General features: G+C 37.5%; 3 protein-coding genes, 1 long non-coding RNA gene and 1 pseudogene across 6 annotated transcripts; 3 read left to right on the top strand and 2 right to left on the bottom strand.

Moving 5' to 3' along the window:
- Window positions 1–8,498: 8,498 nt before the first annotated feature.
- LOC145776454 (U2 spliceosomal RNA) lies at window positions 8,499–8,709 on the bottom strand (annotated as a pseudogene).
- Window positions 8,710–17,210: 8,501 nt separating this feature from the next.
- LOC145775336 (uncharacterized) lies at window positions 17,211–34,106 on the top strand. Its single transcript, XM_082586613.1, has 20 exons — window positions 17,211–17,351; window positions 19,713–19,846; window positions 20,170–20,258; window positions 20,520–20,719; window positions 21,856–22,011; window positions 22,620–22,773; window positions 23,309–23,385; window positions 24,160–24,247; window positions 25,693–26,042; window positions 26,435–26,650; window positions 27,401–27,509; window positions 27,588–27,640; window positions 27,829–27,888; window positions 28,918–29,043; window positions 29,513–29,637; window positions 30,473–30,644; window positions 31,173–31,343; window positions 31,817–31,954; window positions 32,875–32,940; window positions 33,770–34,106. The coding sequence occupies exons 1-20, from the start codon at window positions 17,295–17,297 to the stop codon at window positions 33,851–33,853; spliced, it is 2,625 nt and encodes an 874-aa protein (XP_082442739.1). The 5' UTR covers window positions 17,211–17,294; the 3' UTR covers window positions 33,854–34,106.
- A 3,751-nt stretch (window positions 34,107–37,857) lies between these two features.
- LOC145775992 (uncharacterized) lies at window positions 37,858–39,431 on the top strand. Its single transcript, XR_014290192.1, has 3 exons — window positions 37,858–38,018; window positions 38,123–38,220; window positions 38,851–39,431. It is a non-coding gene; the product is annotated as an uncharacterized LOC145775992 (long non-coding RNA).
- Window positions 39,432–40,183: 752 nt separating this feature from the next.
- On the top strand, window positions 40,184–59,413 carry LOC145775540 (vitrin-like). Of its 3 annotated transcripts, none has more exons than XM_082586839.1 (7): window positions 40,184–40,264; window positions 46,155–46,324; window positions 47,001–47,139; window positions 48,199–48,426; window positions 50,999–51,082; window positions 53,781–53,874; window positions 54,014–57,110. In XM_082586839.1, exons 3-7 carry the CDS (start codon window positions 47,019–47,021, stop codon window positions 54,249–54,251), a joined length of 765 nt encoding a protein of 254 aa, XP_082442965.1. In that variant the 5' UTR covers window positions 40,184–40,264; window positions 46,155–46,324; window positions 47,001–47,018; the 3' UTR covers window positions 54,252–57,110. The 3 variants fall into 3 exon arrangements, with proteins under 3 accessions (XP_082442965.1, XP_082442964.1, XP_082442963.1); XM_082586838.1 differs by lacking the exons at window positions 40,184–40,264; window positions 54,014–57,110 and adding exons at window positions 45,559–45,663; window positions 59,028–59,413; XM_082586837.1 differs by lacking the exon at window positions 40,184–40,264 and adding an exon at window positions 45,559–45,663.
- Window positions 59,414–61,407: 1,994 nt separating this feature from the next.
- On the bottom strand, window positions 61,408–68,537 carry LOC145775224 (delta(3,5)-Delta(2,4)-dienoyl-CoA isomerase, mitochondrial-like). Its single transcript, XM_082586479.1, has 7 exons — window positions 68,423–68,537; window positions 67,499–67,626; window positions 66,387–66,511; window positions 65,813–65,926; window positions 65,436–65,578; window positions 64,352–64,502; window positions 61,408–63,958 (listed from the first exon to the last, which is right to left on the bottom strand). Exons 1-7 carry the CDS (start codon window positions 68,503–68,505, stop codon window positions 63,854–63,856), a joined length of 849 nt encoding a protein of 282 aa, XP_082442605.1. The 5' UTR covers window positions 68,506–68,537; the 3' UTR covers window positions 61,408–63,853.
- Between the last annotated feature and the right edge of the window lie 3,552 nt (window positions 68,538–72,089).

Genomic DNA, 72,089 nt, shown 5'->3' with positions numbered 1-72,089 from the left:
AGAGTTTCTTTTGAAAAATAACCGGATTTTCGGAGATCGAACACTTCACTTACATGCACATATATCGAACAAGTTCTGCAACCATTCTTGATTAACCTCATTAGAGTCATTACCTCTGCGTTTCATTTCTTTCTTTTTTGCTGTATTGTACTTCTCTATCACGTCTTTTAACTTGGCTTCAATTCTCTGTTTGCTAAGCACTGGAAGACCAGCTTTGTTTCATATGCCAACTACATCTTTCAGCAGTTCATCTCTCAAATCTTTGAAATGGGGTATTTACTTCAAAAACTTGGGATTAGTTTCGGCTACCATACTTTCTTCCTCAAGTAAAAATAGTGATGACTATATCTGAATTAAGGGGAAGCACATTTTTCTCTGATTCCTTGAAGTTTTGCATCGACTTACTAATACTTGACCTTAATGCCATAATGACACTTAATCAAAATCTAAAGCAGGTGAGCACTGAGCAGCATACCTCTTCCTCAACGGTCACATTATAATACTGTATCCTCGACGAGGGATAGCCATCATCATTATAATAGTAATACCTTCAATTATTACCATTTCGTCTCTTGCAAAACGAACAAGGACTATTATTACGCAATAACAGCTTCCAAGAGTGGAAAAATACAGAAAAACTTATTATCTTGATCACCTGATCTCTGTTCATCAGGTGAAAATAGACCGAAAATCAGATTTTTTGAAATAACTTTTTTTCTGAAGCATATAGACCTTAATATTCTCTACATCAGGTATAGGAAACCGACCCTTCTGCGCATTTTGATACTAATTTTGTCGATCTATGATGAGTGGTTCCGGAGATACGGCCAAATTTCGAGATTTTGAGGCCCAAAAATTTCAAACCTCGTGGACCACCTCAATATGACGTCATAATTGAAAAAAATTTGGGGTGTAAACTTTTTTCCCCAAATACCACCAGATGGGACCCCAGGCATTTTGAATTTCAAAAATGGTGAAAAAATGAAACACCCTAGTGTATAGCGTACAACATGAATGTCAACAAAACAAATCATGTGCCTGGTAACTCAATTTTGCTAGACCTTGCTGGCTGGAGCAATAGTCATCATTGCTATTTCAACAAGCGAAATCTGTTTTTTCTACTTTTAAACTCGTTGAATCAATGTAAAAAGGGCGAGTTTTTCTGATTACGTTGAGTTAACGAAGTTGTAGCTTTGTTCCCGTCTATTTATTGGTAAAATCCATGAGCTGATTATACTTCCTTAATCTAACGTTGATTTTGTGTTATTTTTAACGTTCTGTAGGCAAAGAATGTATTTGATAGTACAGTATTTACATCTGGTTTGTTAACATCGCTCTGTTCCCAAGCTAGACAATTGCCGTTTAATGTGATTCCAAGGATTAACAGCGGAAAACACAGACCAGTATGCAAAATTTAATCCAAGATTGCAGCAAGTGCCTGAAACATATTACTCATCGTAGAAATGCACTGGACAAACGTTCCAATGCTGATTATGTTGTTCCTCACAACGCTTTAAAGATAGAAAACCAGCCTGGAAGTGCTGGAACATTAATGATTACTTGCCATTTCTATGTTCTTATTCTACTGTATTGCAACCCCTGCCGTCAACATTGCAAGAATACAAAGCGCTATACAATATTTCGGGACGCCATTCAATTAAAAGGTGAAATTTGTCGGTGCAGAGATTTCCCAGAGAGCAAAATCCGATCGCTCGTCTGCAGACGTTCAGTCAATGTAAGAATGTCAGATTTTGTTGTCTGGTTTTTAACTTAGACAGTAAAATCTTTTTTTTTTACATATACCGTCTGCAAACGTTGAATCAATGTTGAAAGGGATTGATTTGCTGGCTGGGTAGTTTGAGAATCTACTCCCTCACTGCACTAAAACATGTAATTTCATCCCCGACTGGTTTTCTATCAAACAAGACTTGGTATGTTTTGAATGTTATTTTACATCGAACCGATATTATACGTTAATACAATGTTTTTCATTTCTTATTTTTATAAAAACTTTCGACAAGCATGTTTCAATGAAATACACCGTCCTGTAATTTATCTTGTTGTTATGTAATTTTGTGCCATAACTATCTGTGACATTGTATCATCGTCGCTATCCGACCCCGGACAGCAAAATCCGTCATTTTTACCTAATCAAGGTAAAAATGACGGATTTGCTGTCTGGCATATTACAAACCACCAATAGCTCACGTTCTGGAAACGTTAAATCAATGCAAAAGGAACGGGTTTTGCTGTCTGGAGTAACAGCAGATATGTACGGAATGTTTTTGGCCTCTCCAGCAAGCACCCATACAGTTGTTTTTTTACACTGATTCAACGTCTGTAAATGTTGAATCAATATAAAAAAAACTGCTAAATTTACTGTCTGGGCATAACATCTTGTGATTATGTTATTTGAATTAACTCAAGCACATATCTGTATTGAGTATAGTGTGTTATTTTTGGCTATCATCGTCATAATTATTAAATAACGTTGATACAACGTATGCATATTTTTCGATAATTTTTCAGACTATCAGTGGTTTAGGAAACTATCTTTGGCTCAAAATTGTGACTTTTTTTGAAGTCTTGGCGTATTGATTGTGTCCATCTTTATACCTGGACACCAAATCAGTCATTTTTACCTTTATTCAACCCCTGTAGACGTTGAATTAATGTAAAAACAACGGATTTTGTTGTCTGGGTAGTCGTTCCGCTTTCCTGTAGAATGTAGAGACCTTGTATCGCTAACACAGCCCCGAGATTGACGAGTTATTATCAATCGATTGTCCCGACCATTGTTCCAGCGCACACTTTGAGAGATGAACCGGCATTGCTCGATCTTGCCTTTTGCTTTAAAGAGCCTAGTGGTTTTACTGAATATTACCCAGGCCCACGTTATTAGACAGTTGTATAAATGCCAGGGCTGTGAAGTAGGGAAGATTTTTGGCGTGTTCAGCGTCGTTAAAAAAGAACAACCCCAGCTTGATACAAACCGATGAACGAAGTCACCGTTTCAATTTCAACGATGAACTTCATCGAATTCAACAAAGTCAACCGATGAACAAAGGCAGAATTTCACTATTTTGATCGAAATAGTGAAATTCAATTGTAAAAAAAATGAAAAAAGACAAAAATTGAAACAAATCTAACAGGTCTGGAAAATCTGGCAACACTGAAGTTGAAGTCCCATATTTTCGACTTCGAGAAGTCCGACTGCACAGCCCGGGTAAAAACAAAAACTCCCTCAATTATTTTTTGCATGTCATGTGTTACCATAAGATCTAAATTGTGTGTTTTAACCGATTTTCAAGCAAAAATATTGTAAAAATAGTTTCCCAGATTTAATATTTATTGCCAGCATTGTATTAAAATTTTTTTAATAAAACTAGACGTTTATTTCCGTATGAACTGCGTTAACTCGAACACCTTCCTGTAAGAAATATAATGGACTATGTACAGATAATTACTGGTTTAGCAAGCGATGCTCTTTCTATTATTTGCGCTCTTTTGTAAATGAGTCTGCTTTGTCCAATGAAATGATCTCCGCTAACTTTAATTCGTTTTTTGTCTGTTATACGATGCATAAAAATCTTTTATGTTGAACATTAGAAAATATCGTAAAATATTTCGATTGTTTTCATCGTTTTGGTTTTTGTTTGGTTTTAACGTGTTAAGATATTCAACTAACTTTTAAACAAAAATTTCAACTTTGTTTTCAGTTTAGTTGTTTTTATTTCTTACCACCACAGCAAATACAATACACGTCAACATAGCAAAAGTCGAGAAAAGGATAGAAGCGACAAAACGCGAACGTTAAAACGTGCTTATCACCGAAATAAGTTATAGGCTAAAGTTGAAAGAAATTTGGCAAGGTCGCAACACCTTCAGAAAAATTTAAGATCGAAAGGGAAATAAAAAAGAAGTTGCAAACAAAAGTATAAACAACAACGTATATTCAGGCAATAGCTTTATTAGCCCATATAGCTGATATTCGAGATTTGTATTAATAGACACTTGCTATGAAGATCGGCCATGGTGCGTTATCATGAGTGCTGATGGTCGTGAGAGAACGCATCTTGATGCGTTTAGCTCATAGCAAAAGGAAGCAAGGCAGGCCAAGAAATTTTCCACAGGCAAAGCCATTTCAAGCACAACGCACCAGGCCTTGGGCGACTCACGAAATAGTTATAACTTGATACGAAACAATGACAAAAACAACATCATCATGATCTTGCGGAAATTCAATTATAGCCACGGAAGTTATGTTTTGCAGATACCAAGAGTGCTTTGATTGAAGTTACGTTAATAGAGCGGCAATTTTAAGACCCCAGCCAGTGGCGGCTGGTGAGTTCTAGAAATGGGGGTGCTGAGTGTTCGCCGAATGCGAATTCAACAGAGGGGGGTCTGCGGGCTTCCCCCAAAAAAATTTGAAAAATGACATTTGATTAGGTACATTCTGAGCGTATTTTCAGCTCGAAATTGTGATAAAAGTTTAAAATAAAACTGGCTTATTTAAGAGTTTCGCAAATGTGTAGTATTTTGAAGGGGACGATCGACAAACAATTAAATGTGAATAACACGTTCAGCTATTGTGCTGTCACAGCATCTGAGCACGACAGGGCAAGATTCAACAAGATTTGCCAAAAACCTAGCTAAACTTATAAAAAAGAAATTTTCATGTGACATTCATCCCGTATATAAAACGTTTAAAGTGCACCAATATTTTCAACTGAAGTCGCCTACCCCCTTTGCTCTTTCTTCGAATGTTGTGTATAAATTTAGTTGTTTGCGTGACGCAAACCAGACATAGGCTGCATTGGTATGTCAACCAGACATTTGTCACAAGGGCCGGGGAGCACTTAAACCCAAACTTAACAACCAAAAGTGCAATTAAAGAGCACATCGCCTCTTGTGAAACGTGCACTGACAATGTCTCGATCGACCAATTTAAAATCATCTCTCGAGGCAGATCTGAATTTCAGACTAAGATCATGGAAGCCTTAAGAATCAAACGTAATAATCCGTCTCTCAACCGGCAGTTATTCTCCTGTGGCTAATCGTTCCTCTTGTGTGTGTTCTAATTGTTTGTCAAATGCCTGTAGTTTACACCTCATGTGATCTGTTTCCACCGTATAATTTACTTGTAATCATTCCTGTGTCACTCGTTCAGTTTGTGCTTTTCAGTCTGGAGTGTCGTTAGTATACAGTTACAGTTATGCTGCAAAGTCAAATTTACCTTACAATTTTCATCTTATTTATATTGCAGATATGTAATTCCTGATGAGGACACATGTAGGCTACGTGTCGAAAACGTTTGAGTTTATTTTAATTATGTTATATTTGTGTATGTAATACATCATGTTAAACCCGCTGAAGTTACTTTGTTTTATTTCTTTATTGTGATGTATCATACACATACCAAGAAAATGCTGTTTAAACTACCTTATCACCAGGTTGGGAGGCTATAGCAAGCAGTATAAACTTGTGAGCTCGATTTTTGTATAAAAAATTGTGATTTTTAAAATTTCTGGATTTTAGAATTTTTTACATGTCGTATGAGTTTTTTCTTACTATATAAGAAAGGTTATTATTTAGTGAGTGCAACGCTATGGTAGTTATTAAGGCTCACTTTGACGGTGAAGCCGTTGTTAGAAGCTCGATAATTTGACATAATTTGAGTTTTTACAGTATGGCTGCCATGCAGGGAAGTTGGCCCATTTCGTGGGTGGGTACGTTGGCCACCATGGCCAACTTGCCTTCATGAGGTATTATATAGAATGATAATGGGCTACCGTAATTAATACGATGGCGTATTTTTTCAAGATTGAAGCATCAAGTATCCAAAGTAAGTAAATCGCGGCTTTACATCAGCAATCAATAACAATAATTCACTTCCTAACATCGTTTTTATGCCACAGATTGCGACAACTTATTCCTAACCCATATTGTAATAATAGAATATTGGTAAGTAATTAGATCAAGAAAACCAATCGCGAAAATATGTCTCAGCAGGTGTATGAAGAGGGCTAAAGATGTTGAGGAATGGTGTGAGTCAAAGAAAAATATGCAACAACTTCTCAAGCGACGGTCTAAAACGTACCCCGCTTCGGAGATACATTAAAAAATGTTCCGATATTGGTACCCATGCGAAATGGGGTTTGTACTGCAAACAAGGTCCTACCTATCAGTATCGTTAGGAATATAAAGGCATGTCGTTTCAGCTACATGATATTTGATACTGCCTTCATTATTTTCGAAAGTTTATTTGGTGTAGGCCTACTCATGCATAAAACATTTACTGAGGTAAAATACTGCATTATAACAGTAGATTATAGGCTATTATAAACCATACCGGTACATGAATGCATACGATGTATGTATGCCTGTAGCCTGTATAAAACCAAGCAATAATTAGAAAGTAAAATTGAGGAGAAAGAGAGCTTTTTCACTGCTTATTATACCGAGAGATGGACACGTTGGCCAGGGGGCCAACTTACCTTCCATGGTGGGCCAAATTACCTGCACATGCGGGCAAGATGGTCCATTTTAATTTTTTCGAAAAACTTGAAAAATTGCATACCTAAGAATGCTTGTTTGATGCAAGAATATGTCCACTTCTAGAGTGATAAATTCTCTACTCTTCAATAGCTTTCGCTTTAACATATGTTTTGTTATTAGCTCACAAATTCAATTTTTCATTTTGCTGGGCCAACTTACCCGAGTCTCCTTTACTAGGCCACTCTTCTCCGATGGGGCGATCAAAACACACCAATTTGTTCAAAAAAAGCAGGCAAACGGTTGATCATTTAATTTTAGACTGCCCATGGAGTTTCTACGCGAGTTTTCTACATGGAGTTTCTAACACGAGTCTCCAGCAAGTGAGCAGTTGTAACCTGAGCAGGTGACATTTAAGCAATTGGCTTAAGTTGGTAAATGATGAAACTGAGCAAGCAGAAACTTGGAATGTCACAAGTCAGCAAAATGAGCTTGACAAGCGATGACCAAGCAAGTCCGATGTGAGCACGTAAATTTCGTTTGCTGACTTCGCAGTAGCTGAAGCTTTCAACACAGTTCACCAAATGAAGAAATACATTTAAAAACTGGCTTCAAGTGTGAGAGAGAGAAACCAGTAAAAGTCAGTTGAACTTGTTCTATGTAGGCTATTTCGAATGAGCTTCGTGACCTGCAGAAAAAAAATTGCACCCGTTGCTCAAAATTTTCAGTTAGCTTAACCTATTTAATATTCTCGGTGGGGATCTGCTGCGATTTCTGCCTTTACCAAACAATCAGGCTAGGGCTCCCCGAAACATGTAAGCTACCGTGGTGGGGTTCGGTGAGTTCAAAGGGTTTCGCGAAAGAAGATTGGTTTCGTGCTTTAGTATAGGCGCTATTCTGAATTTTTTAAGCACAACGTCACATTCACACTCCGTAAGCCAAAAGTTAGTGCAGTCAACAGCCGAAAAAAAAACATTGATTGTTGTTGTGTCGCTTGTTGATTATTATGCTATAAACGCGAATATTTTTTTTTCTTTTATCCCACCCGAAGGTGAGATGTGGGCCGATCCCAGAGGTGGGTGAGAGTGGGGCACAGTTGGACAAAAAATAGTAAAATAGAAATCCCGTCTTTATTAAAAGTCTAACAAAATTCAACTTTTGCACAATAACAAAGTAGGCTATCACACTGTTAACAAAATGAAACAGTGAAACAACACTTAGGCAATGCATATTAAATACTATATTCAATTGAAAAAAATATTGTTTGTGTCCAATTGTGCCCCGGTAATGGGGCACAGTTGGACATTTGCAAATTTTATCAATGGTTTAGAAACTACAGTTTAAACCAACACAAAAGTAATCAAGAAAATGACAAGGACTCTAATAAATAGATTTTCACTTGTTTATTGCAGTAAAATCAGGGACGTTACTACGGGGGAGGGGGGTCTTGGAAAAGCAATTTTACTCCCCCCTCCCCTTAAACTTTTATCTTGTCTCCCAAAACATAGATTTTTAATGTTATTACAACGTTTAAATGACATTGTATTACATGAGACCATACACTATTAAAAGAAATATTCTTACGGTATGATATATACCATGTGTGTTGCTGTCCAATTGTACCCCAAAATTTGTGTACAATTGTGCCCCACGCACCAACATCGATTTAAAGTTGGGCAGGGACAATTTGTTTTAAAAGCCAGGTCAAAGCAGAGGTAATGAAAAGATACTTTACTGTAGGCCATATAAGGCTTAAACAGAAAAAGAAACTAATTTTTTTTAGTTTACATAAAAAAAATTACGATTAAAACAAAATCCACAAAAAATACTATACAGTTGCTAAAAGACTTCCCACCGCCAAACTCAATACACGACCAACACAAACTCTTAGAATTTTCATAGTAGCCTACAACGATTGATGTGAAACCATTTTTTTGTCGAGGCATGGAGTTCCAGAGTTTCCAATTTTTTCTATAAAATACGATGTCGACTTGTACCCCATGTCCAATTGTACCCCACTCTCCCCTACTGCAATACGGGGAGAACCCGTGGGTGCGACAAAGCGAGCTTTGAATTGACACCCTGTCTTCAAACATACATTTAATACAAGAGCCCAGCGATGCTGGGCGTCCCAGGTATTAAACTGAGAAGAACAGATACGGTAGCCAACTCAATTTTTTTTAGTGGGAGTTCCATGACAAACGCGAAAGCAAGTCAGGGGTTCCGCCATGACAAAACGATTAAAGGGCGCTGTCTTACGTATATTCTGGGTAGAGGTGAGCGGCGTTAACTTTTTCGAGTAGGCCGTTGACTCAGGTTGACTCTTGATGCAATCAGCCAACTGAGTCGGTACAGGTAAAGACAATTCCTACAGGCTATGTTTGAAATAAATTTATTGAAGTTTCTTAAAACAACGTTAATCAAAGCGCAAAATGCGCATTTTATTACTCTTTTATTATTTTATTGCATTTTATTATTTTTCAATCTCTAGCCGCTTGACTCAAAGACCATTATGCTCACTTTGCAGCTTCTCGTTATTTACGTAAAAGATACAGTGTAGGCTACCTTTGTTTGATTATTATTTTTTTTTAAGTATGTGTTTTTTGTGCGTTGTATCATTTTCGTGTTGTTTTGAATTGCACCACAAAATACACCAATCAATTTTTACAAAAACAAATAAAAACAAACTGAACTGTACGGTACTCTCGATTTGGTGTATTTGCTTTACTTGGACATGGCAACTCTACTAGTTGGGAACAGCAACAGTCGGAATCACAGAAATAGAATAGATATAGAAGGCTCATTCCCATTCACGCTCCACACACCGCGATGGCACCACTCGAGTGCGCCCGCCGCCATCTTTGTTAGCACAACCAATCGTGAAAGCCTATTCAACCGGTACCTCTAAATACCCATTGTCAGGCATTGTAGGCATTGTCGGGCATTATCAGGTATTGTCAGCTTTTTGGGGGGTTGTGGAGCATTTTCAGGGGTTGTCAAGCATTTTCAGGGGTTGTCAGGTATTGTAGAGTAGTCTAACTACTTTCAGGAATTGTTGGGAATTTCCAGGCATTGTCGATCATTATCAGTGGTTGACAGGCTTGTGAGGCATTGTCGAACATTTTCAGGCATTATCAAACATATTCAGGGGTTGTCGAGCATTTTGAGGGGTTGTCAGGCATTGTAGAGTAGCTACTTTCAGGCATTGTCGATAATTTCCAGGCATTGTCTAGAATTTCCAGGCATTGTCGCTCAATATCAGTGGTTGGCAGGTTTGGTAATCATTATGAAACATTTTCAGGCATTGTCGAACATTTTCAGGGGTTGTGGAGCATTTTCAGGGGTTGTCAAGCATTGCAGAGGAGCTACTTTCAGGCATTGTCGATAATTTCCAGGCATTGTCAATCATTATCAGTGGTTGACGGGTTTGTTAGGCATTATGGAACATTATCAGGCATTGTCAAACATTTTCAGGGGTTGTCGAGCATTTTCAGGGGTTGTCAGGCATTGTAGAGTAGCCTAGCTACTTTCAGGCATTGTTGGGAATTTCCAGGCATTGTCGATCATTATCAGTGGTTGACAGATTTTTTAGTCATTATAGAACATTTTCAGGCATTGTCGAACATTTTCAGGGATGGTCGAACATTTTCAGGGGGGGGGGCGGACCGCCCCGGCGGCACGTCTGGGGGCGGCACTTTCAGACGACGATTTTTGATTTTGATTATAATCTGATAAAAAAACGCATTTCATTTTCACACAGGGCCGGATTTAGCTAATGGGGGGGCCCGGGGCACTTTTAGATCGGAGGGCCCCTGTTCAAAAAAATTTTTGTGCCTACGGCGCGAAACACCCCCTCGACGTCTACAGTAGCATTAATCCACCACTGCACAGCATTTTTCAGAAACTACAAATCTAAAAGAAAAAAAAAATAACACAAAATCACACTTTTTTCACATATGGGGGCCCTTTAAAATTCGGGGGGTCCAGGGTACCTGCACTCTCTGCCCCCTTAAATCCGGGCTGGTTTTGCATGCTTTTTCTTGAAGGGGCGGCAAAACCTGAATCCGCCCCAGGCGGCACATTCCCTAGCTACGCCAATGCCTGCCAGAAAGAATCTAAGGTACTTTACAATGTCTGAGAGCCCCTGACACCTGAAAATGTTCGACAATGCTTGAAAATTTCTGACAATGCCTAACAACAAGCCTGTCAACCATTCATAATGATTGATAATGCCTGGAAATTCCCAACAATGCCTGAAAGTAGCTACTCTACAATGCCTGACAACCCCTGAAAATGCTCGGCAACCCCTGAAAATGTTCGACAATGCCTGAAAATGTTCTATAATGCCTAACAAACCTGTCAACCACTGATAATGATCGACAATGCCTGGAAATCCTAGACAATGCCTGAAAGTAGCTACTCTACAATGCCTGACAACCCCTGAAAATGCTCGACATCCCCTGAAAATGTTCGACAATGCCTGAAAATGTTCCATAATGCCTGATAAGCCTGCCAACCACTGATAATGATCGACAATGCCTGGAAATCCTAGACAATGCCTGGAAATTATCGACAATGCCTGAAAGTAGCTATACTCTACAATGCCTGACAACCCCTGAAAATGCTCGACAATCCCTGAAAATGCTCGACAATGCCTGAAAATGTTCCATAATGACTACGGTACCAAACCTGTCAACCACTGTCCACTGATAATGATCGAAAATGCCTGGAAATCCTGGACAATGCCTGGAAATTCCCAACAATCCCTGAAAGTAGCTAGGCTACTCTACAATGCCTGACAACCCCTGAAAATGCTCGACAACCCCTGAAAATGTTCGACAATGCCTGAAAATGTTCTATAATGCCTAACAAACCTGTCAACCACTGATAATGATCGACAATGCCTGGAAATCCTAGACAATGCCTGAAAGTAGCTCCTCTGCAATGCTTGACAACCCCTGAAAATGCTCCACAACCCGTGAAAATGTTCGACAATGCCTGAAAATGTTCCATAATGACTACCAAACCTGCCAACCACTGATATTGAGCGACAATGGCTGGAAATCCTAGACAATGCCTGGAAATTATCGACAATGCCTGAAAGTAGCTATACTCTACAATGCCTGACAACCCCTGAAAATGTTCGACAACCCCTGAAAATGTTCGACCATCCCTGAAAAAGTTTTCCCTCAGCCCTTTTAGAGGCGATTTGTGCAGTTTATAGCTGCACAATAAGGCATTTTGTAAACAATTTGTAGCACGTATATCAACTTGAGAAAGCTCCAGCGGTGAATACCATGTGCTAACAAAGATGGCGGCTAGCAAGTTGCGACGGTGCCATATAAAGCGCTCTATGAGCCTTCTATATCTATTCTATTTCTGTGGTCGGAATGTCGGACTCAGGGTTACCAGATTGGCCTTTTTAAGGCAAAATTTCTCGAATTTGGCTTTTTTTAAAGCCGTTTGGCCTTAGAAATTATACGTTTGGCCTTTTTCTAGATTTGGCCTTTTTTAAATTTAATCTTCAAAATGCATAATAATCAATATTTCTCGTATATCGTAACTTTACCAGATGAAAACCGTATTCACCATTGTTCAATACATGTTCTATACTTGTTAAATACAAGTACTTGTAATGTGACGCCGAGTCAGACTGCGCTCCCCTCTAAGCCAGCCAGTGGTGCCAGATGTCACCACTGTAGCGGCTGAAAACTCATCTGCTACAGTCCTTTTATTATATATATATACTTGCTACTTTCAGAATTATTTTTGCTATAATTTATTAAAATCCGCTACAAGTCATAAGATATCGATAAATATGAATGCTATAGACATTATTTTGGAATTATAATGTTAACGCTCAAAAGTAGGTAGCCTACACAGAAATGTAACGACTAACGTGTTCACTTTTCACTTCAATTTATTTTTGTTTTGTTGGTGAAAAAGAAAGAAAAAAAACAAAAATATACAAAAACACAATAAACACAAATAATTCGCACAACAAGGATGGCAGCGAAAGACCAAAAGGTCACTAAAGTCAGCTGCATTTCGATCGATCGGTAGTCCAACACAACCGCTGGCTTGCCAGCAGAGCATGCTTTCAGAAATTCAGTTGTTGAGCAATACAAGTGATTCGTGGTTGTGCAATTGAGTGCGTTTCAAATTACCATTATTGTGATGCTTTGTGATGTTATAAATAAATTTGTGATGAGCAAATAAATTATTGATCATAGACTTGTTACAAAAGAATCTCTTTTTAATAATTGCTGTGTAATGTTCACTTAAATGATATACATAGGCTACATCATTCATTCATTTATTTTTAGTCATTAACGCGTCCGGGACGAAAAAGATACTAACTAAGTATTGTAGGCTAACTACAATAGTCGATATAGGCCTAGGCCTATACCAGGACGTTAATGAACGGGAAATGGTGGCAAAACCTTGAAAGGTTTAAAACGTGCCTGAATAGTAAATCATGTAGTAGCCTGTATGTCTGTAGTTAGCCAGTGGTGGGCACTAGTTACTTTCAAAGTAACTGAGTTACAGTTACAGTTACTTCGCTCAAAAAGTAACTAGTTTCAGTTACAGTTACCGTTTTTTAAAAAGTAACTAGTTACAGTTACAGTTACTAGTTACAGTTACTTTTCAAAGAAAATGGTTGCATATGAGTACTGATCTACAACTACTCTTCTTTGCATGAAGTATAATACAAGTTGAAAAATACATGATAAAGGGCAAAATGATACTTTGTTCGTAGCTGTTGCCTAACTACAAAACAGCGACCACTCTTCTAGCTGTCCACATAGGCTACTATACGGTAATGCTTCTAAGATTCCATAATCTAACTCCAAAACGCCGCCTACCAAATTTGAAACAATAAATAATTGAAAAAATAACATGCACAGGACCAGTGCCGGTCTTAGGGTATTTCGAGCCCTGTGCGGAATATGCTTTGCGGGCCCCAATGACACTTATCCAAATCATCCAATTCTGTAGCGTAGCTAGGTATTTTGAAAGGAGAGAGGGGGTTGACGGCCGGCGTGCGAAGGCTGACGGCGTGTTTGCCGAAGGTGACCCCCAGCGGCAGAGGGTCTGGGGGGCCTCCCGCAGAAAATTTTGAAAAATTACTTTGAATTTGGTGCAATTGGAGAGCATGTTCAACAAAAATTTGGGTATGAATATTACTGTAAAATGATGCTGTCCGGTGGCATAGCAAAAGGATAAGATCATGTTTTCTTTGGCATTTTTCGGAAATAAAGCTGAGTCTCTATGTTTTCTGCATTTTCTAAATTGCGGGCCACCTAATTTGCTGGCTATCCACCTAAATTGGGCCGGGCCACCTAAATTGCGGGCCACCCTGTGCTATCGCACAGTTTGCACACTCCAAAGACCGGCACTGCACTGGACATTCCGTGATAAGCAGTAGGGGGTGTCAATATTTTTATACGGGTACGTATAACGTATCTAAAATGAACGAAGAGGCACAACATCAATTTCTTTTTACAAACATCAGTATTTCAAAATGTTGATTGCTAAGTCCAGCTTGCTTTGGCTTTAAAATGTCCTTTCCAAGGGAGAGCAGTCTTTCAACAGCAGCACTGGAGGGGATAGGGGTATTGTATCGCAATAACAAACGCCTCATGGCGTCATTGGGAAATGCATCAGACGTAACCGCCTTTGTTGGGTTACGTTCGAGAAATTCATTTAAAATTTTTGCCGCACTCGCTTTCTTTTTTGTGTTTTCAAATAACGAAGCAAAAAAGTCATCTGCTTCATTCCTGTCAACATCAGTGTCACGGTTACTTGTTGCATCGTCGATGTTGAAATTGCTATGGTTCTGTAATAAGTTAACAATTTTGAGATGTAGAGCCGTCTTAATTTCTTCACCCTTGTAAAGCCAAGACAGTCGGAATTGTGGGTGAAACGCAGCAGCTAACTGGCAGTCGCTATCATCAAAGACATGGCCAAATCTGTTTTGCAAAGATTCCAACAATCGGGTAAGTAATGGCAGCCAAACAGCCACCTTGTTGCAGTTTCGAATTTCTTGTAGTCTTTTCCGCGTCATGCCCAAGGTTGGTAGCAGTATACCCATATATGCCTTCTCTTCTGATTGCAGAATATCCAGAGATTGGCATATTAGTCGCATAACCAGTGGGGTTTGTTTCAGTCTCGCATACTTTAGACAGAAACTTATCCATTTCGACTTTCGTCTACTGAGTACTGACTATTTCGTCTACCTGTGCTCAAAGCTATATAACCACAATCTACAAAAAAAGAATCGCTTTACAAAAAAGGAGAACCTGAAATTTCTAAAAACAGACAGCTTAGTGGGGGAACAAACAAAGGATTGTGGCGTCACAGACATCAATCCTTATAGAACACTGCGAAATCTTACCTCGCAGTTTACGCGACCTTCTTTTTGTCGATCGTACACCGCAAAATTCTATGTTGCAGTTTACACAGCTCCTTTCTGTACACAACCTCGCTGCTTGTCTCGAATGCCTATAATCTCTTCCAAACAAATAATTTGACCACTACAAAAAAACTGCCATAAACTGAAAAACAAACGACCAATTTTTGTTTGGGAAATCAAGTAACTGTAACTAGTAACTGTTGAAAAACGCTAAAATAGTAGCTAGTTACTGCTTATCGTTACTTTTTCAAAAAAGTAACGAATTTACAGTTACAGTTACTCAAAAAGTAACTAGTTATGTAACTAGTTACTTTTTTAACTAGTTACTGCCCACCTTTGTAGTTAGCACGGCCACAAAACCCAAAAAACAAACAGAAGCACACATGTAGCAATAAATGATAGCCTAATGAAAAGTGTTGTGGTTCGCATTTGCCAGTTCAAATATTGATGTGGATGAGCAGTCATCATAATAAAAATAAGATGGAGAAAGAAAACCGGACATAACCCATCCTTAGGCAAAAGCCCCTTTCGATGCGGCCCAGGAGAGCAAAGTGTTGAGCTCTTCCCATGGTCAGACTGCACATCACGCAGTAGCCTACGACGATTGAGGAATTTAAACGACATGAACATAAATTATTCAATTATGACGATATGAATTTAGCTTTATTCACTGACGACATTTTAATATTGATTGCCTTCATATTTGACTTAGGCTACTTATGAAAAGTGTTCAGCTCTGTTCGACATTACAGTAAGACTCTTTCCTGTTGGACCATTCCTTTCAGACCTTGCTAAGGTATTGCCTTTGTAGCGGACGTCGAGTGGTCTGAACATCCGCCCATACCCAGCTGTAGCTGCTACAGCAACATTCCGGGTACTAGCGTGTAGTGGGGATGATCTTGAAAACAATACCTTGCTTCTTTTGCGAGTAGGAGTTTATTACAAAGAAATGAATGAACTTTCACGTCGGAACGTTGTAGCCAAATAATGCCTTGAATTCAAATAGAACGAGCTAAACTAATTCAGAACATAAAAAACTACACTACAACCATAATTAAACTAATACCGTGACTTCCGAGAAAGGCATCCGTGACAAACTGACTGAGAAAATAATGCACCACAAAACTGGCCGACAGAAACCATACTGGAAACTCACAAACTGACTGTGTTTAACGCTGAACGATTGATTTAAAGGGGCTTATTGCTTCAAGCAATGCAGCATGCAGGGCCGTAGCCAGACCGCAGAGCAAGGGGGTCCAACTGTTTTTAGGGAGGGCCGAAAAAATTTAATTGGGAAAAATCATTATAATTGTGGCTGTTGCTCGAGAATTTTGGGATTTTGCCAAGGGGGGGCGAATTTTTTTTAGGGGGGCGAGGCCCCCCTGGCCCCTGGCTGGCTACGAGCCTGGCAGCATGTGTCAAATGCGCAACACCTACAACAACGTAAAACTACGTATGTAAAATCAAACCCTGATAAGTGGTGAAAATTCCGAGGAAACGCCCTAATTTTCAGCCAGCGTTTCAAATTCCTACCAAGCACAAATTTCACAACTGCAGTTAGACTGTCTAAACTCTAAAGCAAACATGAAAAAAGACCGCAGGCGCTAGGCCTACACCTCCTAAGAAAATTTTCCACCGGATTTTTCTTGTATTATTTTGGCATTAAGACCTTTTTACAGTCTGACAACCCTGGTTACAATGCTTATTTTATCTTGTTTAAGTTTGGCTTATTTTTGGCCTTTTTTCTACCTATTTGGCCTCAATTTGGCCTTTTTTCTTGTTGAGTTTGGCCTTTTTTCAAACTTTAGTCTGGCAACTCTGCACTCGGAGTGTCGGAGATCGGAGTCGGATAGTCCCAGCAAGGAACAAGGAAAGCCAGTAACCACAAAGCCGAACACAAGTTAAAAGAAACAACACAGCAACAAAAACAGGATACTTATTACTTATTCAAGAAATATAGTCTAACAAGTATTGTTGGTGATCTGGATGACCAATGCAGTTGTTAGTAGCATACGTATTTTACAGCTCTATGCTAATATACACTGTTGCAGTTAGGATACAATACTGCCAAGAGGACTGGTCTAGCATGCCAATACCTGTGCTCATAGAGGATTTAAGATTGCGAGTAGAATATTGCTTGAAGCTGTAGGTTCGTTCAGACGAAAATCTGCAGCTTTGTGCAACATTCTACTCACAGTTTTCAAGTTTTGTACCATCAATCAACTCTTCAGAGACGATTTAGTTTTCAGTGATTTTCTAACTCAGTCTTTTTTAAGAGTACTAATTTTTATGCATTTAGTATTTGTCAACATAAGCTGTGTGACCAAAGTCTTGCTTTAACTCTGTCTACGGAAAATGAGGTAAAAGTCGACAAATACATATCATGAGAAGTATCAAGGCAAAGTTGAAGAAGCCAGCATCGACTGCCAATGGAAGCAAGGTGACTTACCGGTATCAATTGTGGTAGGCTAGCTTTTACATTGTGTCCACCTTTTTAAACTTATGGTTACAATCACAATCCTATTAAAATGTGGTTTTGATAGGCAGTGTATTTTTGACATGTTGGAATTAATCTCGTCATTTCAATACATTTTACCAAGAGTAATTTGATTGATTGAATCTTCATCCTCAGACTAGAAAAGCTTCTTTGAGAGCTTAAACCTGGCAGTTTTGCATACTTGTAGAGGCTTTGAATCGCTGTTACATTTCTGGTCACCGAGATTGACAGCGTAAAGTTTCTGATTGTTGAAGTCTTGCTACCGAGGAATTATTCCATTCATTACATGCCACTGAATGGAGAGCAGTCCTTGATGTGTGTTGCTCAAGCGTACACCCCGAGAGTCGAACCAGAGCTGTTTGATCTTACAGCTCCTTCGTTCACAAAGTCATATGTTAACCATGGCTCAGAAGGCTCAGTTGGTTAGCACGTGACTTAGTGAATGAAGAAGCTTCAAGATCAAGTGGCTCTGGTTCAACTCTCAGAGTGTGCGCTTGAGCAACGCATTCTAAAAACTGCTCTCCATTTAGCGGCACCTAGTGAATGGAATGATTCCTCGGCAACAAAACTTCCAATAATCCGAAACTTCACTTTGTCAAACTTGGTAATTGGCCTTGCCTCCAAAGCCTCTACATAGTCTGCAAGTATACAAAACTACCAGGTAGCCTATAACCTATCAAGGCTTTGTTAGTCCGATGATAAAGATTCGAACCAAACCAATTGAGCTATTGGGGCAAACTTCACAATTTATCAAGTGACGGTACCATAGTGTCATGTGTTTTTCACGTAGCCTATCTGTATTTTTCATATTGTGCTTCCATTACTATCTCTTCTTCTAAAGGTTAATTTCTGTCATTAGATATTGTTAATAATTGTTAATTAGCAGTTGTTACCTGTGAAAGTATTGCTGTTAACCTGAGTTAACCACAACTGCATTTCTGTGTACATTATAACAGGTCTCGAAATTCGTTTTTGTTGACGGCGGACAAACGTGTCCGGTCTGAGCAGCTATCTCGGCGGACAAATTAAGTCTCACGGCGGACACACGAGTTTAAACGTCGATCGTCATATTTAATCACTTTATCTTGATAATTCTTCGCCATTTGAGAACTATAACTACGGTTTAGAAGGTTTTTTAAAATTACAGCGAAGTCACTCTGAAAGGCTTTCATCAGACCAACGACGTGCGCTTGAAGCTCTAGTCAAAGCGCCGTGTAGAGCTCTGCTTACACCGCATAACTGATTAATTTCCACCGAACGAGGTCGTGTGGCTTCTTGCGTCACAATGCTCTGGGCACGAGTCGGAAAACTTCTACACTAACGCTATTATATTCTGCTGTGCAAAGTTTCACTTGGCTTTTTTCTTTACGGTACGTTTATTTTTGCGTGTCATGTGAGCGAAAGTGAATTTTTCTTGAGCCTTTTCTTTTTCACTGTATAATACCAAAACTTAACAAATTTTGCTGCATCTTGCTGTTATAGCCTACTCGTATTTATAACCTAATTTTTTAACCAACCTTGCCTTATCAATATTACTGGGGGATCAAAGCCAGACATTGTGACGTAAGACTTAAACTAAGTTGCGCGTGATACTGATTACTGTAGAAGTACTGCTATTCCCATAGATTCTTAGCGAAGAATTCACCTTTGTTACGCTGATTCAATGTCATCAATCGTTGAAGCAACGTAAAAATCGAAAGTTACAGTATTTACATTTTCTAGATGTGCGTTAGAATGCACGAGAAATTATATTTTCGCAACAATTGTTCGTGCTATGCAATGACGATTTGTATCGCTAGTTCCTGTGTTATTTCTCGGCGGACAAATATGACCGATCTAGATGGTACTTCCCGCGGACATCGCATGCTGTGACGGCGGACATGTCCGCCGTGTCCGCCGTGAATTTCGAGGCCTGTTATAATATATCATATATAATAATATATATAATGATGAAACAGCACCTCAGGCCTCAGCGCTTACAATATCAAATATATATCAAATTATTTCTGTTCAAGCCTCTAAACTCCTTTATTTTTCCGATGATCATTTGATCAAGCATAGCCTACCAGAGCTCTCTCCTGGCAGCCAAAATAAAAAATCTGTTAAAAATTGTGTTAATTAATATCATGCTTAGCATTATTGATTAGCAGTATTTCTTCATTAGCAATATTTCTGTAATCGTTCAGCAGTTCAATGCTGCTGAAATTTATGTCATGGTAATTATCTGATATGCTGTCTGTATCACTGTTCAATGTTTATCCAGGAAGAAGATGATGATTAATTTAGTTTGTCAATTTAATTCAGGATGATTGGTCGAAAACTGATCAGCGGATATGGCATGCTGTGGCTATCAACCAGCCTGCAAAACTTGCTTCAAAACTGAGCAAGTACAGCAGCACCAATGTCAATAAGCTATGTCCAAGTGTGGGATATTCTGTGTAAGTTTGAATTATATGAAGTTATAATAATTAATATACTAGCGTAATATATATGAATATATTTGAGTTGTATCATATTAATTACATATAATTGCATTAAATGGTAATTAGAAATTTTTTTTGTATCCTAAGTAAGGTTTTTGTTCTATATCTACTAAAACTGTTTGATTTCTTGATTGGCAATATTAGTTTAATGCTACTGACTGTTCAAACAGTTTTTTTTTGTGTAGACTGTGGTGTAATGTTGTAAAAACAAATTTTAACTGATTACTGCAGTTGTTAGGTGCTATGAAATATCGTATAAGTTTGTTCTCTTTTTCTAGTGTTCATTATGCTGCTGCCAAAGGTTTAGATGACTGCTTGAATGTGTTGCTGGCACACAAGGCTGATGTTAGCACTCGAGATGTAACAGGTAAATGTGTTGTGTGCATTGTAATATGTGTTGCTGTCGGAGTCTAATCTGCTGTTCATGTTCTTTATGTCGGTTATAGGCCTTCAAACTAACCTGCATAGGCTACATAATATATGTGCATCCAGAAAAATAAGATTGACTTACACTGAAGTCAATCTGCTTTTCATATAACTTTTTTTTTTTGCTCGGTGACTTAGACTTTTTACTGCAGCTAAAACTGAAGAAAGATTTGAAAATGTTGTTTCTTGTTTTCTGCTGTAGCTAGTACACCTCTTCATGCAAGTGCTAGGTATGGACACAAAGGCACAACCACCAAATTACTGGCATCTCGTACAGTTGATGTGAATGCCTATGATCAAAACCATTGCACTGCGTTGCATTTTGCTGCTTTTGAAGGCCATGTCGATTGTGTCAAGCTGATTGCAAATGACAAAGATTGTGACATCCACTGTATTGACAAGGTCAGTTTATTTGTTAATCCAACTTCATCAAGTTGCTTTTAATAAGGAGTTATTTTATTAAAAGTTATGTTTGTTAAGTCGGTAATTTGTTAATCATTGTTTGATATTACCAATGCAGATGGAACCAGATAATAGTCTAATTGCCAAGTTTTTTTTATGCGTCCAGCCATTATATACGATTTTCTAAATTAGATTATATATCTTGTGTTTGGGAATTCGGAAATCAAATGTGATAAAACAAATTTTGCATTTAATCGGTATATATATATGTGATTAACCGATTTCGTCTGGCTAAAATTTGATTTCAAACTGTTATTGGAGTTAATCTGCCGCTAGTTATAGGCTTTCTTCTGGATTTCTGCAAGAATCGGTCAGTCCGATTTGGTGAGAGCCTTTTCGGTGAGAGCCTTTTTCAGTGAGAGTGAGAGCCCTATGTTCGGTGATTTTTTTTGAAATTATTGAGTACCGTAGCCTAATTATCATTGCCTCTTTTACATCGTTTTAACGTCGCTAAACGTTGAAATAAGACCTTAACCCCTACCCCTAACCTTATAACGGCAATGATATAATTAGGCTACGGTACCTAATAATTTAAAAAAAAAACACCAAATAGGGCACTCACCGAAACCGGCGGCCATTCCGGAAACCGGCCATTCCGGTAATTTAAACCAGCATCCAAGATGATGAGTCACGCATGATATCAAATGATTTGTTTACACCTTCACAATTGCTTCACTTGAATTACCATTTGTTAACCAACAAGTGGGAATTTGAGAAAGGTCTTTACTTTTGAGTCATCACATTAGTTTTACTTTAACCTATGATTCAAAACTAGAGTTTTTAAAAGTTGCTACAACTGGTTGAAAAGGTTCATCCTCTAAAAAGCCTGAAGCCAAATTAATGAAACTAAAATTCATGTTCAGCCAACACTTTGAATGAGATACTGTCTTCACTAAACTGTATTTAATTTTAGCACAAGACGTAAACTAATGTAGTTTTCAAAATCAATGAGCCTGTGTTATTTTTGCCGATATACTGTATGTATATGCAATATACTAAAATAATTATTTTGGATGATATTTTCATTATTTGAATTGCAATTAGTTAATTTTAAATTAGTTGAAATGCTTTTCCAGGATGGTCGAACGGCTCTGATGGTTGCTGCCGCCATGGGGAGGCTCTCAGTGTGTCAGGAGCTCATCAAAAGAGGCGTGGATGTAAACCATAAAGATTCTAGTGGCCTTCAGCACACGGCTCTATCTTTGGCTGCCGAGGCCGGGCATGCTGACGTGGTGAGTGGGCCCTGGCCACCTCTCATTGGTGTCTTTTTCAAGTGAGAATATTCGATGTTAACAAAGCGCTAGTCAGAACCAAATGCGTGGCTTTGTGTCTACTTTTTGTAAGTAACGATCATTGCGGTGTCCGTTTCACAGGGGGTTTTATGGCAACTGCGGCATGTTGTCCATTGCACCGACGCAAACTTTCCGGTAATGCGTCGGACAGTGTGTTATTAAAGTTAATACAGTAGATATCATCTGCAATGTAAAAACTTACATAAATTTTGTATTTATTTGATGCCTGGCAAAAGTTGTAAACGTATTTTTTGTTTATATAAGGATGTTTATTGTTTAACCTTTTTATTGGTAGGCAATTGACTTTGTTATTATTATCATTTAAGTGGTCAATCTGCTTGTTTTTGCCATAGGTTCATTTGTAAGTTTTGTTTTACCATTACACATTTTGCCAGCTTGATTTACCTTCGCCGACTTTAGGGTTTTCTAACAAGATTTAAATCACTTAGGTTTCTACAAGATTTAAATTCTAACGACTTCGATGAATCCGATATTGAGTTCAGGTGCTAAATAATTAGACATCTTTCATGATATATATTTGTTGACAGGTTAAGCTCTTGTGTGAAAATGGAGTCGATTACAGTGCCAAGCTATCAGATGGCAAGAGCGCGTTGGACGTTGCCCGAGGCAAGCAGCGGAAAAGTGTCGTTGATGCTTTACATATCGTGCAGCTCACTGACGCGGCAAAGAAAACAGACAGAGGTGAAACGGATTTGAATTGAACCGTGTCTATACCCAGATAGCAAATCAGTCGCTTTTTACGTTGATTCAACGTTTGCAGATGTAAAAAAACGACTGATTTGCTGTCTGGGTAGCTCTCCTCATGCCTGACTACAGGTCTTTTGAGAATGGAAAGAAGAACAACTCAAAAATTGTTCCATGAAAGTTGCTGAATTGGCAACGTTAGTACAACGTTGTATCTAATCACATTTGCACATAGCGCTGTCAACAAGCATAAGTTGCCGTTATGTAGAACCGATGTTTGGCCTCGTTGATATTTTTCATTTCATACCTTTATGAACCAGGCCAGACCAGAAATTTATTTGGAACAAGTTGCTGAAAAGGGTCCAAAGTCTAAATCTTCATATTCAACGTCTTACGACATTGCATTAATCTTAAGTTAAAATGATGGATTTTGTGTGAGATGTTGAATGTTGTTTTCCATCTGGCACGTTGTTCTCTGTTCTACTTTACTGCAGTATGTTCAACGTTGTTCATAGATTGGTTTCTTTTGCAGGCGCCCGCTTGAGTACAAGCAGCAAAGTACAACCCGATTCCACAGATAAATCCGAAACTTTCCCACCCTTACAAGAGGTAGGGAATGTTAATTCATGAAACCACATGCCACAAGGCAGACCACAATGTGACTGCTTTTTGTATATAATCTGCGAAACCTGCTACCACATCGGTCATAAACTTATCCAACTTCATCACATCTGTTCATAAAATTTACCGTCTGTTTGTTCTATCTTTAGTAGTTCAGCAAGTAGTGTTTATTCACCGTGTGTTTATTGTTCATGGCGTTCCACGTGACTGTTTTAATTTAGCAAAGGTAATTGTTTGATTTGACTACTCTAAGGTGATGTTACGACTGACGTAGCGCTATGAATCATTTATCGCAGTGTTCAACTTGTAATAGCTGATGCAAACTGAGTCAAAGTGGAAGTCTCATGGTATCATAGCCTTCATGGGGGCAGGCTTTACATCCTGGCTGAAAAATCAACTTTTTTCACAAGGCCGCTGATGTTGAATCAGTGCGAAAATGGACGGATATGCTGGCTTGGGCACGTTTGTTGTTGCTGTTTTTAGTAGAGTGGTCACTGAAGCTGATACCTACCTGGCAAATCAGTCATTTTTCACATGCATGTAATTCAATAAAGGACTGATTCACTGACTGTTTTCTGGAGAGTGTAGCGTAGACAAACGTTTCTGTTCTTGTCACTTTTTTAGCCAAACGTAGGCATGAATTTTATTGGTTACTCGTTAAATGTTTCTCTTTTTCATTAGCTGATGTTAAAATTCCAGTTAAAATCTGTTAAGTTTCTTTGTCGACGAATGAATGTTTTGAAAGTTAAAACTTTGTTTCAGATTTCCCTTCCATTGCCATACATGGACGAAAGCACTTCCCCAGGGTACAGCGAATCACCTGCAGTGAGGAAAGACGAAGAAAAACCACGTAAGACAAAACATGATAACTTGTGTTGTTTGCAAACTACATCTAGCAACGTTGCATCAACATAAAAGATATAGAAAATGTTGCAATCAACGCAAGAAATCAATTCCATGACGGTTTTGATCCCAGACAGCACAATCCGTCATTTTTGCATTGATTCGACGTCGAATCAATGCAAAAATGACGGATTTTGTTGCCTGGGATGGACGGTTTGTTGGAAACCTAATATTGTTTCCCGTTTTCTTATCATCTCCAGATAACATTTCTGCCCTTCGTTTACCAACATCAGAATACGTTAAATCAATGTTACATTGTTAGACGATCATACCAAGCACAAATTATTGGGTAATTGAATGTATCATAATTTCTTACTACTTTCCTGCACAAAATAATGTCAAGTCACAGTCGATTGGACCGGAAAAATGCTTACGAAGTGGGTTCTTAGATTACATCGTTAATTTGTGGAGCTGTGCCACAAGGATTGCATTTAAACCTTGTTAGTGGTATCGCATTCCAGTCAGTGAATGCTGTTATTGGTATGATTTCAGCGTCGTAAGACGATAGAATGGTGTATACCTTATGTAAAACTAACAGTGCAAGAATAACAACCTTTCCAAACATCAAAATCCGTCATTTTTACATTGATTCAACGTGTTTGTTAAATCAAAGTAAAAATGACGGATTTTGCTGTCTGGGTTGTTGGTTGGAGTTTGTTGTTTTGAGCCGTTTTATCATTACCCAGACTGCAAAATCCGCTATTTTTGCATTGATTAAACGTCTGTTCAATCAATGTAAAAAAGCGGATTTTGCATCACAGTTGTCCAAACTGCGATATTATTAAGAGTTTTCCTCAGTGGCTTTGCAACTGTGTGGTGCGTTCTGGTTGAAACTAAAGGGAGCAACCTGGTGCAGATTCTGTTGTCTGCACCACGCTGTGAATCCCTTGTGATAGACATGTACAGATTTTTCATTTTTGAACTTTAAAAGAGCACCTGTCTTGTTACATATCACCGTTTGTCTCGAGTCTCAAGCCACGCAAATTTCAAAACTTTAAGCATTATTTGGAGTTAATTATGCTTTTGTATCTTTTCGTTAGTATTATTTTTTTTTGGGGGTTTTCTGTCTTATTTTTCTTTATAGCTTTTAATCGATTTTATATTCTGTCATAGTCTCCTACTCTTTTGTCGTTTATACGAAGGTTGCAGTTGACTTTGTTGACATCTATATCCACCATTATTTTATCCATCAAACGTGCCCTGCCGCCAACTAAGCTAGTCTTTCGCCGTTGTTCTTGTGCCAGCACCACAAATAGCATACCATGATAATATATTTGTATCATATTCGCTTCTGCGTTAAAAAATTAAAAGAGTCTGAACTTACCCAGACAGCGAATCGGTCGCTTTTTACATTGGTTCAACGTCTACAGACGTCAACTATTTTCTTCTCAGGATCCCCTGTCAATCAACGGGCCAATGCAACCGTCGTGTCATTATACAACGATTCCAAGCACAGCAATCTCTATGATCGTGATGTCAGCATCTACGACAGTAAGAGCACTCTGGCTTCTATATCGTCTCTTGATGTGTTCGCAAACACCGAGACAAGCAAAAACCCTCCAACCCCCAAACCTCGTCAGGGGGAGGGTACAAAAAATGCTCTCAAGTTAGCGGAAGAGCTGCTGCAAAAGGAAGAGCAGATTGCTCTTCTGGATACACAAATTCGGCAAATCAAGAACAGCTACAACCGGGAGGTCGATAGCTTGAAAAATTCCAACGCCAAATATGAAATTTCCGTCCAGGTGCGAGTGTTTTAATTGTGTCTTTACCTTTTTGATGTCGTGAAAAATGAGCTAGATGTGTTACAAAAAGCTTTGTGTAAAGTGTTATATCCTGATTCCTGACCAAGCCAACAAAAGTTAAGTTTTTATTTTACGTCGCAGTGTTGCGTGTGGACATGCCCATTGCTGTTCGCCAAAGGTCACTGGCATTACCGATTTTATTGAGTTTCAAAGATATTTGTCGTTTTCAAGTGCCCTAAAACTTAACCTGTGTCCTTCCTAGGCGATGTTTACTAGTGATTATGAAGTCACAATACCAAATTTTCAATCTGATCAAATTTCGCATACCAGTGTTTGTTGTAGTTTTTGGTTGCATGGGCTCATTTTTTTGTTGTTGTTGTTGACATAAAAAGGAGTTGGAAAAGGCCAATATTTCCCTGTCCAAGGACTGTCGGGCTTTGCAAGTGTCCAACAAGGCAAGTCTGGAAGAAATAGCCGCACTGCAAACTGCGGATAACAACCGTCTGTTGGAGGCGGAAAAAACCGCCAAGGACTTGCACAAGACACTTGCAGAAACGGAAGCCAGGCTTAAAACTGCGTCATCAAAACTAGAAGACATGGCTGGAAAAGTGAGGTTTTATGTTATTTTTACTCTTACTGAACGTTGCATCTATCTTTAATTCAATTGATATTTTGTTTCATAGTTTTACTGTTGAAGCAACAATCATGACGAATGTAGTATTGAAGTGAACTCAGTTGCTTGTAGCATTTGACCACCGAAAAATTGAATGCAATTGCACTTAAGAAACACAATGGTAGCGTTTACCTTCGTAATCTAATTTTCAAATAAACATTTCATTGAGCTTCATTTTTTACCCCGGTAGAGATACTAAAACCACGCCACAACTCGGCTGTGGTATTGAATATATCATCATTCCTAAGAAACAAGGCAATATGATATAAGCTAAAACTTCAATTGCTAAGGGATCAGTAGTCAGTAGATGTAACAGAAAATATATTTCGCACTTGCTAGTGCATCGTCAGTTCTGATCAGCAGCCTAGAGCAGTTAGCTACAATATGATATAACCTTAGAACGTATCTCTAATTCTTTGTCGGGGTATTTTTAATGGTTGTTTTTAAGTGGCGTTGTTCAGCTAGCACACCGACCACTGTGTGTTGAGATGCGGTTATTAAAGTACCATATTACAGTAACTGTCATAATTATGTAAGCTGTTACTTTTTGTACATTTACAGTAGCATTGAAGTGTGGTCATTTCCATACGAAAAACGATAAACTCGAGTTAGAAAGCACTCAGTTATTGGAGATGATTTAAGTACCACTTTTTGCTCTTGTGTTCAGAAAAATTTTAATTTGCAGAATTTGGAAGCAATAAAATTGTACACAAGTGAACAACGCAAAAATAAAGAGGTTACAACCGGATTAAACCGGCTCTTGTTGGATATTGGAAAGCCAAGTGACAATGACGGTGAGTGACTACTTTGAAGTTGATTTCATTTGATGATCTGGCCTTGGGCATTAACATTTGCAATTATATATTTTTTAGATTATGAAGAATGTCTTCGTCTGTTAAAGTCTGAATTACTTCAAGCCAGTGAGGTAAGAGTTAAAATGTGATTCAACAAGTCACTTGTTCCGAACAAGTTCTTTTCTGTATTTCTTTGTGAGGTCATAATAAGGCAGTGAGGCTTGAAAGTTATATTTTACAAGATTTTTTAGTTGTTTTGTGTGTGTGAAAGTAAAAAATAATGCCATTTTCTTTGTTTAAAAAGTCTCCAATTCAACAGAAAAGCGCAAAGAAAATAGAAAACGACCAGGAAAGGAAAATTGAAACAGAGCAACTTCAAGTAAGTATTTGCTTAGCTAACGCGTCTCTTTCCATTCACATCATTTTAATATAAAAAAAATTGTAAGTTGCCCAAGGCGACTGTCATAAAGACACCGATCTCACTGACGTAACACTCTTATGTAAAGATGTCTACCAGAAACCACATAATCACCCTAAACTAAATATTATTGACATCTCCATACGTTAATCTGCTACTTACACAACCTGCACTCCTGCAGTCTATCATTTACCGACCACACAAATCACAAGCATTGGTGCCAAAAAGTCTATAGTGCAGTTATTATTATTGTTTTGATAACCCAGTGTACTATTTTTCAGCAGAGGATTGCTAGGTTTTGTTTTTAATGGTTAAATCGTTCCAAAATTACACTTTTTGGTCGTTGGTAATCTTTTCACGTGTGAATGGTTTCGCGAGGTCATGGATTATGCCGCGTCGTTAATGATGCGTGATGCATGGACTTCATATGCTGGGATTTAACAGATACTATCTGCCTGCTTGTCTTTTTGTGATGATTTAACGTCTATTTTTGCTGAATTGTCGCAAAATATCAACGATGAACGTGAATATAGAGCGTTGTCAAAACTTGAAAACACTCTGTAAAAACAACACCGGAGAAAGCCTTACAAAAAATTGTGAAAAGATTTCTCCCTTTCAAGGAGATTTTACTTTGGCAATAATTGGTCTTGCTGTTAAAAAATAAGGGTATTACGTGTCTAGTTCTAAAAGACACTAGTTTTTGTTGAAGATTTCTACTGTATTTACATTGATTCAACGTCTGCAATGTAAAAAAAGACTAATGTTCTGCGAGGGTGATTTGATTGAGCCGCTTAACGTTCTCCTCATCCGCCAACAGCTAATTGAACCCACAAGCTACTGATCGACATTTTGGCAGCTTTGAACCAATTTCATGCGCTTATGATAGTTTTGTTCGAGTGCCACTTAGCGAAGATCGCCTAACGCAAAAACTTGCTCTATCTACGCAACAAATTCACCTCCAATCTTAACTTCTTTGTTTCTTTCCAACAGAACAAACTTTTCGAACAAAATGATCTGATCCAAGCCCTGACCAAAAAGCTCAACCATTCGGAAACTGTGTTTGATAAGTACAAAGTCGAAAATCAAAAACTTGTTCTAACTGTTCAAGACATCAAGGTTAGTGCTTTATTTAGTGGAAGTGATATATTTTACTCAAATGCTCCTTGGTATGACGTGCATATGCTTCTAATCTGTGTAAAATGGGACATGAAAGAAATCTGCTTTTACTAAACATCTTTTTTCACAAAATACCAACGCAGATATTTTAAACCCTTTATCGAAAACCATTCCGTTATTTGTAATGTGTATCCTTCGGGCATGGGCGCATCCTATAAAGTATAAACTGTGCCTCACGACCTTCCTTGTGTAATTGTGTATGCAAGAGTTAGTTTGGAAAGTGGGAGTTTTCAGCACACAACTCTGTTATTGAAGCATGTGCCAACATGTGAAGTGTCAATACTTTTGATAGAAGAATAAGTTTGAAAGTTTTTCGTTATGTAGCGTGAAAAAGAATAATTGTGTTTAACAATTCCACTTATAGCTTGTAACTTTACTTGCTTTAACAAGTAGCTGTGTTGTCTGTTAGGAACGGTTACAACAAGCTGAGTCTGTTAACTCCAAGCAAGCCAACACCATCGCCCTGCAAAAACGAGATATCATTCATCTCAAAGAAAAATTATCGGCAAAAGCAAACGACCATTTTGAACTAAAGTGGGTTAAAAATTTAAAATATACGTTTTATTGTATTTTTTTTTTTTTTTAAATTTCTAAATTATTTTGTTCTTGAATGATAACTTTTCAATGAAACGTTTTGTTTAACCCCTTCAACCCCCTTTGTTCACCCCCTTTTCTTCACTCGTGGTTAGAGAGCGTCATTTTTGTTTCCACTCTTTATCGATTTCTGTATTGCATCAAACGTGTCTTGCATGTAACTTGCTCAATAGACTTCTAGATATAAGAACCAATCCATACCTAAAACAGATTGAAACCCTGTAGTGCTGCCAGATATTGGATTGGTCAGAGATAATGTTTGCATTAATTAGGGTAATAATGCCCATCAATAAACTCATTCAAATACGTTCTGAATACACAAACATGATTGATGATGGCGTATGAGCGATCTTTCCTGGCTAGATTGGAGGGCAGGAAATCTTCAGCCACTCAGCAGTCTCGTCGTCCAGGATTCTCAGACCATGCGCACATGATTGATGTTTGTACTGTGTTCTACACTACATGTCGTATTTAATACTCACGTACATATGAGAAACTAAAAACTGGATCCATTTGCATTCTATGAAGAAATAAATACTTTAAAAACAGTTCCCATTTGACGACTAACAAATTTTCAGAATAAATAGATTTTATAATCAATGAAAAGTAGTGCGCGCGTGTGCCATCCCAGACAACAAAATCCGTCATTTTTACATTGATTTAACCTCTGCAGACGTTGAATCCATGTAAAAATGACGGATTTTGCTGTCTGGGATAGGTGGGTATAGCGCTGAATGAAAAAAATAACTCACCCAGCAAGACATTCTTATTTCAGGGATCTGGAAGACAAACTGGAGGTGGCCCTTTCTGTTAGTGAGCAAGTGGTGAAGGAATACGAGGCTGACAAGTTGCTATGGAAACAGGCAGAAACCACTTTAGAACAGGAGGCAGATGAAGCCAAGCAAAAGTGCACTCAAGTCCAACAGAAATCTGTTGACAATGAAAAGGTATCTTGTTCCCAGTTTATAAGACGGTAATGAATAGATTAATTATTATCAATTTCATAAAAAAAAAATTAGTGACCAACTTTGCTGTAAATTTAGTGCATCCGTTGAAAACATCCCGCTGAGTTTTGTTGTCGTATAGCATTTGATTAGCCGATTGTTTTTGACCCCTCAACGAAAAACCTCTGTCGCGTCGCCGCCACGTTTCTTCGGCAATATCTTGATTACGTAATCCTTTAAATTCAATGGTTGAAAAAAAATCTTTTATTTAACAGTGTTTCAAAAACGTATTCGGTTTTCAAGCAAGTCTTTTTACTCACTGGTTCATTCAACGCTTGTGGTCTTATCTGCAAGAAAAAGTCATTACCACACTCCAACTCAGACAACAAAATCTGTCACTTTTTCATTGATTCAACGTCAACAGACGTTGAATCAATGTAAAAATAACAGATTTTACTGTCTGGGAAGTTATATGCAGCTGTGTTTGAGCATCACCCATTGTCAGCAACTGAACAGCGAATGGCTTTGCAGACGATCAGCGAATTGCGCGTCGAGAGAAACCAAAGAGAAGCAAAGATCATCAAGCTTGAAAAACAGCTCGAAAAGTCGGAAATCAAACGAAAAGAAACCGAAGTTGAAACGAATAGAACCAGACAGCAACTCACTGATGTTAAGCAAAAGTGTTCTAAGCTTCAAGACGAGGTAAGAATCTTTTGCTGTTTTCAGCCCTTTACCCTTTGAATTAGCACTTCCTACTCCTGTATTGACCTAACTTATGCCTTGGTGAAGTTAAGTTTTGCAACCGGACGCACTTTTCATTTGCAGTGTGTGTTATTCTCTCTGGCATATTGCGCCTGAGAATCCGAAATGATATGTTGCCAGAAACGTCAGTGAATCATTAAATATTGTGCTATATTTCTGCATTTACTTTCTCAATTATCGCATTAATCTGCTGCAACTGCTACAAAGCGAATAGTCTGCTAAACGTCTCATCTTTCCACTGTCCAGTTGCGTTGTCTTTTGTCTGATTTGTAGTTGTTTTTCATTTATTCAATTTTTTTACTGTTGAAGAAAATCTATTTGTTTCCTAAGTAGCCATATCAATGTAAAATGGAATACAAGTTTGTTGGTTTGGTTGTTATATCTACTCTGCATTTTTTCTGGTGTTTTCACAGGTCGTCAGTTTACGGAAAGCCAAAAAAGACTTATTGGCAAAACTAAACTCTGTGAAAATATACGAGTGCACTGAACTGGAACGAAAGAAAATAGATTCTATGAAGACACAATTGGAACAACTCTGCAAACACATACAAGTAAATATTTTGTAGCCGCATTTGTATCTGAAGCATGCAAAACATGCTTCTTGAAACCCATACAACTTATCTTTTTACAAAGACATAAGTGCAAATTAAATTATTCACAGTAAAAACAGTTGAAATCCTCGTTAAGAATTTCGCTTCTTATGCAAACCTTATGGGTTGCTTCTACAAAAGTAGGGAGATTAGAAAAAACTCTTCATTTTGTGGAACCTGTGAGTTCAATGTTCCTTGCCGCACAGCGACCGACGTAAGCAAATTATAAATGAAAGGTTTGCATTTCCCAATCCCATATTGGACCTGCACACCGGATATTGCTTCAAGTGCCATCCAAACGCTTGGATTAAGTGGCAAACGAGCTTTTCAATTCCACCGGCGCACTGAGTTTCCATAAAGCAAAATCCGTCATTTTTACATTGATTCAACGTCTGCATACGTTGAATCAATGCACAAATGACGGATTTTGTGTCTGGGTTATGAAATGAATCGTCATTTGAAGTGGCCAAGTTCGTTTATGATGGTCAACGATTAATCGCATTGATTTATTGACCTTTTCACAAAATATCGCTAATGTGGTTTATTCCATCTGAAAAAGTGCGTTAATGGACTGGATGAAACGAAATGGATTTTATTTTTTTGATAATTTTTAAAACCAGGACATTTGTCTACTGCGTACACTACCTACGTTGATTAAACGTCAACAACAGTCAGGTTTGTGACGAATGTACTGGTGGGACAATATTTACAGTGGTTTAATTTTTTGCTTATAACTACTTAATTTCAAAACTTGCAAACATTTTGCAAAAGAAAAACCACTTTTGTTTAGCATAGGCCACCAGTTGATGAATCGTTCGTTTTTTAATTTGTGTTTCATATTAGTTGCATAGAAAATTACAAAACTGTTGTTGTGTTTTTAGGAATCTGAAAAGAAATATAACGAAACGATATCAATATACAGAGGTCACCTGCTAATGGCTGCGAAGGTTAATGTTATAATTTAATTATATATAATTATATTATATATATATATATTATTATATTTAAATCAAATGTAGTTATTACTATCTGAAGCCTTTACAAATTGTTTCACCTAACGGATCACCAGAAGGTCTTATTCAAATAGAATCTTAATAGAATCTTAATCAAATAGATTCTATTTGAATAAGACATTCTGGTGATCCGTTAGGTGAAACAATTTGTAAAGGCTTCAGATAGTAATAACTACATTTGATTTAATTCGCTCTGCTTTGCCTTTTTGCTTGGCATTGAGCACTTTTTGTAGTATTAATAGTTTTCATTGTTTTTTTATTATTATATTTATATTATTATTTTATATTATAATTTTATATATTATTTTATTATATTATTTTATATATTATTTTATTATTATTTATATTATATTTATATTATTATATTTAATTATATGTTATAATTTATGTAAAACTATCATTAAAACGTTGTTTTTTACCCCAATAATGCAGTCTTTGCACTGTGATTGAAATCAATTTAAAATTATTTATTTTTTGTATATAACATTAACGCAATGTCGCGCTGAATGACATTACAATTATTGATTGGTAAATTTTGCAATCGCTATCGATTAGCAATAACATGATCCAAAGACGTAGACATTTAATTTGTTTGTTTGTATTCTAAATGTATTTATGAACGTCTTTCTGTTCGATGAGAACGACCTTCCAATCTTTTAAATGTGATTTTTTGCCTTGTTTTGATGAAATATTATTTCAGTTTTTATTTACTGCGTTGAATCGATGACGATCATCAAATTTTCAAAATATTTTTTTTTTTCAGGGTGAATTAAACCCGGATGTTCTTGTTCCGTTGAAAGAAATCTTAAAACTCCGAGAAGAGCCCCATTCCTCCAACAATTTATAACATTCTTCCTTTCCTTTACGGTTCTATTTTCACATGCAATTTTCACTATGCTGCTTTTATAACCTTCGTATCTCGCTTGGCGCTTCATTGTATGTTTACTGTAGTTTCGATGTTCAAGGTACTATGTCGTTTTACGTGCATCGCTATTATAATTTTGCTATATTGTAACATTGCGCTTTTCTGCTATAATTTTTAAATTCCAGATTTTTTTAATTGGCCGATATTGCTGAATAAATGCATTGTAATCGCGGTAGTATGACTTTGCAATTTGTTATCAAAAAATAGAAAGTTCAAATCTCGAAGCATTAATTTAATGTCTGCAGGCGAAAATCTGCTGTGCGAGGGCTGTTTACTAAGTTTGGAAGCTGATGGCAACTGCGTGACATAGTTTAAGGTTTTGACACAAATTTTTAACTTGAAACTGAAGATTACTTCATTTGTAAAGTTTGAGCCAACTTAAAAATATAACCATGCTAACTCAACAAGAAAATTTTACAGTCAAGACAGGTCGCTCACAAAACAAATAGGCTACCGTACCCAGACGACAAATCAGTCGTTTTTTACATCGATTTAACGTCTGTAGACGTTGAATCAATGTAAAAAGCGACTGAATTGCTGTCTGGGGAACAGCTGGAGGATGTAACACAAGAAACGTACCGTAGGTCAGGGCTTCCCAAACTTTTTTGTTTAATCTATTTTTTCTTGCAATCTCTTACGATTAAAATGATTAACAGTGCGAAATGTAGCCTACATTTGTGATATTTATTGAAAAGCTTTATCCGAACGAAAAACAAGCTATTGGAACTCGAAGCCTGTTACTTTACGCGTAGCGTACTGAAAAAAAAAAGCAAACACATTTATTCAATGTGATGGGTGTGACTGCTTTTTGCCACCAAACAAGTTCAAACGTGTCTCGATCTTTAATAATACAGCAAGTTCTTCCTGCGATTTAAGAGAGAGGTGCTTGGTCGGTCTACTTTTTGTTGCATTGCAAACAGGTTTTAGCTCCAATCTAATTTGATATCGTCCATTTCAGGAAGAAAATATTTCTGTTGTAACAGATTTTTGCCCAAATTGACGACGATTTTATTTCAGCGGGGGCGTAATCGCCCCCTTGCTCCCCATCTCCTCCAGCTATGTACAGAAGTGTTAATATATGCAGTAGCCTACTTTGTGTAAAATTGGCAGCCTATGCTCCCTGTGACCCCTGAAGTTTGTTACGTGACCCCTTGCAAGGTCGCAACCCCCACTTTGGGAAGCCCTGTCGTAGGTTATGGGGAAATATTCGAAATAACTTATTTAATAAAAATCACTGCTATTTTGCATTCATCAAATGCTGGCATTTGCACAACAATCTAACCTCTTAGTGTAATTTATTAAGTTAAGAATCGATTTCGCTATAGTAATAGCATCTTCAGCTAGCACATGTAAAAAAGAAAATTTGAAAAATACGTAAAACGAACAAATAAAGCAAACTCCGATGTTATCAACACGCATAAAATTATATTTTAAATAGGTGGTTACATAATATTTAAAATCAAAACCTGCAAGCCTAAATCTTAACTGGTGTCAATAAAAATCAACATTGCAAAACAGAGCAAAATATCATCACAAGATTGGAAACCTTTGTAAAGTAGGCTTAATGAAAATACCACTGTTCTACATTTACTTAATGAGTGGAGAAGACCCAGGGCCGTTGAGAGATTAACCCGGTACCAATGAGTTATTCCCACTCCAAATACATTTTTAGGAAAAACGCATGATATCTAAGAGATACTCGGTGGTTTCTTCAAGTTTCCAGGAATGACCTGACGAACCTATGCTTGTCGGGCTGTTTACTATCTATCGACTACCGGTAGTTGCATCAGTAAACGTGTTTTTCAAACCTTTTTGTCCCAGCGGGCCTTTTCGAGCATGAGAGAAATCGGAAAGCGAGTTTCAACATTGAGATCATTCTCTGACATAGCGCAAAAAAAACGGATTGTTTTGTCGATAACGATGCAATTGTGTAGCCTACGTAATCGTATTAAACATCAACTGAGTTACACAACTCGGCTAATCTTTTCATAATGGTCCGTCGGTGACATTTGATATATCCAATCACATTGTTGTTAAGCGTTCAGGATTCTTATCGATCAGATGATGCCGCGTTCAGAAATATTTTAAACGTCAGCGGCAGGTGTTGTATGGTGCTCTGTGACGTTTTTCGATTGATTGAATCTTTATCCTCGGTGAGATCTTAATCCTGGCAGTTTCCGCTACCGGGTGAATGGAGAGCAGTCCTTAGAATACGTTGCTCAAGGGCACACCCCGAGAGTCGAACCAGCGCCGCTTGATCTTGAAGCTTCTTTGTTCACGAAGTCACGCACTAACCAACTGAGCGATTGAAGTTGGAATATATAAGCTGCCGCCACCTAGCCTACTCTAATCACGCTATCGACGCAGGGCAGGGGTGTCAGAAAATTTTCCCAGGTGGGCCAGTGCTCGCACAAACATAAGTTATTTAACCGAACAAGCTCAACAGTTAGCCTACTTCGCAATTCTGGAAATTTATTTTTATCCAGCTGATTTGCTGGCAAGAAAACTAATAGGCTAAATGCTCGACTCATCGACTGTGTCATTCATTGTCATTAAACGTTCCAGCATCTCTGGTTCCAGGCAATAATTGTTGATTTCGCAGTTATGACGCAACTAAGATTCTAACTTTTCTCGTTTGTTATTTGTCTGTGAGAAAATACTGTCTTCTTTAATTGTTTTAAAAATGCAAGTTGGATTTATATGACTTCTGTGTGTCTGCGGGTCAAAGATAACACATTGTAGGCTACAGCAATAGGCGCGGACCATACAAACATGTATCGCGGCAGGATTTAGCCCGCGAGCCGAACTTAGGACAATTAACCCTGAAGTACAGTGAAAGTGATATACAAATCCTTTAGACCCCTGGAACTGAAAGAAGAGCCCCTACAGCTTTGTTAGTGTGTTTGCTGCAATTTGTAGTAGGCTAAGTAGTGCAGAAGTAGGACTAGTAGCCTGAGCATAACCGTTCTTAGAAATACGCTTCTCCTCACCAGCTAACTTAAAGCTACTACGAGTATCCTATCTTTGGAGGTCTGCACTGTGGCTGAGCGTTCCGGGTCGAGGTTCGGTTGCGGCAGTTTTCGTTTCGCATTTTTATGATGCCACTTAAAGGGGGACCGCGTGAAAGTCAAGCTTTTTCATCAGATAAATTGATAGCCTTCAATCCTACGCGAACTTATTTCTTATTTTGTCAATAAATTGGTTGGTTATACTTAAATTAGTACCGTAATTAAGCTTTTGTTATTAGAAACACAAAATACACCGTTCAACTTGTGTATTTTGTTTACACAAACAAAGATAAAAAAATTGAAGGTTCAAGCAAAAATTTCTAGCTGTCAGCTTTGGCTAACGTTGGTTTTGGTTTGGTTTGGTTTTGAATCTTTATCCTCGGACTGACAAAGCCTTGATAGGTTATTCCTGGTACTTGTTCGCATACTTGTAGAGGCACTTGACGCAGGGCCGGTTACCGAGATTGGCAGAGTGAAGTTTTCCGATTGTTGAAGCAACGAGATATAACACCATGAGTGGAAACTCACTCTTCTCTTAGTGTTTCTCTTTTATCTCTCTCGTTCCTCTACGTCGCTCGTTTCATGGTTCACTGCTTGCACATGGAAGGCTAGACTGCGTGCTAAGAATGCACTAAAGCAAGGCTAAAGTGACGGCGAATACCACGAAGCAATTGGACTGTTCCGACCATAGTATTATTGTTAGGTGGTTTAAAAGTTTATTTTCGTTACCGCTTGTCTTTTCAGATGATTGTGTGAAATTTTGAAGTAGGTTAATCAGGATGTTACAGGTCAATAAGCAGGGTAAATACATAGGCTCTTGCTAACAACAATATTAAATTAGTATAGGGTAGCAAAGGTCTACGAAATACGATACAAAACGACTATATGGTTATCAAAGTTTATCTTATCCAGCTATAAACAACCAACAGGGCTAGAAGAAGTTTGGCTTTTTATAACAGTGCAATGGAAAACAGTTCTGATAATTTAACCGTCGAGTATCTTGTGGAAATAATCGAAGATGAAGAATTTCAAAGTATTCCCATTTCAACGAGCGCGTCTACAGTGCAACGTGAATTTGGGTAAGAAAGCGTTTCAAAGGACCTCGCACCTCTAATTAAATTGTGCAGTTGTGTGTTGAAAGCTGAATAAAATTGTTTGGATATATTATCCGGTATTTTTGCAGATGTCACTTATGTCCGAAAACTTACAAAACCAACGGGGGATTGCGTTTTCATGTCAAATCAAAGCACGCTGGAAACACATGTAATAACACCAGAAAAGGTATGGTACTACAGTTCCGCATATTACCTGCCTGTAGACCGGCAAGACAACTTTATAGCCTGAATCGTCCATTTACACATTGTTTCTACGTCTGGCGACGACGGATCAACGTTAAAATCTGACTGCAGTCAGCCACTTGTGTGTAACAATTGCTGTGGTAGGCGTATCCAGTCTGCCAAATTAAAATATATCGCAAATATTGCATCTATTCAACACCTGCCTACGTCGAATCGACGTAAAAAGGGGAAATTGTTAGACCACATTCCAGACGTCAAAATAGCAAAATGAGGCCCCTAATTTCTTGAAACGGGATTGCTGTTGACTGAGCCAATCCCAATCTCTCCGTCTTATCTTCAAGTACGAAACTTGTCTTAATTCAGTCTGTATTTATTGGTCGATATCCAAAAACTTCATATAAAGTCGCCAAATAGATAACGCAATTGTCTATAGCCTACCAGCCAGTAAATGAGACATACTCAAGATGCATAAAACGGGGCAAGATACATATTTTAACTTTGCCTACATTACCGTAAAAAATAGCACGAATTTACGATTTGTATACCATTAAATACTCTTGCCAGCATCTATGTTCAATACACAAACATTAACGTTTTGAAATTTACATTTCAGAGATGAAAATAGCAAAGTTTCACAACAACAACAAACGACTAATACGGTGCTTACAACTGATGAAATACACATAATAGAATATATTGGGGGATACGTGTTACGAAAATTGAAGCGCAGTGCCACAGATGAACAACAAGGCATTTTGTCTAAACTAGAAAGTGACTCCAGTTGCACAGCGGGTTCATCTATGATTGACACACTACAAAACGACGAATACGGAACATTACTGAAGCCAAGTCCTACTCTGATGAAAATTTTGCTGAGGCTGGAAGTGGATTTTCGAAAACATTTCAGCTTTTGTAATACAATGCAGACTGTGTTTAAGGAGATTGATATAAACAGTTTGTATTTATTAACCAACGACTGGGACATTGTGTCATATATTATAAACCACATTTGCAAGCTATATTTTAAAATTCGTACCTATCAAAAAACGAAGATTTTAAAGCTCAAAGTCATTGGTGATGTTCAGAAAAACAACATCAGTCTGCGTAAAGCGTTACAGTAAAGACACTAATGTACGGAATATTGATTAAATTGATTAAGTTGCTGACAGGCTAACAGTAGCCTGGCTGGGTTAACTTTAGGGCTGCACTAGAGTTTAATTTTAGGCTTCTGACAATAACATAATGTTAAATAACAGGTTGAAAATAGCCTAACATGTGGATAGCACCTTACCCATGGTACAAAACTATATTACTAATTAGCCAAGCACCTTAGGCGGTGAGATAGCTCAGTGGTAGAGCTCAACGCACATAAAATCGAAGGAACATCCCATCTAAAACTCTTGTGATGTCCGTTTAATCTACTGCGCAAGTGTCTGTAGTGAAGCGTGACGGCCGACACGTAAAACGGAGCAAAAAGAGGAGTTTCCACTCATTGTGTTATATCTCGTTGGTTGAAGTCTTGTTGCCGAGAAATTATTCCATTCACTAGGTGCCGCTGAATGGAGAGCAGTCCTGAAATGCGTTGCTCAAGCGCACACCCCGAGAGTCGAACCAGCGCCGTGTGATCTTGAGCCCGGCGCGTAACCACTGAGCTATCGGGGCGTTTGTGCAAGTTACGTCAGTGTTGAGTTGCATGGATGCAAATTACACAACTTTGCAAATTAAATTTCAAAAATAGCTTATAATTTTACTTTTATCATAAAAATAAATATAATTCGAGCTTTCTAATCCCATCAACTTTCTCGGTTATCGTAATTTAGTTGACACCCTTTCTATGTTTGGGAAGCAAATTCAACCATACTAGTCACGCTTCACTTAGCCCGCCGCACGAAATCCGAATCGTCAAGACGCCAAGGTTAAAACCTGGTTGTTATGATTGGTTGAGCTGGAGCAGTGTTGGAGGTCAGTGATCAGTCTAGATTTAAACTGTTTGCAATAACACACACTTTGGATTTGAACCACATATGGTACGTGATACATCATTGCAAGCTTGTTTGTTTTTTCAGAATGGTGTTGAAACAGCTGTCATCAGCATAAGCCTTTTTACAGTTGCTCAGGAGTTGAAGGTGTCATGTTTATAATAAGCATACAGTAGAAAATCAAATTAACTAAGATTAGTAGCCCATTTGTTTGCATCAGTGAGTCTTGTTGGGTTAAAAAATGTTTCTTATATACCTTCGGATTCATGTGATACAGTTTCTCGAAATGACAGTTACAGTTCAGTTTAATTGTTCTATTGGGGAGAAAAAAACAGTGCGGTAGCCTATAAACACAAATAAAAAATTGTTTGCACAACATGGATAGCAGTAAAAGGTTACCAAAGTCAGCTTCTCAATAAAAGTTAAACCAATTAATCTAATCTGTGCACTAATAAGTTGCTTTTAGTGGGTGCAACCTAGTTCGTACCCTAAAAAGATCAAGAGAAAAAAATTAAAAAAAGCTAAAGTCGCTGATCGCAGTTTGCGCAAACATTTTAAAATTTTCCCCCTGAAAAGATCAGGAGAAAAAATAGCACAAAGCCGAAGTCGTTGATTGGAGTTTCCGTTTTTTCGCAAACATTTTAAAATTTCCGGTAATGATCCTAAGAGTTTGCCGGGTGCAACCTACGGTAGTTCGTACCTTGAACCATTCGTACAGTCAGTTCGTACCCTGAAAAGATCGAGAGAAAAAATTAAAAAAAGCCGAAGTTGCTGATCGGAGTTTAATAGCACAAAGCCGAAGTCGCTGATCAGAGTTTCCCCAAACAATTTGACAAACTTGAGGGTTAGGGTTAGCGGAAACTGCGGAAAAATGTTTGCGGAAACAGCGAGGGTTAGGGTTAGAGCATAGATTACTCTATGGTTAGAGTTAGGGTAAGTGGAAACTGCGATCAGCGAGGGTTAGGGTTAGAGCATAGATTACCGTACTCTATGGTTAGAGTTAGAGCTCGACCGATATCACTTTTTCAGGCCGATACCGATATTTATGAAATTTTTAGGCCGATACCGATATATATCGGCCGATATATATCAACTACGAAAAATTTGTTACCAACAAGGTTATTAAGCATTAAGCAACAAACCAGTCCAAGAAAGTTTATGCATTGGTTGCATAGGCGCCGAGTTTTCAAAATAGCTGGGCGGGCGAACACATATTGTCACGTCACGTTGCTGCCTGTGCTTCCGTACAAACACTAGCCAGAGAATCGTCTTTTATTTTTTCTTTGCTTCTAAGTGCTTCTGTGCCAAACACTAGACAGAGAATCGTCTTTTATTTTTTATGCTGCCTGTGCTTCCGTACAAACACTAGCCAGAGAATCGTCTTTTATTTTTTATGGTCACAGCGGTAAACCATAATCTCTTCTTGGGAAAATTTTAACATAAAGTTCCCTAATCCGTTCGTCTGTATATAATGACCGAAGAAACACACACTTGAACTTCTTTTCAAACAGTGTATTCCTGTAAAATTAGCCCGAGGCTACCGAAAACGAGGGGGTGCAACGCCTACACCACTTAAACTGTCACTACACAACAGATTACTTGGATAAAAGACGGAACCTTTGTCCAGCTAGCAAGCACTAAGCCAACAGTTAAATGTGCGGCCAACTTTCAAACAATCATTTTACGAATGACCAGAATAGATATCAATATCTCAAATTCACGTAGAAAGTAACTGTGACGCAATAAATGAAAGACAATTATGAAGTCATTCCAACAGGTGTTTAAGCTGATGTAATATTTCCTGTTTAAACAGGTCCAAACAGGTCTTATGAACGATGGTGCAATTTTGGCACATGCTTTAGGAATTTCCATGACGTAATATTCAGTAGACTTGAACGGTTTTTATATGACGTTTGATTTGGTGAAAATTGTCGGGAACACACGTCGTGATCACCAATAATAATGTAGAACTCTACTGTTGTTTTCCTGCCACCAAGGTCCAAGATCTAGGCTTCCTAGTTCCTACTACTATAAATTGCAAATATCTAGCGATAAACTGCGCTATTGAACCGAGCTTACATTGAATCTTCAATAGAACAGTTAACGAAGGAGCTGAATTGCAACTACGTTATGACAACCAACGGTTTCATCCGGCCAAACCAACACGTGTGCACTGTTCAGTAGTGCACAGTTTAATATCAGTGACGTAACAGACGCAACTGTGATGGTTGAGACGACAAAATAGAGCATTTTAGCAGTAGAGTTAATTGATGACATCGTTTGAGAGAAAATTACTCCTTTGAAGAACAATGCTACAGTTTTTACACCGATTTAACATCTGGCGATGTTAAAACGATGTAACAGCAGTGGAAATTGCTGTCAGACTTTTGCTGTGAATGAAGTTCCTCACAGGTTTGCGCAATTTACTTGATTTATAGCACTGGGCTTACGAGTGGCAGATTGGAGACAAACGGCGCGGCTGGACACTTTTGCTCGTTTAACGGCGAATCAACGTTGTTTAACGTTGCATGAATGTAACATGGCAATAATTGACGAAAACTAATCGCTTAATTAGTAGGTCTAGTAGGGCCTATCATATGGCGACAAAATCTTGCGAATAAGGTAAGTAGGCTAGTATTAGAAGGTGGCAGATGGTTACAGAAATTTTTGGACTTAAAATTGAATTAAATTTTTTTTGTAATTCCTGAAATGTCCGGCGGGCGCGGCCCACCCGCCCGGGACTCGGCGCAGGTGGTTGCTTGCTTAATTACGCCGCATAACTTCCACCGAAAGAGGTCGTGTGGCGTCACAATGCTCTGGGCACGAATCGGAAAACTTCTACAATGACGCTATTTTCTTCTGTGCAAAGTTTCACTAGGCTTTTTTCTTTGGATTTATTTTTGCAACTTCTACAATGACGCTACTATTTTCTTCTGTGCAAAGTTTCACTAGGATTTTTTCTTTGGGTTTATTTTTGCATGTCATGTGAACGAAAGTTAATTTTCCCTGGACCTTTTCTTTCTTACTGTAATACCAAAACTTGACAAATTTTGCTGCATCTTGCTGCGATAGCCTACTCGTATGATCTAATTTTGTAACGAATCTTGCCTTATCAATATCACTTGGAGATCAAAGCCAGGCATTGTGACGTAAGACTTGAAATAAGCTGTGCGTGTTAGTGTAGAAGTACACCCGCACTCCCATCGATTCTTAGCGAAAAATTCACCTTTGTTACACTGATTCAATGTCATCAATCGTTGAAGCAACATAAAACTCGAAATTTTTCCTGCTTGAATGGAAGCTAAGGGATACAGTATTAACATTTTCTAGATGCGCGCACTAGAATGGGCGGGAAATTATATTCTCACAGCAATTGTTTGAGCAACTTGTGTTTCTTCTAAAGGCATGTATGGCTGGTTTTGAGTGTGCTTTTGCTGGCCGATGTTTATCGGCAAAAAATAGCCGATACGATATATCGGCTACACCTGATATCGGCCGATACATATCGGCTGACCGATATATCGGTCGAGCTCTAGTTAGAGTTAGGGAAAAGGTTAGCGGAAACTGCGGAAAAAGGTTTGCGGAAACTGCGATCAGCGAGGGTTAGAGCATAGATTACTCTATGGTTAGAATTAGGGTTTGGGTTAGCAGAAACTGCAGAAAAATATTTGCGGAAACTGCGATCAGCGAGGGTTAGGGTTAGAACATAGATTACTCTATGGTTAGGGTTAGCGGAAACTGGGGAAAAATGTTTGCGGAAACTGCGATCAGCGGACTTCGGCTTTGAGCTATTTTTTCTCTCAATCTTTTCAGGGGGAAAATTTTAAAATGATTGCGGAAACTGCGATCAGCGACTTCGGCTTTTTTAAAAAAATTTTCTCTTGATCTTTTTAAGGTACGAACTGTTCATGGTACAAACTAGGTTGCATCCGAGTTTGCCGAAGTCGCTGAATGCAGTTTCAGCAAACATTTTTAAAGGGTTAGGGTTAGAAAAAGATCGAGAGGAAAAAATTAAAAATAGCCGAAGTCGCTGATCGGAGTTTCCACAAACAAACAAACTGAAAAGATCGAGAGAAAAAAATAGAACAAAGTTGCTGATCGCAGTTTCCGTTTTTCTGCAGTTTCCGCAAACATTTTAAAATTTCCGGTAATGATCCTAAGAGTTTTTGTTTGCGGAAACTGCGATCAGCAACTTCGGCTTTTTTTAATTATTTCTCTCAATCTTTTCAGGGTACAAACTGAAGGTACGAACTGTTCAGGGTACGCACTAGGTTGCATCCGCTTTTAGTGACTTTATGTTATTTAGGCTAGTTGATGAATAAAAGCAGTAGAGCCAATCCTGCTTGCTTGTTGGCATGTGTTATTCAATTTTATGCTGGGCTTAAATAGACTAGTTTAGCTGCATAAGCTCACCAATAGTAGTCTCTAAGGCTATGGCTACCTTACATCACTCAAGCATGGCGTCATATGCTCAAGTTTATCTTTTTAAAAAATATAAGGTCGCATATGAACATTGAACACATGAACTTGGCAACAATAAAAAGAAAAAATGGAAATACCAAAACGCTACAAATTCATATTGATAAAATTTTTTATCAAAGATCAGTAGGCTATCTTTAATTTGTACAGCTACCAAATCTACTCCCCAGCAATGAAATTGTAGTGCATATGATCAGTCATTTCCCCAAACCAGGCTAGTAAGTATCTACGAGGCTATACTTCGAAAAAATTTAAACTCAAGCAAACCATTGTGTAATGTGTAGGCTATTAAGGATGCCACCGATGTCGTCCCATGCCGATGTCATCTCACGTTGATGTCGTCCCTTGAAAGCAGTGTTGTCAGATGTTCAACTTGTTTGTCCATTTAAATGTAGGTAAAAATTAGGGTTGTTTGAAATAAACTTTTTCAAGTCGAAACAAAATTTTTGCCACCTTTTCCTTTTTTTAGCAAACACTTAAAAAAACAATTAGCCTAGAAATTAATTTTTATTTTTAAAATGTGAAGTAAAATGTGAATGCATATGAAGATTATTCTGACGGCGTAAATGATTCCGCATCCCGATGTATGAATGGACGACATCGGGGGTACAACATCGGCATGGGACGACATCGTCGCCACCTGTGTGTATTAAAGGTTGGGTGGATGGGTGGTATTACAAAGCTATTTAACGGAGGTTTTGTTTGCGGTTGAGGAGACGGCAATAGGAAAATAAACTTTATGCTTGAGTGACTAGAGGACCTTAGCCTCAAAAGCTATGTCTACCATATTTTATCACATTTGCTCGAAGTGACCAATTGCACATCAAATAACTACAGATAAAAATTGATTTTTTGTTAGGTTCGTACTGTACATTTGTTAGGTCATACAATGCAGTTGTTAGCCTTTGTTCATTTATTCATCGCATTGGATTACTGTAGAAGGGCATATGCCGAAGATTTTAATATTTGTATGTATTTGTAAATTGCTTCATAGTGTAGCCTATGGTATTGCAGTGTAAATAGGTATCCTCTATTTGCTTGCGGTTTTCTTTAATGAAAATTGTTTTGCTGCAAGCAATACTTTTTTATTTAATTATTTCTTGACACCTGAAATGTTTAATATTTACATCTGCCAGGTTCCAACATACATCAAGTTTATTGATAAACATGGATTGACTACCTTACAAATTTATTACTTTCCTAATGAAATAGGCTATAATTTGTCTTCCCAGTGTTGAGAATTAGGTCAGATTGTTTATTGCTATACAGTAGTTACAAATGTCTGGAGCGCTAATTGTAAATATTAGACATGATAATTATAATGTGTTTTGTACCAATTGGTTGTGAATTGTTTTCTTACAAACAAGTAAGAAGAAAAATTTTTGGATCTATGTAGATGTTTATAACTTTTCATAGACCAAGCTTCAATACAATATATATTTTTTCACTTCTTTTGCAGTTTCCATCACATGCACTGACAAATTTAATAAAATACGACAGAAAACTTCAGAAAACACATTTACCGTACAGTGCCCCTCGTGTAGATTGAGCATCTGTTATTTATTTGGCACAGGATTTTACTCCCCAACGAGTGGGATATGTTGTGCTGGTGTACATGATGGAAAAATTGTAAGTCTACTTATTGCTTAATATTTTTTGACTTTTACATTTTACTTTTAACAACAAGAGCAAAATGACAAAAAAGTTTTTTAATAAATATCAATGAAGAGAACAAGAAAGTTTCTTATCGATACGTTTTGTATCTATTTTAATCTTGTAATGAAATGTTATTTGAAAGTTTATTTTTAAAAGTTCTATTAACTGGTAGTGTGTGCAACAATCTTCTTAAAGTGTGATTACTGAAGACATTACTAGAATGCTACAAATTTTTAGTTTTGTTGGTGTGCTTAGCACACTCTTTCTGAAGAATTTACATGATTTCTTATTGGCTCCATAAAACTTTACAATGAAATAAAGAAGCAAGCCACGTAAAGTTCCATAAAAGTGTTAGTAAACACATTGACGATGGTTTTTAGAATGTCCATTAGCACTTAATTCATAAATGCAATATGACCAGGCTACACCTAAACAACTTTTTTGAGGCATTGTTGTTACATTTCACAAGTGTTATTAATGGCTGTTAAAAAACAATGGTTATCCATTCATGTTGATGTCTTTTAAAAAGATGATAATTATAATGTGTTTTTTAAAAAGAATGCACAAAAAAACACAAATCATTTATCCAAAGTCACCCCTTTTTGTTTTGCATGAGGATAACTGACATTGAAAACTTCATTAATTTTAGAGCAACCATGGTGGTACCATGGTAGTGAACATTTACAACAAAAGAAGAGGGAACTTTAGGGGGTCAACACAACATGGTGTGATGTCACAAGATCAATTTCATGAGCGAGGAGCTTATTTCACATTAACATTTACACCAGGTGTGTATTTGAAATTTGTTTTTTCAGATTGCATATATATATACATGTTTAAAGTGACAGAATGGCCCGCTTCGGTGAGTTCGATCCCTTAATGGGGAATTTTTTCAATTTTTTTTTTAAATTATTGGGTGCCGTAGCCTAATTATCATTGCCGTTTTAGGGTTAGGGGTTAGAGGTTAGGAACTCACCGAATCGGACTCACCGAATAGTAGCAGACCCTAAAGTGAAGCCATGCTTGTGCTTGCTGCTTTGCAGAGTGTGTTCTGAAGCTGCTTTCATAGTTTAAAAGTGTAAAAGTGTTTCACTTTCAATGTTTTATATAATAATTAATAACATTCTTAATGAGACTAAAATTTTTTTATGAGATCAAAAACACTAATAATACTGCATTACATTTCAAAATGGAGAGCTAAAGTTAGTCAGTGTTTATTATAAATTACACTTTTACATTGAAGATGCCACCTGTTGGCCACTTTACTTTAAGTTTGCTTGGATATTTTGTCTAATGTCTGGTGTAAAATTTTGGAGGTTTGAGAGCACTCCTAAAACTGCTTGTGGTTGTGTAATGATAGACCACATCTAATAGACCACAGTTAATTCAAATTAAAAAACTGCAATTTAAGTAGATTTTCATTCTTGGTGAGAAATATCCTAAAACATGACTAACTTTGCATTGGTTACAAACCACAAGTCTAAAAATCGCACCAACGTGGTAGACATCAGAACATAGTCAAGATTTGAATTTGCTTTTATTTTTTGAAGGTTGCTAGTTTTTTCTGTCTTACTATTAATTCATTGTTAAGATGCGTGTATATATCTTAGCAAAGTGTTTGATACAAACAAGTTTGGATTAAAACCTGGCTTCAGATATATATACAATAATCGAAACAGATTGCGTCTAAGTTAAGTTAATCAACAAATAGCATATATTATATATCATATATATGTATTTTATTCTACCTAATAAGCATTTAAAAGATGACGCAAAAGTTTAAAGCTTCCGTTTTTAATGCATTTCATTTTCAGAAGCATATTTCATATTCATGTATTTCTTCACAGGAGCAACAGCAGAGATGGCCACAGCACCTGTGCTTACAGAAAAGACAACAGTAACTGTTGACTCACATGGCAAAGGAACTAGTGAAGGCGCACCACCTACAGAAACAATAACAAACCTGAGCAGCTTGGCTTCATTCATCGGCAATACGAACAACACGTCGCTTCCTTCAAAAGCTGCTCACTTGTCAAATGAATTTGAAGAACCCGACAACGGATTTCTCACAACCAGTACGTCATTGTTTTTGTTTCGTGTCCTATAGGTGTAAAGGAAACGCAGGGTTAATCGGTTTAAACCGGGGCGGTTTAAACCGAGCCGTTTTGACCACCTATTACTGGTTAAAACCCCTTTAGTGTATGAATCAAGTTGCTTTTAAATTGAATTAAAAATATTACCCTCCATGTTATTAGTAATAATGTTCAACTATATTTTGTTTTGATCAACAATAACCTAAATGCTGGATTTGGAACAAAAAATATTCAATTTTTCTGTTTATTTTTGATATTTCAATCAGTTGGTTATTTTAATTATTGAGAAAATTCAAATTCTAAAAATAAGTTTCTGATGAACCAAAAAATGCTTTGTAGAACGATGAACCATTTGCACAGCCAACTGAAGCACAAGAATTTATTCCAACAATTTTTTTTTTTATGAAAAGCATTTGCCATCAATATTACCATGACTTTTGCCCTCCCGTTGCGTAGCACATAAGACGTAGCATGACATGTAATTAAGGTAGTAATCTTAACGCTGTTTGATGTCTTGTTTTTGGCGGCGCTGAAACAAGAGAAAAATCCAAGATAAATATAATCTTTTGTACGAATTTTACAGGCAGCCATCTGTGGCTGCCTGACAGGTCGGTATTGGCGGCCATTAATAAAAGTTCAGGCGGCCATGGCCGCCAGCTATTTCGAGGCCTGCATATCAAAATGGTCACAACTCACAACTGCTTTTATATTTCCTAAATAGCCCATAGCCCAGGTAGCCGACCATTCACTACATAAAAATATTTTTCTGGGTTTTGACCGGTTTAAACCTAGTTTTTACCGGTTAAAACCAGGTTTAAACCGCTTAGTGGTCAAAACCAGTTTTGACCACTTAGAGATCAACCCTGAGGAAACGGCACAAAGTGGTTCGTGTCTTAACTCAAAACTAAATGAGCGATAAGCTGCTTTTGTTGGTGTCAATATATATCTGATTTATAAACTTTTTGTCTTATAGTGTCTCGAAAGGTGTTTAACTGTTTATCACATTCATATGTTTTACCCTTCAGCTGATATTAACTTTAGCTTCCGATTAATTGTGGATGTCCAATGTTGTGTAGTCTGTTGTACGAAACGTGTTGAAAAAGTTTCCATCATCTACTTACTATAACTTACAAGAGGTACACCTCACAAGAGTCATAAACTTTTGTTTAGCAACTCTTACTACTGGTAAATCATGAAAGCGAAATAAGTGGGTAGAATTTATAGAGTTTCTCGGAAGCCAAGCTTATTACCACGACACCAGGCAATACCATGACAATTGAACCTTGTGACTGGTGTGAGGTGGTAAAATTACCTTGTAACAACGTCTGACAAGGTTGTTAAAATACGATTTACCACAGGATCCAGCAATTTTCGTCCTTTTTCCAGAGCCTGCCGTATCTTTGCAACGATAAATGTTTTTCTTGTAAAACAAGGAGTAATTTCGTCAAGCGCAATCGCAAACAAAAGTGATTTGAAAGCCTATATTTAGTGTACTTTTTTATACGTTGGTTAAATCTAGCTTTGTTGCCGTGATGATTTTCTGTATTTTTCACTTGAAATGAAGTTTTTGAAACTACTCTCAGCGCAAAGAAATCGTATTATAAAAACGCGAATTATAAATTTAAAAATACAGTTTCCCTCAAAAACTTGTTAACTTGTGGCAAGAAGAGTTTTGTATTGTTCTGGAAAAGGAAGGTCTGCCCAATGCATCAAAACTTCTTCTATTTTACATCGATTTGATGTTTGCAGACTTCGAATCAGTATAAAATTGGCGGACTTTGCCAGAAGCTGGGACACGTGGACGACTGCGCTCTCTTGTGACAAAAGCCCAGACGCCCAAGACAGCAATCAACCGTTTTTCACATTGATTCAACGTCTGCAGACGTTGAAATCAATGTGAAATAGATTGTGTCTATTGTGAAATTGATTGATTGTGTGTGAAATTAATTGAATTTGATTGCGTCAGGAGCGGCGTTACTCTTGAGCGATCTCATCAAAAACATCGCATCCATGTTTAATCGTGCGTTTGCTGTAGTAGTAGTTAATCATTGAACAAATCTCAAATATGCTTCTCAGTAGGCTAGTCCCCATTCCTCTATCTACAGCATACGTTGTTAAACATCATTTTAATGAGTCCCTTATTTCCACCGGAAAAGAAAAACGTGACTAAACAGTGAGAACTCAAATAGGCGGGATATGCTCCGTGCTTTTGTTAGGAAATAAATTATTTCTCATAGTGTGTATGGCATGTTTAAACAGGCGTACCAATTCTCTCCAGGTGTTTGAACTGTCGCGAAGATTCTACAAGTGTTTGGTTGCAACTTGGCAAGTAATAAACACGACCAAGTTGTAAATTACCTAATGAAACTACCAAATAAGCCATCTACCCGTACTCCCGGAGCCAGCTATCCCCCACTTGGTTCTCGCTTGCAACAACTTGTCGCTGATCCTTCGAAGAACCTGTTATGTGCAGCATTTTATTAAAACTTTCAGCAAGTTTAACTTGACTGATAACTCTTTCTAACGTATATAATTTATCGTCACATTACAACAGAATCGGATTCACAGTCAATCTTGACGCCGGCCAACTTCCACGAGGACACAGTCTTCCCCAATGAAAGCATATCATCTTCAAAAGGTATTGTGCATCCTAGTTTTGCATAGGAAGACTTTACCAGAGTTACTGTATCTTTCAAGGCCAAGCCATCAAAAGTTACCTTGCTTTACTTCACTGAGCATTGAAACATTGTAAACAAGGCTGCTTTTGCGAGCTGGTAAAGTGACCGTGGGAAAGACCCCAAATGCTGCTGGGATGCCTGTGGGACAGTTTTTTTTCACTCAACCAGACTTGTTTTGCAACTGCGTAAAAATGGAAAGTTGCATTTTTTAGCTACTGTTTAGAATTTTGCTTATGGCTTTGATTTTTAAAAACTGTTTTTCGCTCAGCTTATTTATCTTGGCTACCTGTAAATTAAAAACGGGTTTCACTCAAACAAAACAAATCAGATAGGGTTTAATAAACATTCCGGTTACTTTACCATGCTTTTACTGTAACTATCATACGATTTTGCGCTATCAAATCGAGCTAGTATTTTTTGTTGAAATAAAAATTATCATAAGCTTGGAAGCCACAATAAACAGTATCGCTTTCAAATTGACTGCGTGACCACCAGAAGTCCAATTTGGAAGGCGTTAAAAATAATTAAGCGGTTTATTTCTTTTGGAAAATGGTCTCTGTTACATGCCTTTCTAGACCAGCTCGCCTCTTACGTGATGCAGATTGTGCAAGCGAATATTCGACGTGTTCAGGCTCATGCTCGCTTGGTGAAGATCTAGATTAAGTGGACGGAAGGCATAAAGGCCAATTTTGATCACCAACTACAGGCATGTCATCTTCCAATACTTTGCCAAAGACACAGCCTCGTGTTCTGGCTAGGTGTCGAACCGGTGTCTTTCCAATTTCATGGCAGAACTTGTCAAGCATTTTATGTGGTTGCTATCAACATGGAAATTTGGATTTTCTGTGATTGTTTTCCTTTTTGTACTTCCATACAAGTGTAAAGGTTGCTCAGGGTTGAGAAAAACCCGTTTTTTAAAAAAAAAAAGCCCAATCTGTATGGGTTTTTTTTGGGTTTTATTTAAAAAAGATGCAAAAAAGGTAGATTCATGCTTATTTCACCTCAAATACTACTTTTTACCAATGAAGTGCCTCTCACTCATAGTACATGCTGGCATAACTCAATAAAATAATGCACTAGGGCTGTTTAAGTATGAGGCCTTCTTGCATAAATGAGTTTTAGTGTAGTACAAAGTGGCATTACTTGATTTTTGTGTACAGAAATATCCACTGTGTTTTCAATTTATCCTTGAAAATTTACTTCACAATCACATCCTTAAGTCCTAATTTGAAGTTTGTTTTAAGTAGCCTACCGTACCTTGTAGTACTTTGGTTCATTTTTTCAATTTTCTGATAAAAGTTGGACAAATATGATACTCTGGGTTTTTTTATGGGTTTTTTTAAGTGGGTTTTTTCAAAAAAAACCACCCGGTTTTTTTTTGGGTTGGGTAAAATACCGACAACCCTGAGGTTGCTTTACTAAACCCGCTTTTCGCCAATTCACGCCCATACAATGTCAATGATTGTATATTAAGCACTTAAGCAGGCCAGAGTTCTGTGAAGAACCGAACAAATAAGCAGGCAGAACACGTCTTCAATATGCCCATCAACAAATAAGCAGGCAGAACACGACTTCAATATGCCCATCAACAAATAAGCAGGCAGAATACGTCTTCAATATGCCCATCAATTTATCAGTTTTGCAAAGTGTCCGTTTCAACGATTGCCTCTTGCAATTATTTTGCAGCTTCCCAGTCTGTCTTGGTTGTTCACTAACAGAGTTGTTACACACTAATTTTACAATCGCTTCAAAGAAGCTGAAGGTCAGCTAGTTTAAAAAACACAAATGATCGATTGCCACAGCATTTATTTTCCAACCAAAAGAATCTCTTCCCATACAGCAAATCAACCGTTTTTACCATTGATTCAACGTCTGCAGACGTTGGATCAATGATGTAAAAATTATTAATTTGCTGTCTGGGCTTTGATGCTTTTATGCTGTTTCGCATGAGCTTTGAACAGCTTTCTCAAATCCGGTATTCTAAGTTTCAAATTGTAGTTGAAATCCTGCTGCGAATGGACTTCTGTAATGGCTACTTTTAACGAAGAATCGTTCTTTGCATAAGGGATGTAACTACACCTTTCCTTTCCACGATGATTCAACACGTTGACAGTGAATCAACGTGAAATGGACAGATTTTGCTAACCGGGCAGAAGTTAAACCATCGTTTCGTGATCTTGCTTGTGACCATTGTGCTACCTGTGCACAGTTTTGTATTGCTGTTTGAAACGTCTGTTATGTAACAAATGCGGAAAGACAGTGTGAATGTGAAAAAACGTAACTTCTCAAACAGCGGACTTTTTTAGCATAACTCAGGACGTCCAAGACTAACTTGTACAAGCCATCGGAAAGAATTTCCCGTTGTGTCCGGGCCTTTGCCAAGTTTACAATTTCTGATGTTTGGTTTGTAATTGTATTCAAGAAGAAATTATGAACTGGGCAATGAACCCGACATTATGGAGAATTCCTTCCGATGCTATCTTCCAGCTTACTGCTGGATAAAGATTGATTGAAGAATTGAACAGGCTTTTGTAGTTTTTCAGGGATTGAGTTACGACTTGTGGGGATATTTTTCCTTGTCACAAAGTAGCCTCAAAGCTTTCTTCATTGAATTTCTATGTAAATTATTATTCACTTTGAATGTTGTTTTTGTTGCAGCAATAACGATTACAGCCGGCACGGTGGCTGGTGTCGTGGTCCTGGTTCTGGTTGGTGTAGCTCTTAAATATTTCAACATTTTCTCACAAATCTGGTAAGTTTCACTCTGGTGTAACAAGCATGGCAAGTTACTAACAACAAAACGTCAAATATCGCTGTTTCGAGTTATTTGACACTTATTATTTGATAGCCAATTCACCACAGCACATAACGTACCAAAATTTTCTTATCAGTGGTGAAGGAGTTGTTTGTGGTAGAAGAGCACGAACGAATGATTGCGTGTGCTATCTCAAAATGGATTCATCAACCCAAAGCTTGCTTGTTGATCCAGACACTTGTCAAAGACCTTGCGAGATTCGAGAAATAATTGAACAAGCGGAAGAACTGGATGTAACCTGTCCTAACCGGTTTGACTCAGACTGCACTGAATCATGCACTGAGAAATGCAATTCAACAAAATTTGCCTTTTGATTCATGTTTTTTCGTTATTTATTTTTCTAAAGCGTTTTTGTTATTGCTAGTCTGAAAAGCCGTACATAAGTTCACGTTTACATGTCCAAGCTATCCTGCTCAAAATACAGTATTTTTGACGCTGATATAATGCAAAAATTACTTGTAATTAACGCTGCAGCGATGTATTTTCATTTATGCCTGCTCGACTGTTCGAACTTGTTCAGTGGAGTGAAAAAATGCATTTCATGCCATTTGTAAACGTGGTTTACCATGTGTGTGTGTTTTCAAGACATTAATTGCTTGTGAAGCAAAGTCTACTTTTTCACATTCATTCAATGCTGAAAGGTCTTCGTAGAAATTGAAGTTTTGCCAACCTCAAGTTAAGGTTTTCCACTTTGCAACACAAGTCTTGCTGCTTTGGTCTAATCACGTTAAAACAACATCGGGCTTCACGATGTTTGCTCAAACTTACTTTCGCACTCACCTACATAATCCACTTTTGCTCCAATCATTCACGTTTCCAGCGTGCAATGCATGCCAAGCATTCATTGACATGTCAGAAATAAGATGCTTTGTTGAGCTGATGTTTGACCTGAAACTTTCAGGTACTGAAGGTTTTGCATTTCAACCCATACACTTACCCAGACAACAATATCCATCATTTTTACATTGATTCAACGTCTGCTGTTAAATCAATGCAAAAATGATGGATTTTGTTGTCTGGGTAGTTTTTGGATCTGTCGCACGTGAACAAGAAACTGTGCTGCCAAGGTCATTTGTATCGTTTTTACAGTGCATCATTGTGAAATACATGTACCGTCCATGTTAGCGTTATTATATTTTTCTATAAAGTAGATCACTAGGTTAACAGTGGTCTGATTTAGCTTGAGCTTACAATAGTTCAAAGATTTGCGGTTTGCGTTGTCTGGTGTGTACTTCCAAAACTTTGACCTTTAAGAATGCAGACTTTGTGTTCATGTCTTGAAAGACAGCCATTGATTTAATAACTTCTTAGATAAGCATAGTAAATTTGAATTGATTGTGTTTTAACAAAACAACTCTATAACTTTTCTCTTTGGCACGTGTTTGATCATGTAGCCTACATTGTTATGCAATTTTAAATTTCTTTAAATTTTTACATCAGAAAGTGAAAGCTAGAATGTCCAAGCAAGGTCATTGTATGCTTTGTTACCGCTGATCACAAATAATGAAGTTGCCTTTTTTACAACATTGTTTCAACATCTAGCGACACCTTGAAACGTTGTAAAAACCGCACTTTTAGTTTCTTTGTGTTATCTTAACAATGTTATGCAATATTTTCAAGTAATTTTATTGTTTTAGGTGAGCGGCTTTCAAGTAGGAAAATCGCATGCAAATAATTCTAAAGCGCAAATTTTATCGTAATCGCATCGTTGTAATCTAATGAAGGTATTTTTACCAGAAGTGCTACCTCTTTCTCAAGGTGGCCAGTGTTGGGGTCATACCTCAACGTTCCATCCCGGCAAACAAAATTCGTTCTTTTTACATTGTTTTAACGTCGTCTGCAGACGTTGAATCAATGTAATGTCAATGTAAAAAAGAACGAAGTTTTGTTGCTGGGATATTGCATCATAAAGTTAGTCTAATTCAGAACTACTGCTTTAATAATACGTTAAACATAAAATGATCACTGAGCAATCCTAAATATTCGAAGGATTGTTTTATAAAAATTGATGTGCCTCCGCCCGTTTTAATGTTACCCTGGCTACGTCTGGTTGTGCATTGGACAAAGCAGGAACCCTCACACACGCAATGTGATTATAAACGTACTTAAATTTTGCGTGAGCATAAGTGTACTCAGCTCAGCTTTAAATGGCGAATAAACTTGTAGAGGTGTCTGACAAACGTTATTTGTTGTTTGTTTTTTTGTGCATGCATTACATATGTTTAAGATGTATTTGCAGAACAATCTCACCACTAATTTCAAAGTTCATTGTTCTGAATCAATTATATTTCCCAGATAACCACCAGTTAACTCGCCGGTTCCCAGCGCTCGTTTTGCAAAATGCTTTTGTGCTTTGTGTGTTTGCATCGATTTATTAGCAATGTTGAGCCAAGGCGTCGTTCGACATTTTGTTCTGTCAACCACCGTTCAGCAACGTTAGGGTGACGTCACATTATTACGCTTCATTGAGCTCGGAATGCAAATGACTTAGGCTGCAAAAAACAGTTGATTTGCTGTGTGGAATGCTGCCATCGAAACTCAAACTCATGTCCTTTGGATCAACGTTTTTTGACGTTTATATTCCCGTTTTAACCTTCATCATACAAAGCTGGGGATTTCATGCTTTTTTCGCATTGTTTTTGCCATGGTAAATTGTAGATACAAACTACTTAAAATCTTGTTTTTGAAAAGGGCCCTTACCTACATTGTTACTATTTTAACTTAAAGGAGTTATCGCGTGTAACGTGATGTATTAACAATCCTAAACCGATTCGGATTTGCATGTCAAAGTCAAGGGACGATTTGTTGCTATGTTTTTTCAGGATCGTAAAAATAACAGTAATGTCCCAGGAGGACCCTTATTTTGCGAAAGGTAAAACGTCATAACCCAGACCGCAAAATCCGTCATTTTTACATTGGTTCAACATGGTTCAACGTTTGCAGACGTTGAGGGTTGAGTCAATGCAAAAATAATGAATTTTGTCGTCTAGGAATGTACGGAATTTTGTCTATGACGTTATCATATGCAGACTGTTTTATTTTTCAAACAATTGTTGAGCAAAGTGACAAGTTACTCGATTTACTTTTTGTACCGTTGCTTTTTACCATTTGAATTGAGCGAAAATGCTTCTGTGAATAATGCAAGCGTAATTGCGTAAATAAATGCAAAATATATTTAACTTATCACGACGTGCTATAACAGAGGTAACCGACATAAAGTTGAAGATCACTTCTCAGACAACAAAATCTGAGTTGGTTTCAATGTCCATAAAAGTTCAACATCAGAAAAGGGGGCAATTTATGTTGAGTTTTCTAAACGTGGCCTTTTGTTCATCTGAAAACTATTTGTTCATTTATCGTTGGCAAATATTCGCCCAGGGGAACCACACCCTTTCTATGCATTGTATATTACTTGAAAGCTATTTATCTGACTGATCTTGTCCAGTTGTGGCCGTGAAACGTTAAATTTATGGCAAACTATGTAATGTGCAGGACAGCATATTGCTATAATCTGTACCCCGAGAGATCTGATATTTTCTCCATTCTCGTTTTTGACTGGCTTCGTCATAAAGGATTCTTTGTTTCAGAAGAATCAATTCTTGCTTTTATCGTTAGGTTTCATTATTTAAAAAAAATTTAAAAATTATTTTCAAGCGATTTTTTGTCTTTGTTTTTCCGCATATTTGCTTTCCGCAACTGGGCTTCTGCTTTTCTTCTTCTTTTACATATTTTCAATGTTTCCAAACGAAAAGATAATGTAGGAATTGAAACTTTTGTCAGAAGTTACCAAAAAGGCTTACATCGTTTCAACGTCGCTAAATTGCAGTTTTACGTCGAAACAATGTAAAACTGTACTTTGCAGCAAGGATAATTTTCCGAGGCAGGCGATTTGCTTTAGAATACAATGACATTCATTGTATGTTTAAAAAAGTTAAACAAACATTACGGAACGTTTAACGAATGTAATTTCACGTACACAATTTGACACAAATTCAACTACAATTTTCATCCCAAATTATTCACCCTGCACCACTTCCACTTGTATGCATTGACTGTCCAACTAGCAGAAGTCGTCTTTTTGAAGCTTTTTCAAACGTTAAAACGATGTAAAACTGGCATCTTGTACTAACTAGATACAAATCACTGCACTGTCTGTTACATTGATGCAAAGCTAAATTACGTTGACTCAACGTTAGAGCTGCTACAAGCCAAAACAAAATGACGTTTCATTTGGACACAACATTGATCTTCAGGTTTCGTGTCGTCATACGCTCGAAACGTGCACGAGAAACGCAGACTGCATCGTGAAGTAGCCTATCAAGTACGGGCTTTGACTTGCACGTGAAGAATTTTGTATCATTCCAAAAACAAAATTCGTACCGAATGCATGTTTTTATGTAGTGGTACTGCTTTGCAATGGTGGCAGTAGGTTTTGAATGTTGACTCAACATCAAAACGGTGTTAGACTGGGTTAAATCGCTTGTTAAACGTACAAATATGGTTTTATTTATCGCCGCTCTACAACTGCTAAGGTCTTTCAGTGACAGAGCTCATGTTTACTTTTATATCAGGTTTACGATGTCATCCCATTATTACCCGACTTATTCTCTTCTCGCTGCGTTATGCAAGAAAGAATACATTTGGTTCCGTTTAAAGTCTTTAGTTTGACCTGACTTGGAATCGCTTTCAGATCTAGAGCCGAAGGCGAAACCATTCGGTCACTGAGCTGGTTGTTTGACTTTCAAAATATGTAAGAATTACGTAGCTAGCTAGCTAAATTCGTCGATTTTACTTCGACTTAACGTCTGAAGTCGTAGAATAAATCTTTGCCAAACACAGTAGGTAGACCTTTGTTAAATTTAATACCAACTTTTGCAAATAGTTTTCAAGTGACTTTAGTAGCTTCTTTTGAATAACGTCGTGATCTGCACATTCTTTACAATGTCTCCGACTTCTTGCAGCGGTTATTACACTTCTTCATTTAAAATTTTAAACGATCGGCCTAGCAAGGTTTTTTTTTAAGCTACGTACATAAATCAAAATTAGGCCTAAGTGAAACTTATTAAGTGTCTGTTATAACGGTTTTACAGCAAACGAAAACAACAAGAAGATAACACATTGAGCATCGTAAGCTCTGACAAAAACTGTTAGAAGATGGGAATCTGAATATATCGTAATGTATATTTTCTTCACAACTACAGATTCTTTGTAGGCTACAAATGTTATTTATTTTTGCTTCACCGGAAAAGCCATTGTAAAGTAGGCTAACCTATGTTGTACAGATCTTTTCAAGCGACTTGTACTGTAGAGCGTCAATGTGTTCTCTAAACTTTATTGACTAGTGTTTAGTTAGAGAATTGCCGCTGAAGCAGACCTAATAAACGCTGCAAGTTGTGTTACGATGTGTGTTAATCCGGATATCTGTCACAATCAATTAGGCTACTTTGCCCTCTGGCGCTGATGTGGTCAAGGCATATCCATGATTGCTCTAATTTTCATTACAAGATAACCGCATGGTCTCAGTAGTGAGATTTATCCCGTTTCATAATGTTATGACATACAAGGAGAAGAACCTGGGCTCCCCACGTAGCCTGTGCCAACAAGATGATCTAATCTAGCGAAGGGCTCGCTTTACAGTAATTGATAAATTTAAGATCCGGTTAAATCTATTCGCCGTGCAGATTGCAAATCCCAGTGCTGTCTGGAGAGTTTGATATTTTGTTAAAAACACCAAAAGTTTTGCATTGCAGCCTACAGTTCGTTTGCAAGTGGTAACGCAACTAGATGTTTGTGATAAGCTTGGAGATGGCAGACATTGATAAAACGATCCCACTTGACATATTTTCTCATAAAAGCATCTGTGTTGATGCAGAATACAAGCTAAAATCCCAGATTTCACAGTTTGCTTGTGTGTGTTGGTTGTTGTCTGTCAATAGCGATACGGCCAGGCCCCTTGTATGCTAAATGAGTCTGCGATCTGCATCAGAAATTTTGCTAGTTATGGAGGCCGTATTAGATGCTGACTAATCTTTTACAGCAAGGTAACGCAAACAGTAGGATATAACTGCTAAAACTTCACGTTAGTTCTTCCAACCCGTGTAGTCAGAACACGCCAACAACTTGGTTTTGTTGTATGATTTCTATTTTAATGCATTTCCTTTCCTCAGGAGTGGATGACTTGGACCGAAAGTGGTAGCCTTAGTTTGCATTTAGTTTCGGATTCTGTTTTCACTACCTGTTCATTGAAGCTTTTCCTAATTCCGCATATTCACAATTACAAAGAATAATAAAGCACTTTCAAAGGAGGGGGAATTGCCTTGTCCTTGAAATTCGGCACAAAATTTGAAAATGATTATTATGTAATGAACTGATTATAACCAAAAGCTAAGCACGTAAACATGGCTGCGTTATTTTAACTTCTTGGTCTTGCAGGCTAAAAAAGACCTTAATATGCCACTGCATTGGGCTACAAGCATGGCTTACTATATTCCTATATTATATACTAGGCCTACCGTAGCCTATATTATAGTAAGCCATGGCTACAAGTGTTGGAATTCCTGACGCTTCAACTAAACAGTCCAGGAAATATATTCACAACTACGAAGTTTTCTTCATCGTAATTTAAGTAGGCTAAGTTATGAGCCCAGACGGGGACTCACAGATATTGAGGAAATTTTTATCCTTGGATTGAAAAAGCTTCTTTGAGAGCTTATGCTTTAATCCTGGTAGTGTCGCATACTTGTAGAGGCTTTCGACCACCGACGCAGGCCCGGTTATGCAGTTTGACAGAGTGAAATTTCCGATTGCTAAAGTGTTGTCTATGAAGTTTATTCACAAGGTACCGCTGAATGGAGAGCAGTCCTGAAATGCGTTGCTCAAGCCCACACCCGAGAGTCAAACCAGCGCAGCTTGAGTCGGGCGTTAAACCACTGAGCTAACGGGGCGGACAAATTATTCCTGCGGCGGCTCGCACTTTGGGCACCCCTGCTCTCGAAGCGTGCTTGAAACCTTCTATCTAAAGTGAGTTCCGTATGCAGTCGACCACAGTACGTAGGCTATGTTGTCTGGATGCAAGCTATCTGAAAAACAAAGCTTCAGGAGGCAACAAAGTGATTGTTCTGGAATTCAAAAACTTCGGCTGCGTAGCCGAGTGGTGAGAACGTCTGCGCGACGTTCGAAAGGACGTGGGTTCGACACCGCTCCAGAGCACGCGGCTGTGTCTGGGCGGAAGACACTTAAAGGCAAGCCAAAATAAGGGGAGCAGTTGACTCGAAGACTATATGTCACTTCGCTGCTTCCTGTCGTCTGTTGTATCGCATCTGTGATCGCAGTGTACTGTATGTTATCGCAATGGGCGCAAATAAAAGCATGATTATTATTATTATTCGGTCAAGCATTATGGCTCACAATTCTCACCAGGGGGGCCACGCCACTGCCAAGGGTGCTAGAAAACTTCAATTCACTGCTGGATAGCGCATTCTTATATTTTACTCATCCACCAATGACGGCTAGAATTAAGAATGGCATTATTAACAAGCGCGCAATAAAAAGCGACATCACAATTACATAAATCCATTAAAATATCTGACACACAGCACTTTAAATATGAAGATTATAGAAAGTGATCACTAAAAATGTTGATACAAAAAACAATATAAACAAAAACTGGAAAAATAAAATGATAGATTTCGACTACTGCATAGGTTGTTAGTACATTTTATGTGGAAACGATTTCATACTTCAAAGAAAGTTAGAAAAAAAGCGCTTCTACCATACACGACCTTTCCGAGCACTCTTAGGTTGTTCTGCAAAGCATACAATATGAAGATGCTTACAATATAGGCACTAGGCAGTGGCGTACGCAGGAGGCCATTGCCGGCCAGCGTAGCCAGGCTTTTGGCGCCATTGACGGTGTCGTAGCCAGGAATTTTGAAAGGGGGGCTTTTGACGACCGGCGGGCGAAGCCCGACAGCGCTTTCGCCTAAAACGACACCCAGCAGCGGGGGATCTGGGGGGCCTCCCCCAGAAAATTTTGAAAAATTACTTTGAATTTGGTGCATTCTGAGAGCATTTTCAACAAAAATGTGGGCATGAATATTCCTGTAAAATGGTGCTGTCAGGTGGCATAGCAAAAGGATAAGATCTTGTTTTCTTCGGCATTTTTCGGAAATAAAGCTAAGTCTCCACGTTTTCTTGTTGCTAATTCCTGGCTGAGATGTTTGAATGTTTGGTATTGGCAAAACTCGCTCTTTTAATGCAGTTTTGTTTAAAATTAGGCAAGTTTTTTTTAGACTGAATTCATCATTCCCAAGCATAAAGAGACTGAAAGCATCATTCTCAATATCGTGACGTCACACAACATTTTTAAGGGGGGGGCATGGCCCAATGGCCTCCCCCCCTGCGTACGCTAGTGAATATAGGCATAGGCTTAAGTTAGCTTAGAAGAATTATACGAATACTTTTTTATTCCAGATGGGCTATTACTACAAAATTGCAATTAGTGGAAACAATGTCGCTTAACAACACTGTTACTACTATGATAAAGTTCATCGATTGCACATCAACAACAAGCAAATTGACATTGAATAATTTCACAGCAGTCTACAATGCGAAAAATAGTGGCACAGAGGATGGAATAATTCCCCGGCAACAACATTCTACAATCGAAAACTTCACTCTGCTAATCTCGGTAACCGGCTGTCACGATTTCTTTCTATCTTTTACCGGGAAAAAGACTTGGAAAGGTTCAATGACGTAGTTTAATGGGTCAAACCGAAAAGCAGTCAATTAAATGTCGAATAATTCTACTAGTGAAATGATAATCTGACTTCTTGAAGAACTTTAACGAACGGCTTCTCAAATAACTCTAATTTCTGCATCAACTACCAATCCACAACTCATAGCACAACTCTCATAATCAACTCAATAATAATCATCATAATAATAATCTCAGAATAATCAGAATACAAACTACACCACTATTTATAGAAGGTGGCTTCGGTCTGGTAACATCGAGAAGGTTACGTAATGTCACATTGTTCTGTCAAGTTGCAATAAATGTCAACAAGCAGAAGCTTATAGAAGTCTAAAGAATGTCACGTTCGCAAGAAGATTCTTACATAATAACGATTTCGCAATCGGACATTTACTGATAAACAACCTTATGACGTCATGACAAACGACGCTCAGAAATCATGAAAAACAACAGAACCTTCTAGATTTGCATGCTTACAGATGATTCTAGAAATACGTTACATAATACAAATTTCTCAATCAGAGGTTACTTCAGGTCATAACCGATAATAACACAACGCACCAGAATTCCATAATAAAAATAGCACATTCGTTGAAGATACCAAGCAAGCCATCGCGAGGCATTTGCACCTTGATTGTGACACCGGCCTTGCGTCAAAAGCCTCTACAAGTGTGCGAAACCACCAGGCTGAAATTACTAACCTAATAAGGCTTTGTCCAGTCCGAGAATAAAGATTCAAAAATCAACAAAAAAGCCGAATCACAAAAGCACCAGAACCAAGAACAAAAACTATTCAAAAATTACACATAAGAAATTATGTATTACACTGAGATATTAGGGTTTTTAAAACATCTTTATTTTGCGTTAATCATTTGGTTTTTGACGTACGAATTGAAAAACCCTGCCAAACGGCAAGGGTACGATATAGGCAGACAATAGAAATTGAAGGAAAACAATTTAGTCAAAAATATCTTGCAAAATAAAATTTCAATTTTCTAACATTCTACACACATAACAGCTTTTGATTCTGAATTGCTGGCTCATCATTCGAAATGCATTACTTTTTAACAAAGCACTAATCTAAATTCACGGATATTTGTGGATTATATCAGTCCGAGGTGTTGAGATCAGTCCGAGATTAAACTAACTAAAAGGTGCTACCTACAATTTCGAAAATTCAACATCGGCAGGTGTTTTCTTCTGCATGAAAGCTTGGGCGGACTTCATGATATCTTCGCTTTGTAGCATGCTTGCGTTCCAAGATTTCTATGTTATACAGGGAAGAACAAAGTTATATTTGTTACCGAAGTTACAACAGAATGCTTGGAAAATAATTAATACAACAACCCACCCCTGATGTCTACTACGGCGACCATAGTCTACTAAACATGAAAGCAATGTAAGTAGCCTAAATGTAGAAATTGAATGAGATACGGTAGATTTTAAATGGAAGTATGCAACCTTTATAGTTGTAATCATAGCCTAGATGCTCGCTTAGAGAGACGAAATTACCTCGAAAATAAAAAATAAAAAACATACAGTGCTACCAATTTACAATACGGTTGAAAAAGCTGGCGTTAGCCTACTTAATCAATGCAACAGAAAAAAATTAAATCCTAAGGTTTAAAGTCTCATATTATAAAATAAACAATGACTCACTATATATTCCAGGCCTTCTGGAATTGAATGATTTCTTGAGTAATTTAAGTTATGTTTCGTGCTTTGAACCGCCACAGGACTTTTGCTGGCAATTGTTGCAGCAAGGTTAATAGCCGATTCCATGAGTTCTGCATGATCTTTGTAAATTTTACTGAAACAAGAAATAAATTCAACATCCTGGTGACTATTCAGCATCATTAAGAGATAGCCAACTTTCATAGAGGTAAATGCCGGGCAGGTTAAGTTGCATATGTCAGCCAGGTGTAAGTAGGCTATCAGGTAAAGGCAATTGGCGAGTACCACGGATAAAAAATAAAGCTAGCGATAATCTACCAATGTAATTTGCTGTTAGTTCCAAGTTTCGTCGAGAATGAGAAGCACATTTAACAAGTTTGATGAAATGTTTTTTTGAGTCTGATAGTGAACTGAGATAAAATATACACATAAGATAAAATATAGCTGTGATGATTTTGACATGCGATTAACTCTCTCAAAAATTACTTTTTGTAAGACTGATTGTTTTGCCGGGTGTCATCGTCTCATTTGATTTAATCATACATACCACAAGTGTCACATTGCCAGTATGGAACATAATTTTCATGACATGACAACTAGTAGGCTGCACAATTTTTCTTCAAGCTTTGTTTATTTGCAATAAAAAAAAATGTGTAAGTCAATTGAGAGGTAGTATAACTGATTAATCATCTGAAGTTTGTTATCTGACTCAGTGCTTTACAAGGTAGACAGAGAGCAACGCATTTCTGCAATGAGTTCAGCGAGTGCTACATGAAAACACAACATTGTAATTGTCATCTTTATGAATACCAGGGTGGGTGAACGACATTCTGTCGCGAGACAACTCAGACGCGGTCAGTTGTCTTGCGACAAGTCGGTTGCGACAGAATGTCTTGGAGTGGTTCATCACGAGCAGATGTGGATCCAATCAACACTTTGGCGGGTTGGGATAGCGAAAGCTCGGTCTCGCAGCAAGTGTTCAAACGAGGAAGCAAATAAATAAATTAAAATCCAGTGCCCGAAGTAGAAACTTAGTGTTCTACTGACTCATGAGATCCAGTTCTCATACCTGACCAAACCACAAGACAACGCCTCTTCCGAAAGCATCTTCCTCCCAGTGTAACTCAACTCACGGACCAAACCGTCGTTTCCAATGATCTTGGGGAGTCTCTGTAAGGTTCCTATGTCAGCGGCTAGACCGACGTCTATCTCCTGCAATGCATGAAAAATTAAACCTTCAATCTTCAACTTTCAACTCAGTTTACTAAACTAAAGTGTTGCTTTGAAACCGATGGCAAAAATAACCACTTGAAAAGAAATAAACAAATTGGAAAGAAACATGTTTGGTGATTGGTGCTGTAAGATTTTCATGCTCCCCAAGAAAAATATGTAGTAGACGCAAGCACACAATTATCACATAATAATAATTACGTTGACGCAACATACCTTCACCGCAAAGAAAGCATTCTCAGAGCAAATTCGTATGTCACAAGCCGTAATGACGTCGATTCCGGCACCAATGCAAGCTCCATGAATGGCTGCTATCACTGGCTTCATGCACTGTGGGTCATGATGGTATTTCAACTGGGGTTTAGTGATTATTTGACATGAATGATGTTATTGTTACATAATTTACACCAGTAGCCTATCGTTATGCGTTAAGAGGTCCAAATATGGAAAATGTACTCAACAAAACTAAATCCCTTTGACAGAGATCTATAGTTACCAGTTTTTCAAAATGATAGTATGTGAAAGTAGCAACACAGTCATGGGAGCTATTCAGTTACAGCAACCCTTCCTACATTGCATTAATACATTTTTCTAATTTAAATCAACGCTTAACAGTTATTCTTGTTGAAACACATCAAAAGTAATGCAAGGTCATGACATCAAAAGAGGGAATGGGATTATCTCCTGAATAGCAACACAGGGTCAGTATGAAAACAGCGATGACATACTTTGTACCGTACTTAAGCAGAACACCAGTTGTTTATTTCACTGGATACTTTAAATATTTTACCCTTTCAATGGCACTGTTAGACTCTTGACCCGTTTCAATAGTCTTGAGCAGATCAAATGCTCTTCTTGCTACATCTTTGTTTGAGTTTTCTACAGAAGATCCGATTGAAGAGGCTAAGTCCAACCCTGTGTTTTCAAATAAAAAAATGAATTTGCCGGATGGAGTACATCATTTTGTAACTCCACAAGTCAGTTAACAGATTGAAAAAGTTACCAATTTGAAAAACGTGTAGATGTGATTCATGAAACATAATTCAGCACATCACCCTCATTAAATATTAGATCGCAATTTTTAGTAGCCTACTTCAAAAGTTACAAATTTCAAACATATTTGAGTCTTCAAAGAAAAAAAATCTCATAAAAGTGCAATTAGTGATACGTAATCCATAATTTCATCTAATCCATTTTGCCTTGCTTTAAAAAAAATGAACATAGCCGTAGGAGAGTAAAACATTTTGGGGGGGGGGCACACAAACTTTGCCCAAATTTTATCTTTAAACATATGATTTCAAAAACGCAGCATTACTTACAATCTGTGAGGTTGTGTAGTCTTATAACTCCACAGTCATCAACACAAAAACGTTCAACATAGCAATTCAATGCTGAATTAACTTTAATCTACATTCACAGACCTGTCTGTGTCCCAATTAAGATTTTGAACCTCAAATCATAATGAAACTTTCTTGTGGCACAAACGTATATGTAACAGGTCAACCTGGATTCAACAACGATTTGAACTGAGAATTTAACAATAAGTTCAGTACAGCAATGGATGAATGCATCTCATGTGGATGATTGCATGTCTCGGGCAAACCCAGCCGTGGTGGGGAGTTATGTGGCACAAAGCAGCTAAATCCGTTTTAAGGATTTTGCTTTACTACGTTACGTACCACAAACCTACAATAAGTTGTTTCTGATAAAACACAAGGGTCGCCTTGCCTTCGCTGAGAACCCCAACATTGGGAGCTCCCACTCTCGCATGTAAGGCACGTCGACTAACGGGAGTGAGGACTAGCGACCCTCCCCCGCATGTGCAGTAGAAAAACCTATTTTATAGTTTGATTTATGGAATGTTTCTATTTTATAGAATAATTTGATTAGTTCACAACATACCCGCAGTGAACACTCGTCCTTTCCCAGACAAAACAATGGACCTGACGTTCTCATCATCAGAAGCCTGGTTGAAACATTGTGACATCTCCTTCCACATTTTCGATGTCATTGCATTGAGTTTCCTTTCTCTAAATTATGAAAAAGTACAATGTACATTTAATCAGAACATCCATTATCTACTTATTTAAACTTTTTTTGCTGATCTCGAACATTAAGTTTTTTTGGACAGTTTTTCTGTTTATTGGCTTCTCCCACTTCATCGGGCTACCGGTGTCAGCTTGGCTCAGTATTTGAGTTAACTGATTTGACATGGTTGAATGTACAAATAAATCCACAAGTGAAAGTTTGAAAGTCAATGGTAGTGCTGGTAAAAAATCTGTTGTTTGTGTACGGTTTAAGCTGGTAAATTATATAGTTGAATACAAGTTTGAATCCTGAACCAAATCGTCTTTAGTAATAAAGAAATGCTGCAAAATCTACTTTACCATATATTATACAGATATTGCTAAATAAATGTTTCAGGTTTACCAGTTAAGAATTACTATCACAGTTACTACAACAAATTAAACAAATGGACATTTTATTTTGAGAACAACAAAGTACAGTACGGTAACAAGCAAACTTGACAAAATTATGAATTCAGTACGCAATTAATTAAATCGATCTGTGTTAAAATGTAAATTTTGTAAACTCTTAATTAAAATAGAGCTTGTATAGCTGCTTTTGTATACGATAAAACAAAACTTTGAAAAGTCATATTATGATCTGTCCAATAAATAGTTGAATACACAATTTTTCTTAAATTTTAGCTCATATGCCTACAAATTAACCTGGTTGTAAAACAAAATTTTTGATAAATAAACAATTGATTGATCAATTGAATATGTAGGCCTATATAGTGATAGTTCAAAGAAAACAACAAACCTGTTAAATTGAACATGCAGTACAAATGGTTGGGGGGATGATACAGCCAGTGTGTCATACGAATAAGCATTAACAAAAGACATTTTAAACTTTTACAATTAATCAAAGAGATTCTAGTAACAATAATGATAATAAAGTATGGGCTCTTGTTTAGTCAGTAAAAAAGAACGGTATAAAGCATGGTTGGCATTTTAAATAACGTTATATAAAAAACAAATAAACTAATGTTACATCAAGAAGATTATCTACATTTTCAAATAAGTGATATATTTTTCTTTTATAATTTCTTTTTGTACGATATGGTAATGACTAGTTCCATACACTATATAAAACAAAGAAAGAGGCAAAAAGCGGGCACTACTAAAAGACAAAAAACGAGCACTACCAAACCAAGGTTTCATTTTGGTATTGTTTTTGCGTGTCTTTTTATTTAGTCACATTGATATTACATACCGGTAGGTGTTTACTTTTGCGTGTGTATCACTGTTGATACCTCTGTTAATCTTAATATTGTTATTATCTTTATTAGTTGTTTACTGTACGTGATTGAAAGATGAATAAGCACTCTGCTTTACGACATCTCATATATTATTATTAAAAGGCAAAAATTTCCTCAGCATAAATTGGGCACATTGTCTGCAAAAGTAAAGAATTAATGCCAAAGTAGTAAAGGCGGAAATCCGATCTTAGCGTCTAGGCTATATTGTACAACATTTGTACAAATATAGCAATGAAGCCGGCTTAAGTAACAACAGGCAATTCAAGTTGTTTTCATTAAGGTAAAAAAAATCAATCAGAAAGTATGAAGAAAAAAGTTACGATTTTTGTTGTTTTGTAAATAAAATCCTTGTTCTGCCCATGGTTCACAACTGTAAGTGTAAAAAAGTACAGTCTGAATTAATCTATGAAGCCAGCAAACAATGTTTAATTTTTTTCAACATGACCTCATTGCTGTATTGTACATTAGGGTGCGGCTGATGCCCTGTAAAATTTAAAACTTGATCGTAACAACCCTAACTTTTTTTTGGAAGTGAGGCTTGGTGTACAAAGCTTAAATATGAAGTTTCAGCAAAACTGAATAAAGTCTAAGGGGTCCAGATTGCAATCAAACTTTTATAGGATTATCGATTTTCCCAAATTTCAATTTTGACATTAAATTGAGTGATTTATGTTTAAAAAAATTTGAGTAATTTTTATATGTTCATGTGATACCAGCTAATTTTTGTAAATCATTGTAAATTATAGTTTTTATGCTGTGAACAGCAACTTAGGTTTCACTTAAAACCAGTGTGTCGATTTAGGGGTAATTTTGCATACTTCATACAACGGAATTTCTGACATTTTTGCAGAATTATGGCAAACTTTCTAAGCTTAGGCAAAATCTGCGGAGCACACTCGGCAAAAAATTTCAAAAATGGTGTCTTCGGATTGCAAATTCTTTAAATGAATACCCTGTTTAGAACATACCATAACTGACACGTCAAAATCAGTGTTTTATACTTTTAATGCCATTTACCACAGCGCTGTGTACAGTGTGTAGGCTTTAGCCATAATAAATTTAATATAAGCACTCCTTTGTTGCTTTTGAGTTAAAATTTAGATATTACGAAGAGACATTCTAACATTTGTGTTTTAATACTCTATGATACATAATTATGATACATATCATTTCACCACAGGTTTTCACCTTAAAAAGAATTACTTCACCCACAGGGTGCCTACACGCAGCCTAAAGTAAGGGGCGACTTATATCTTCTTGAAGTTGTATACAAGCACCAGTTTTATGCCCTGTATTACAGCTTGTTGTGTCAAAAACAAGAGATGTAACAAAATCTTTGCAATGCCAATCTTTAAGCAACTGCACAGGCCTAGTAACTTTGGACACAAGTGCTCCAGCTGTTCTGTTGAATGGGTTGGGATTATTGTCATTATTGTCATTATTGTGGATTATTGCTTTTCATCTTGCTTTTACTTGCTGGTTAAAGTCTCCAGAAGTTTTCCATCCTAATGTAAAGCACCAACAGCAGGTGGTGACCATGCGGAGAGAATTTTTTCTGAAATATGTTGCGCTGTTTCAACTCTGTATCTGTGTGACTAAGATGGATGGAGATTTATCTTCGAAGCATCTCAAGAACAGGCTTAAACCATAGAATGAAGAGTAACAGATATATGGCAGTTGGTGTAATGCTGTTTCTGATTGCTGCAGAGACTAATCCTGGAGATTTCATTATGTCATGAGGAATGAAGATGGCTGTTCCTGTTTTTGATCTCCTTTCATGAGAGCGTTTTTCCTCTATCTCACAAATCATTGAAAATGTGCATGGCTCGTTGTCCACGTCATCCTCAGCTTCTAAATCAATAGAATTATGTATGACATTAACTCGGGTCTCCTCCTTTGCTACTCGTCTATTTTGCTGCTGTCGCCTGGTACTGATCTTTTTAACTTTGGCTTCTACCACTTTATCTTTTCCAGCCATACTTGCTTCCGTTGCCTTGTATACTGATGAGGAATAGCATGTCTTCTTCATTGCTGTTTTTTTTCCATTACATTGCGTGGCCAGAAAGAGGTTTAGCTAAGCTTTTTCTGAAATTCATGTATTTTTTAGTGCTTTGCCTTTGTCTCTCTTAATCTTCATTTGAAATTTTTGCTTGTAAATGAAATTATTTTTTCTGACATTTTTTGCCTTGCCACTGTAGAAATTTTAGCTCACAAGTAAATCGTAAAAACATGCTCAGCTGTACTGTAATTACCTGCCTTCCTGATAACCTTATCTGAATTAATTTGAAAATCCCTTGCTTGTAGATTGGTAACTTGCTACATTTGATATCTTGATCTGCTTTTGTGGTAACCGTAGCAAGTAGAACATACTGAGGGTCATGTTGTATATACATGAGAAGACATAGCCTAGCAAACTTTTTTTTGATTAAACTGAATACCAACTGAATAGTTTAATGAATAATGAACTACCAACTGAATACAAACTACACATATTGATTCTGATCTGCAATTGATAAATACGATTCTATGAATGTTTCACCGCATAGCATACTAAATATCTAAGGTAATTTACCATTCCTAAGTTGTCACAATTAAAATGGTTAGGAGTCTTGTCTTGATATAGGAGAAGTGCTCTGTAATGACTCCTTACATTTAACCTTATTCTGAACCTGGGAACAATGCCTTAGAAATAATCTGCACTTACTACACTGAAACTGGAGATATTTGATTGAGCTAAATAGTGGTAAGTCATTTGGAAGGAACGGTAGTATGACATCACAGAGGCATGTTTTCACTTTTAGCGATTTTCAAGGTAAAGCTGACAAGTAGTGACCAGGAAGACTTCAGTCACTCACATTTAATAAAGTTGTGTGTTGTACTGGTCAATACACAGACTATGTTGTTCTACTGCTTAATACTTGCATTCTCCAGCAATTACATCAAGCATATTTTGCAATTGGTTGTCACATTACTTCTCAAAATAGTGTTTGGCTGTCTGCTTGCAAAACCCTACTTGTTAAAAAATAGTATGGAACATAATAATACTGTGTCAAACATTGCAACTGTGGAGCCTAGATGACTTTAAATACAGAATTTACCATGGTAAATGAAGGACTACGCAGCCCTGTAAAACTATCCGATTAAGCACCAAATTTCTTAATTTTCAAT

Source organism: Aplidium turbinatum, chromosome 8 (genome assembly GCF_918807975.1).
Source record: "Aplidium turbinatum chromosome 8, kaAplTurb1.1, whole genome shotgun sequence".
NCBI classification, from domain to species: domain Eukaryota; kingdom Metazoa; phylum Chordata; class Ascidiacea; order Aplousobranchia; family Polyclinidae; genus Aplidium; species Aplidium turbinatum.
The sequence above is the reverse complement of the archived record's forward strand: the minus strand, read 5'-3'. Positions and strand labels throughout refer to the sequence as shown.

What these genes read in the sequence shown, in the direction of transcription:
- LOC145775336 (XM_082586613.1), top strand. Translation starts at nt 17,295, where the DNA reads ATGAGAAGTATCAAGGCAAAGTTGAAGAAGCCAGCATCGACTGCCAAT. An exon ending in AACGACCATTTTGAACTAAA is followed by an intron (nt 29,638 to 30,472) that starts GTGGGTTAAAAA and finishes TTCTTATTTCAG; the next exon opens with GGATCTGGAAGACAAACTGG. An exon ending in GTTCTAAGCTTCAAGACGAG is followed by an intron (nt 31,344 to 31,816) that starts GTAAGAATCTTT and finishes GTGTTTTCACAG; the next exon opens with GTCGTCAGTTTACGGAAAGC.
- LOC145775540 (XM_082586837.1), top strand. Translation starts at nt 45,585, where the DNA reads ATGCAGTTGTTAGCCTTTGTTCATTTATTCATCGCATTGGATTACTGT. An exon ending in TGCCGAAGATTTTAATATTT is followed by an intron (nt 45,664 to 46,154) that starts GTATGTATTTGT and finishes CTTCTTTTGCAG; the next exon opens with TTTCCATCACATGCACTGAC. An exon ending in CAACGGATTTCTCACAACCA is followed by an intron (nt 48,427 to 50,998) that starts GTACGTCATTGT and finishes ACATTACAACAG; the next exon opens with AATCGGATTCACAGTCAATC.
- LOC145775224 (XM_082586479.1), bottom strand. Translation starts at nt 68,505, where the DNA reads ATGTCTTTTGTTAATGCTTATTCGTATGACACACTGGCTGTATCATCC. An exon ending in CTAACAGTGCCATTGAAAGG is followed by an intron (nt 65,927 to 66,386) that starts GTAAAATATTTA and finishes CATGACCCACAG; the next exon opens with TGCATGAAGCCAGTGATAGC. An exon ending in TTGTCTTGTGGTTTGGTCAG is followed by an intron (nt 64,503 to 65,435) that starts GTATGAGAACTG and finishes TTCTTGTTTCAG; the next exon opens with TAAAATTTACAAAGATCATG.